The 68,496-nt window shown below is 48.8% G+C and overlaps 7 protein-coding genes across 11 annotated transcripts in view; all 7 read left to right on the top strand.

The window, feature by feature from the left end:
- Positions 1-1,895, top strand: part of LOC102905707 (myeloid cell surface antigen CD33-like) — an 8,763-nt gene extending 6,868 nt beyond the window's left edge. For both annotated transcript variants that reach the window (XM_016004758.3, XM_016004757.3), the window contains exon 5: positions 1-1,895. This exon is cut by the window's left edge and continues 62 nt beyond it. In XM_016004758.3, the coding sequence (XP_015860244.1) occupies positions 1-64 (64 nt within the window). In that variant the 3' untranslated portion in view covers positions 65-1,895.
- An 8,499-nt stretch (positions 1,896-10,394) lies between these two features.
- Positions 10,395-22,388, top strand: Siglec10 (sialic acid binding Ig like lectin 10). The gene is made up of 11 exons (XM_006986151.4): positions 10,395-10,557; positions 10,647-11,024; positions 11,160-11,438; positions 12,265-12,312; positions 12,644-12,901; positions 13,142-13,189; positions 13,286-13,543; positions 13,617-13,901; positions 14,169-14,253; positions 14,350-14,461; positions 21,914-22,388. The coding sequence occupies exons 1-11, from the start codon at positions 10,518-10,520 to the stop codon at positions 22,178-22,180; spliced, it is 2,058 nt and encodes a 685-aa protein (XP_006986213.1). The 5' UTR covers positions 10,395-10,517; the 3' UTR covers positions 22,181-22,388.
- An 8,586-nt stretch (positions 22,389-30,974) lies between these two features.
- C1H19orf84 (chromosome 1 C19orf84 homolog) lies at positions 30,975-32,757 on the top strand. The gene is made up of 2 exons (XM_006986302.4): positions 30,975-31,054; positions 31,468-32,757. Exons 1-2 carry the CDS (start codon positions 31,020-31,022, stop codon positions 31,997-31,999), a joined length of 567 nt encoding a protein of 188 aa, XP_006986364.1. The 5' UTR covers positions 30,975-31,019; the 3' UTR covers positions 32,000-32,757.
- Positions 32,758-33,416: 659 nt separating this feature from the next.
- Lim2 (lens intrinsic membrane protein 2) lies at positions 33,417-39,574 on the top strand. Its single transcript, XM_006986152.4, has 4 exons — positions 33,417-33,591; positions 37,179-37,328; positions 39,172-39,306; positions 39,513-39,574. Exons 1-4 carry the CDS (start codon positions 33,417-33,419, stop codon positions 39,572-39,574), a joined length of 522 nt encoding a protein of 173 aa, XP_006986214.1.
- Positions 39,575-40,951: 1,377 nt separating this feature from the next.
- Nkg7 (natural killer cell granule protein 7) lies at positions 40,952-42,046 on the top strand. The gene is made up of 4 exons (XM_006986153.4): positions 40,952-41,281; positions 41,356-41,502; positions 41,591-41,725; positions 41,834-42,046. The coding sequence occupies exons 1-4, from the start codon at positions 41,125-41,127 to the stop codon at positions 41,890-41,892; spliced, it is 498 nt and encodes a 165-aa protein (XP_006986215.1). The 5' UTR covers positions 40,952-41,124; the 3' UTR covers positions 41,893-42,046.
- A 2,441-nt stretch (positions 42,047-44,487) lies between these two features.
- Cldnd2 (claudin domain containing 2) lies at positions 44,488-47,064 on the top strand. Of its 4 annotated transcripts, none has more exons than XM_006986154.3 (5): positions 44,488-44,588; positions 45,390-45,571; positions 45,872-46,012; positions 46,581-46,700; positions 46,952-47,064. In XM_006986154.3, exons 2-5 carry the CDS (start codon positions 45,403-45,405, stop codon positions 47,023-47,025), a joined length of 504 nt encoding a protein of 167 aa, XP_006986216.1. In that variant the 5' UTR covers positions 44,488-44,588; positions 45,390-45,402; the 3' UTR covers positions 47,026-47,064. The 4 variants fall into 4 exon arrangements, with proteins under 4 accessions (XP_006986216.1, XP_042129608.1, XP_076432910.1 ...); XM_042273674.2 differs by having other exon boundaries at positions 46,566-46,700; XM_076576795.1 differs by having other exon boundaries at positions 46,566-47,064.
- A 625-nt stretch (positions 47,065-47,689) lies between these two features.
- Etfb (electron transfer flavoprotein subunit beta) lies at positions 47,690-63,412 on the top strand. Its single transcript, XM_006986155.4, has 6 exons — positions 47,690-47,849; positions 57,538-57,696; positions 58,360-58,518; positions 60,230-60,292; positions 62,199-62,357; positions 63,199-63,412. Exons 1-6 carry the CDS (start codon positions 47,793-47,795, stop codon positions 63,367-63,369), a joined length of 768 nt encoding a protein of 255 aa, XP_006986217.1. The 5' UTR covers positions 47,690-47,792; the 3' UTR covers positions 63,370-63,412.
- Positions 63,413-68,496: the final 5,084 nt, after the last annotated feature.

The raw sequence follows: 68,496 nt of genomic DNA, 5'->3' as shown, positions 1-68,496 counted from the left end.
AGAAGTACACTATGCGTCCCTCAGCTTTCACAGGTCAGCGCCTCAGAAGGAAACCTCTCCCTAGTATGTAGAGATGTGGACCCATGGAGGAACCATCAGGAACATCACTCTTAGCCGTAATACTGTGTCCTCTGTGGCTGATTTTCAGAGACTTTCCACCATACAATTCTGAGGTTTCGGCTGAAGCAAAATCTCTCTGAATTCCCTTGTGAATATATTTCTCTCAAGACCAGTGAACTGGGCATTGAATACTGCCTCTTACATGCCCAAGTCTATAAAAAATGCTCATATCACTGAGGGAAGTCAGGACAGAAACTCAAGCAATAAGTTGAAGCAGAAACCATGGGAGAGGGGCTGGAAAGGTAGCTCAGAGGTTAAGAACATGCAATTCTCTTGCAGAGGACCTGAGTACAGTTTCCAGCACCCACATCAGGTAGCTCACAAGCACCTGTAACTTTAGCTCTGATCAGAAGCATATACCCACACTGTCCTGACTAGTTTATCGTCAACATGTTATTTGATACTGGAGACTCCACTGAGGAAATGATCCTGTAAGATTTGTCTGTCATCGTCGGCAGTGCATTTTCTTAACTAGGGATGTTGTGCGAGTGCCCAGCCCATTGTGCGTCATGCAACATAAGAGTAAGGGGTGGTTCTGGGTGCAACACCAAAGTGAGCTGATCAAGCCAGTAAGAAGCGCTTCTCCAAATCCTCAGGATCAGTTCCACCTCCAGGTTCTTGCCTTGAGCACCTGCTCTGATTTTCCTGGATGATGGACTGGTGTCTGAAATAGACCCTTTCCTCCTCAAGCTTGGTCATGGTGTTTCATCGCAGCAGTAGGAAACCTAAGACTGAAAATGGTACCAGGAGTAGGGTATTTCTTGACAGACCTGACCATGTTTTGAGGAGGATTGTGAAAGGACTTTGGAACTTTGAGCTAGAAAAGTCATTAAGTGTTCAGAGTTTAATGATCTATTGTAGGAACTTAGACGATAATGCTGGGAGTAGTGCAAACAATGGGGCTTGTCTTCTAAAGTTTCAAAGGAAGCAAAGACTCCATTGGAGATGTGTGATACTTTGAATTAAGAATATGTGGTTCTGGTCAGTTGGGGAATCAGCTGTAATTAACAAGAGACCAGTACCATTCAAGTGAAACCTTTTTCAGTCTCAGCTCTACTGAGACAATTGATGCTGGTCAGCAGAAGCTGAGAAATCATCAGTGGTTAAGAAGAGACCAGCATCATTGAGGTGAAATCTTCTGGGAAGTATTTCTTTAGTGTTGGCACACAGAAACTGTGTTCCAGAGGGGCCATGCTGGTAACTTCTGCTGACAGCCGAACTTGGTCATGTGTAAGAGTCACTGAGGTGGTACTGAAAAGGCATGAAGGGGTCACGGAGAGCAGATGAGGATTGGTACTGTGCAGCAGGACTGGAATCCATGAAGAGAGGCCCAGAGAGGCCACGGGTGAGGTGCAACCTCAGCCGCAGCAGAAGCCCCAGGACTGAAGATGACAGGATCAGAGTCCCTGAAGAGAGACCAGGAGAGGCTGCTGGTGAAGGTGCAGCCCAGTTTCAGTGCAGACCACAGCATTTGGAGATGCCAGCACCATGGGATGACCATTGAGGACAGCAGCAGCCATGTAGTGGAGCTTACCTGCACCTAGGAGACAAGCTGTGTGTGTGTGCTGTATATATAGAGCCAGAGAGGTACCACTGCCAATCCCTTTGGAGGCCAGATCATGGGTCCCAGATGTCTGACACTGAGCTTTATACTGCTAGACCTTAGTTTTGTTTTGATCTGTGACTATACCCTGGTTCTTCCCTCTTGGATAGAAGTATATAACCTATGTTTGATTTTACAGAAGTCCACAGTAAAGAGATTGAACTTTTCAAGAGACCTTGGACAGTTTGAGAAACCTCCCTCCCTCCCTCCTTGTTACCTAACTCTTCTTGTGGGTCTCAGAAATGGCGGTTTTGCTCACACCTAATTTTCATTTTCTTTCCCTTACACCTGCCAGTTGTAAAAAAAAAGAAAAAGTAAAGCTAACACCTGCCTGCCTTTCATCTTCTCCCTCTTCTACTTTACCTTCCAAGCCAGAGACTAATACAGAGGACCACATCTGCATATCTTTGCCCCTTTTAATTCTTCTCTCACAAAGGCAAGTTCCTTCTGGAAAAAAACTCTTAGTCTCACTTGCAGGCCTCCCTGCCCAGGGAAGAGGCCACACAGACACCACGTAGCTGCTTGCTGTTGTACCACACATGTGCTACTTTAAATGATTGCAATTAATTATTCTACAGTCCACCAGCCATTGGTTCCCTTCTGGAATGCTTCGTTATCAGACAGCTCTGTTATATGTCACTCATAAACAGGGGCCCCGCCAGTGCTGCTATGGCAAAGAGGCAGGACATCCCAGATGCAGGGAGAAGGTTGGCATATTATAATTACCCCGCCAGTGCCCGGCCTTCCTACAGATGAGTGTCGGCTGCATTCTTATCGCCCATTGCAGGCGCCATTGAACTGCTCCTCCCCACACCATCTTCAGTTTTGTCAAACCCTGTGTGAACCCCATCTGAATGACTTGTCCTGGGGAGCCATGAACTAACTTCTAGTCACTCCGGCATTGTGTATCAATTTCCTCCGAGAGAAAACCATCCATCTTGGAGGGAAGCTCACAAAAGACACAGGATGTTTTAAAGCAGAGTAAAACATTCTACCCTGCCGAGAAGCCCATCACGCTCAAGATGTAAACCACTCAGAAGCTTCAGAAGTCCCTAAAACTGACCAGATTCACTAGATTCCTCCCTCCCCAGGCACACTTAAACTTGGAATTCTACGAGACCCTCAGACAAACTGAGTGCCTAGCAGAGGTTCAGTCTGGTTGAGCCACCTAGCAGGGTTGGGGGCCAGTGAGCTGCCTGGAGGAGACACTGCAGCCTGCTGAGCTGCCTGCGAGTTGTGCAGTACTGTCACCAGGGCTGGATAGGCTTTGGTGATGAGCTGTCTTTGAGTCATTTCTGCATCTACACGTAACCCCTCTCCTGTATTCTTGTAAGTAACCACAATTAACTCTTTGGTTCATCCAGATGGACTCTGGTGGTGTCCACACTTGAGTCTGCAATCAGTCCCTATCTGGAGTAAGTAGATGTTTGTTCCCATCTCTCCAGGAACAGTGTCACACGACATCCAACATATGACTTGAATGGCAGGCCGTGGAAAGCACCCCTGGCTACTCTAGGTTGGAAAGTGAATGAGTTTCCTGCAGCTGCTCCTGGAGGCATGAGTGCAGGTTTCCTAGAGAAGTGTGAGTGCTTCCGGCACATCACCTAAAGCCCACCCCAGCAAGGGTGACACACACACACACACATAGACACACACACACACATACACATAGACACACACACACACATACACACACACATACACACACATACACACATACACACACATACACACACATACACGCACACACATAGACACACACACACATACACATAGACACACACACATACACACACACATACACACATACACACACACACATACACACACACATACACATACACACACACATACACATACACACATACACACACACATACACACACACATACACACATACACACACACATACACACACATACATACATACACATACACACAAACATACACACACATACACACACACACGTACACACATACACACACATACATACATACACACACATACACACAAACATACACACACACATACACACACACACACACACACACACACACACACACACACACACACAACCCTGTGGCTCCCTGTCCATTTTTCAGGCAACTCCACAAGAGTCTCCTCCCCTCCAGCAATTGTTCACTGCTGTATAACCCTAAGGGGACACTTTGTGAATCTTGTCAGTTTCTTGTGCACTTCTGTAACTCTCTTGGAACTTAGGTGAGCCTCCCTCCTTCCCCACATGGGATATTTCAGTCAGGAAGAAACAGCCAGCCAGTGCCAGCCCACAGGTGGGGAGGGCGGGCCAGTGCTGGAGTGCAGCAACAGCACAGAGAGAGCACTAGCCGCCCATGAGGAGCCTCTGACGCGTCCTCTGGTTGCCCAGCTCCCCTTTCTCCTCCCATCCTCTGTGCAACCACATCTCAGAAGAAAAGAAAAACTGCCACCAGCGCTAGAGAGACGGCCCAGTGTTTAAGAGCACTTGTTTCAGGCAGTGATGGCGCACGCCTTTAATCCCAGCACTCGGGAGGCAGAGGCAGGCGGATCTCTGTGAGTTCGAGGCCAGCCTGGTCTACAGAGCAAGATCCAGGACAGTCACCAAAGCTACACACAGAGAAACCCTGTCTCAAAAACAAACAAACAAACAAAAGAGCACTTGTTTTTCTCCAGCAGAACCTAAGTTTGGTTTCCAATACCCATGTCAGGCAGCTCACATGCATCTATAACTCCAGCTCCAGGGGATCTGACACCTCTTTCTGTCCTCCACAGGTAACTGCACACATGTGCACACACACAGTGACACACATGCATACAAATAAAATAAATCATTTTAAAATACCCACTGCACTGTATGAACTGTGCCCTGTGGCTAAAACAGACATAAAAGTACTTGTCTTACGGGGGACGTGTATCACCTTCAAATGACACCAGGTGTCAGTTTGCTCAGGCCATGGTGACAAAGTACTTCAGATGGAGCAGCTTATTCAACACATTTATTTCCTTACACTCGATGTCTCAATAAATTTTATCAAGGATGAGCAAAACAAGACCCAAGTTATGTTTGTCACTTTGTGGGCACATTAGCCCACAGACTGGGGAAATCATAAAGAGGCTCACAGTTGCAGACCCAAGTGGATGGATGTGTCTAGTGATGGCCTTCTCACTAACAATAGCCACAGACTACATAAGACAAGGAGATCCAAAAGACAAGGCTATATTTTTTTATATTTTATTTTATTTATATTTGTATACTCATAGGCATATTGCTTCCCATGGAGATACCCAGAAAAGGGTGTTGGACTCCCTGGAGCTGGAAGTCACAGGTGGTAATGAACTGCCTTATGTGGATGTTGGGAACCAAACTCTGGTCCTATTCAAGAGTAATATCCTAGTTTGCTTTCTATTGCTGTGATAAAACACTGACAAAAACCAGCTGGTGGAGGAACGGGTTTATTTGGCTTAGAGATTACAGTCCAAATGAAGGGAAGCCTGGACAGGAACCTAGGAAGTAGAAACTGAAGCAGAGACCATGGAGGAATGTGTTTACTAACTTAATTTGCTCTCTTATACAACCTTCCAAGGGGTGGCATGAGCCACAGTGGGCAGGACCTCCCATATCAACCATTAATCAAGAAAACACTCCCATAGACTCACCTACAGGCCAATCTGAAAAGACATCTCAATTGAGGTTTCATCTCCTCAGAAGAATCTAGCTTGTGTTAAGCTGACAAAACCTAATCAGCATAATATATAGCTCCAAGGAAACCACTACAGTGACCTATTTCCTCATCTAGGACTTTTCCACTTTCTACCATGTCCCAATAATGCTATCATATTATGAATCCATGGAGGAAGTCATCCCATCATGATCTGTCTCTGGAAAAATCTTCATAGACATACCTAGAGGGGTCTTCACTAACCTCCTATGCAATAAAGATGACAATCAAGATTAACCATCACCCTAAAGGAAGAATATGAGTGAGCTGGTTGGGGAACAACATGATCAGGAAAATTAGGAGAATACGCAAAAAAAGAACAGACAATGTGATTGTTCTTCTTGGTTGTCCAACTTGACTACACCTGGAATTAACTAAAACCCAAACCCAAGTCGCTGGATACACTTATGAGAAATTTTTTTTGTTTGAATTACTTGAACTTGAAGAATCACATTTAATTTGGACTACAGCCTCTGGTGGCAGCCTATATAAAGGACATAAAAGAAGGAATCTCCTCCCCCCCCCCCTCTCTGCTTGTCCTCACTCTCATCTGGCAAGTCCATTCCTTCACTGGCATTAGAACCTAGTTCAGGATTTCAACATATACTGAAGACCAGCTGAGACATCTAGCCTCAGGGACTGAACAACTACTGGATTCTTGGACTTTCTGGTAGACAGCCATTGTTGGAATAACTGGACAATAGTCTGTAAGCCACTCTAATAAAGCCTCTCCAGCCAGCAGATCACACAGGGAGGAAGGATGTGGGAGGACAAAGATAGTCAGTCACTCAGAACATGAGCCTGCAGGGGACATTTCTCACTCAAACCCTTAATAGCCCTACTCCAATATGACTAGTGTCCTTATAAGCGATCAGGTCACACAGGCACACATATGGAACACCATGTAACATCCCAAGAAGGAGACTGCTACCTACAGGCCAAGAAAAAAGTGCTCTCCAAGGAAACCAACTCTTTTTTTATTATATATATATATATATATATATATATATATATATATATATTATTGATTTACTATTACAACTAATCTTATTTGAGCATCAATGAGACAGCTGTGGTGGAAATGTCTTTCTTGTGCAAGTCTGTAATGTTATGTTGATCACCATATGAAGTTGGACAAAAGTAGACCCCACAAAATAAATCTCAGTGCTATTCCATTATCTGGCATCTCTGGGTAATTCCTTTAGAAGACAATACTTTGGGATGAAGTGCCAAACTTCATGAAATGCATAACAGATTAGGACATGGAGATGCATGGGATAGAAGAAAATGTTTCTTTGGATACATACATGAAGTATTTAATGATTTTTTTTTTTTTTTAGTAAAACCAAAATTTATTATAAGCCACAGTCGTCTTCCATGATATATATATATATATATATATATATATATATATATATATATATATATATATCCTCCATGGTTCTATGGGTTGTGGTCTGATTGTTCTTTATTTTATATCTAGAATCCACTTATGAGCGAGTACATACCATGACTGTCTTTCTGGGTTTGGGTTACCTCACTCAGGATGATTTTTTCTAGTTCCATCCATTTGCCTGCAAATTTCATGCTTTCATTGTTTTTCTCTGCCAAGTAGTACTCCATTGTGTATATGTACCACATTTTTTTCAGGAAACCAACTCTTGCTACCAACTTCCTCAAATGTCCAACTCCCAGGACTATGAGGAAGTAAATGTTTATGGTTTCAGCCACTCAGTCTGTAGTTCACTCGTCCCTCAGTATCCATGGGATAATGGTTCCAGGACCACATAGGAATGCTCAAGTATCATATAAAATGTGTAGTGGGCTAGAGCTGTGGTGTGGCTCAGTCGGTAGAGTGTTTGCCTCGCCTTCACAAAGCCCCAAGTTCTATCTCCACTATGATAAACTGGGGGTAGTAGTGTATGCCTGTCATTCCAGCACTTGGAGGTGGGGGCAGGAGGATAAGAAGTTCATGATCATCCTCAGCTACATTTATACCACCACCACCCCGAATGCTCAAGGAACATTGTGGAAAGAATGTAGGAGCCAGAAGGTAGAGAAAAGAGCTGCAAAATGTTGTCTTCTGAGCATGACTCAGCGTGGCGCTCTCGAACTCACAGCAGCTGGGCTGACTCTGTCAAGAGTCATAAATGGGAAAGAGGCTTGTGGGGACCTGCCCCCCCACCCCGCCCCGTAAAGTGTTGGCTGCTGATAGCTTCTGGGAAGGAGGAAGTTGCTGTCTTCAGCTGTGTGCTTCCTGCTCAGCCCACCAGACTCCAGTGGATGGTTCCAAACTCATGGTCACACAGATGGCCCTGGTTAAAGTAGGTGGGGTCACAAAATAAAACAAAAGGACATAAACGTGAGGAAAGGGGCATTCCGAGAGGAGGGAGGTTGGCCGGGGTGGAACGGAGATAAGAGAGGATGGTGGTGAGAACAGTAAGAATGTACCACACACGTGTATGAAATTATCAAAGAACAAGTTCAGTTAACAAAAATGGATAATACTATGGTTCCTAGTTTGTTCCTGTTGCTGTGATAAAGCACTGACCAAAACAACATGGGGAGGAAAGAGTTTGTTCAGCTTTAAGTCCCAGGTCCCAGTGCATCACTGAAGGAAACCAAGGCAGGAACTCAAAGCAGGGACATGGAGGGAATTGATGCTGAGACTATAGAGGAGTGCTGCTTACTGGCTTGCTCCCTCTGGCTTGTTCAGCCTGCTTTCTTATATTGCCCGAGATCACCTGCTCAGGAATGACACTGTCCGTGGTGAGCTGGGCCCTTTTTACATCAACCAGCACTCAATAAAATGCTCCACAGACATTCCTACAGGCCAAGTCAACAGAAAAAATCCCTCCGTTGAAGTTCTCTCTTCCCAGGTTTATCAAGTGACAGCTGAAGCTAACAATGACACTATGGGTGGTGTGTGCACTCCTGTAATACCAGCATCCCAGAGACCAGTCTGAGCTAAATAGCAAATTCCTGGCTGACTGGGGCTATGTACATAGCAACACCAGAGAGATAGATAGATAGATAGATAGATAGATAGATAGATAGATAGATAGATAGATAGATAGATAGACAGATAGATAAGCAAGCAGACATCATAAAAAATAGATTTAATGCTGGCAAACAACTTCTGTATGTCTTCCTATGAACGTTAAGTCATTTCTGAATTACGTATAATCCCTAACACAGTTTAAGCTCTATGTACACTTTAATATTTGGGGTACATTGGTCAGAAAAAACTGCATATTTTGGATAGATACATTATTTATACTTTTAGTCAATGATTGGTTGTATCTCTGGAGACAAAACCCAGAGACCATACTTGACACAGGCTAATCCAGAGGACATGAGAACCAAACACGTTGCAAAGATTAAGCCCATCAAAATTCCTGCCCAGCAAGGACTGGGGAAGGTCTCAGGGCTCCGTCCCTGGTAGAGGAGCTCTTGGAGGTTGATAGCTCCAAAAGAGAGTCACTATCCTTTGGAATGCAACGACCACCCAGTAAGTTGTCCCTGCTCCAGCACATGACCCCATGTATACATAGGCAGCACTAATTGGACTCAAGGGGTTTTGTTTGTTTGCTCTAATAAGAACATAAAGTTGAGAAATATAGCATGACACTATTTCTAAGGAGTCATGAACTCTCTCCTCATCCCAGATAGGGGGCCAACGACAGACCTGAGTCTGGATACCCAGGAGGAGAAATGACTCAAAGACAGCTCCATCACAAAAGCCCACCTCATGAGTGACAACTCACCAAAGTGAAACCTAGAGGGAACTGCACAACTTTCAGGGAGCTCAGCAGGTTGGAGGGTGTCTGTTCCAAGCAGTTCATCTGGTCTCTGCTTCTTCTAGGTGCCTCAGCTGGTCTGAGCCTCTTCTAGGCTGCTCAGTGTGTCTTAGTGTCTCTTAACAGTCCTCACTGCTTATATATGCTTTGCAGAATCTAATGAATCTGCTCAGTTTTAGAGACTTCCTGAAAGTTGGCCACATCTCAAGGGTGGAAGGGAGTCAGGGCAGAGCTTAAGCCCTTAGAGGTCCACCCCCAGGTGACCCACCTCTGTCAACCTTTGCTCCATGAACTTTCAAAGCAGCATCACCACCTGGGTCAAGCTTCAAACACAGAAGCCTGTGGGAAACACTTCACACTCGAACTATAAAAGTTTATTATATGTGTACACACATGCATGCGCGTGCACACACACATACCACCCTTTAGGTTGCTTGACTCCTAGTACCAGCGGTCAGCCCCATATATGGAAAATCATATCAATTGCAAGTGGCACCTCTGTTCTCTGACTAAAGAGGAAGGGAAAATGGGAAATTGTGTTGAAGCCGGTGGGTACTTCTAGAGTTCAAAGTGTCAGTGGCTCAGCAGAGACGATGAAAGGGGAAAGACTAAGACCAGTCTATATTTGCCTAATTAAGGGAGAGGCAAAGAGTGTGGTGAGGAATATCCAATTACATTTGAACATCAGACAAACCAAAAACTTTTTAGTGTAAGTAGGTCCCATCAGATATTTGAGACATTTTCATACCAAGAAACAGAATGATTATCCTTTAAAAAAAATTGTAAAAAAGTTGTACATCAGTTTAGCCAGGCACTCTGAGTTTTATGTGGTGACACCAGCTCCTTCCAGAAGGTCTCACTCCTCTGCACCCACCAGGACCCCCTTCGAGAGGCACCCAAAAAACTTTTACTTCTGCTTTCTTACTGACCTAGCACCTAAAGGGAAAGTCCCCAACCTAAGCCCTTCCACAGCCAGGTCCCCGGGCTAGACACAGCCCTGTCCTTTCCCTCTCAAGCACCAGGGACAACTGGGAAGGACTGGTTCCAAATGTCCAAGCTCCAAATGCCCCACAAAACACGGAGTGGGTGAGTGGATATGGGGCGAGTGGATGAGAAAGGGAGAGACCAGTGGCCTCAGAACTTGCCATCAGCAGTTCGTCTCGCACCAGTTCCCCGGGCTCAGCTTCCGCCTGCATTTCCCTTCTCTCTTGCCCCAGTCTGTCACAGCTGGGGAAGGAGGCCAACGTGTGCAGGTCTAAGATCCCCCTACGCCCGCGATGTCACTGCTGCTGTTTCTGTTGCCCTTGCTGTTGGGAGGTGAGTGGGCCTGAGGCCAAAGTGACCCAAGTTGGGGCTGGGGTTGGTGCTGGTGCGGGGGCTACAGGCCAAGCCTCTGTCTCCCTCAGGATCTCAAGGTCAAGACAGACGATACAGCCTACAGGTGAACAGATTGGTGAAGGTGCAGGAGGGTCTGTGTGTTGTCGTGCCCTGCTCTTTCTCCTCCCCCGAGAGCCGCTGGGTTGGCCCTAACCCAGCTTACGGCTACTGGTTCAAAGGCATCAGAAAACCAACACTTAAATTTCCAGTGGCCACAAATAACAAAGATAAAGAGATAGAACCAGGAACCCAGGGGCGATTCCAGCTCTTGGGGAATCTCCCAAACAAGAACTGTTCCCTGATGATCAAAGATGTGCAGTGGAGAGACTTGGGAAGCTATTTCTTCCGGGTGGAGAAAGGATCTGAGAAATTCAGTTTTCCCGATGGCTTCTATCTGCAAGTAGAAGGTAAGCGGTGTGGACATAGCAGGGACCCCCTGTCTCTCACTCGGGGAGGGACAGTGGGAGACAAACTGTAACGCAAAGAAGACAACTGCTAGGAAGGGGTAGCTGGAGCCACGGGATTGGCACCCTCTCCCTTAGGCCTGACTCACAAGCCAGATGTCTTCGTTCCTGAGATCCTGGAACCTGGGCAGCCAGTGACAATTGTCTGCTTGTTTCCCTGGACCTTCAAGCAATGCCCAGATCCTTCTTTCTCCTGGATGGGGGCTGCCATCTCCTCCCAAGAAACCGGACCACACACCTCCTATTACTCGGTACTCAGCTTTACCCCAGGACTTGAGCACCATGATACTGAGCTCACATGTCAAGTGGACTTATCTAGAAAGAGCATACAGAGGACTGTCCAACTAAGAATGGCCTGTGAGTGTGATATGGTGCTTTGGGCTATTCAGAGTTCTGGTGGTGGGAGGTAGAGAATCCCCCAACTCCATACTTAGGAAAGTTCATGGAGGTACTGGGGATGTAACTCGGTTGGTAGGATGCTTGCCTAGCATGCACAAGCTTGCCTAGCATGAACAAGTCTCTGTTCCATCCCCAGCACCACATAAATGAGAGGTGGTGGTGCACATCTGTATTCCAGCACTAGAAGATCGGGAGTTCCAGGTCATCACCCTTGGCTGCAAAGCACATGTACATATTAGAATACATGAGACCTTATCTCAAAGGAGAAAGAGGGTTGCTGGTGAGACGGCCCAGCTGATAAAGAGTTTGACACACACGTGTGTGGAATGGATTTTGGACCCTCAGAACACGCACAAAAGCTGGTCAGCTTTGGTGGCCCACTGGTAACCTCATTGCTGTGAGGCAGAGAGAGACAAGGGAGCCTCAAGGCAAGCTGGCTAGCTAGCTTGGCTGCCCAATTGGCAACCTGAGTTCAATGAAAGACATTTCTCAGTAAACAATGTAAACAGTGATGATTCAGAAAGGCACCCTACATCGACACCTAGCTTCCACATACATGTATGTGCACACATGTGTACCTATACACACATGCATATTTACCACATACACACACATTCAAAAAATACACATCCTGGGTGTGCCTATGCCCTCTGAGGCAATGCTTGTTTCATTTCTGGCTGGTCACTTGCCTTCCCTGGGATGGTGGTGCTTTTCCTTCCCTGAGGGACTTCTCATGGGGAAGAAAGCATTCATCCTCTGAAGCTGGCTCACAATCTTCTCCCAGATGCCCCCAGAGATCTTGTTATCAGCATTTTCCGTGACAATGTGTCAGGTATGAGGGTCTACTGGGTGGTGTAAGGCTAGTCCAGTCCCCTTTGAAAAGTCTGGAGAGGAGGTGGGGGAGGGGACAGGCCTGAACCCCTTCTGCTGCCTCCCTCTACCCTCTGTCCTGCTCCCTCATCCTTTCTTTATCTCTATCTCTCTGCTCCTCTTTATCTCTGTCTCTGTATCTATCTCTGTCAATCTCTGTCTTTGTGTCTATATCTCTTCCCATATCTGTATCCATCTCTGTGTCCATGCTTCCTGTCTCTGTATCTCTGCATCTGCCTATTTCTGTCTGTTTCTCTCTTCATCCTCCTCTGTGTGTGTCTCTTTGGTCTCAGAATTGCATGGGAACACCCCACATCTGGAAGTCCAGCAAGGCCAGTCTCTGCGCCTCCTCTGTGCTGCTGACAGCCAGCCCCCTGCCACACTGAGCTGGGGCCTGGAGAACCAAGTCCTCTCTTGGTCCAGCCCTGTGAGCTCCAGAACCCTGGCACTGGAGCTACTCCAGGTGAAAGCTGGGGACTCAGGACACTACACCTGCCAAGCAGAGAACAGGCTGGGTTCCCAGCAACACACCCTGGACCTCTCTGTGCTGTGTGAGTGTGATCCACCAAAGGTTCTGAGGAAGGGAAGGAAGTGACAAGGTATGGGGGGGTTGGGGGGTGGGGGATGTGTGTGTAGGGGCACCTTTCTTACAACAGTCAGACCATCAGGCAGCTTGTGTTGGGGACCCAGTGAGTGACTCACCCACCCACAGCTTCCATCTCTGGGAGGGAGGCTCTGCCCAGGGAGAAGGTCGTGGCCCGCCTGGAGCCAGTTCCCTGTCTCCATTGCAGATCCCCCAGAGGACCTGAGAGTGACTGTTTCCCAGGCAAACAGGACAGGTAGAAAGGATGGACAGAGGAAGCTGGACGCCTCAGGGGTGGGGGTGGATGGGAGTCATCGCAGTTGATGATGACTCTGCCTCCTGTCCTCCCCAGTGTTGGAAATCCGCAGGAATGGCACCTCCCTTCCAGTCCTGGAGGGGCAAAGCCTGTGTCTAGTCTGTGTCACTCACAGCAACCCCCCAGCCAATCTGAGCTGGACTGGAGTGGCACAGACTCTGATCCCAACCCAGTCTTCAAAGCCGGGGGTGCTGGAGCTGCCTCTGGTCAGGAGGGAACATGAAGGAGAATTCATCTGTGCTGCGCAGAACCCACTGGGCACCCAGTACATCTCTCTGAGCCTCTCTGTGCACTGTGAGTGGGGAAAGGGACACCTGGGACCTGGGACGAGGGCCCACCTGCTGACCCGTCATCTCTTTCCCCACAGACCCCCCACAGATGCTCAGATCCTCCTGCTCCTGGGAAGCTGAGGGGCTGCACTGCAGCTGCTCCTCCAGAGCCTGGCCCACCCCGTCCCTGCACTGGCGGCTGGGGGAGGGGCTGCTGGAGGGGAACAGCAGCAATGTCTCCTTCACGGTCACCTCCAGCTCACTTGGACCCTGGGTCAACAGTTCTCTGAACTTCCATGGGGAGCTCAGGCCCAGCCTCCGGCTCAGCTGTGAGGTCTGGAACACCCATGGGGCCCAGAGTGCCTCTGTCCTGCTACTGCCTGGTAAGGGCCCTTTGGGACTAAGCTTTTCTATGGAGGAGCTGAATGGGATAGGCTCTGTGGTTGGAGCAAAATCTGGGAGGATATAGACCTATGACCTAGGTCTGTGTGTAGAGAAATAGAAGGGAAGGCATGACACCCAGCCCAGGATGCAGTCATGTTTTCCAGAAGGAAATAGGGAAGAAGCTTGGCCACAGTGTGCAGCAGGAACTGGAGTCCAGGATGCTGTGTGTAAGACTGCAAACAGGGGATGCACTCCTTTTCTTGCAGATAAGAACAGTTCCACAGCATTCTCCAAGGGAGTAGTTTTGGGCTTTGGGATTGCAGCCTTCCTTGCCCTCTGCCTCATGATCATGTGAGTTGGAAGGAGCTATTGGGGGGCCTGGGATCTAGGCTTCCTCAGAGAGGGCAGATGGAACAGTATACAACAACATAGAGGCCATTTCCTCAGCATGAAGACCCTCCAGAAGAAAGGAACCCAAGAGGAAACCTCAAGACCCAAGATCTCTCGGGGCAGCACAATCCTGGATTACATCAATGTGGTCCCCAAGACTAGGTCCCTGGTGAGTTGCCAGCTGTGCTTTCTGAGTCAGCATCCCCTGCTACTTCTGCACACATCCCTTCCATAACCCTCCTATTCCTTTGCCTTAGAGGCATGAAGCATCCAAGATTAGATGCAAACCCTGGCTCCCTCTGAGCCTTCACGTCTTCGTCTGTTTCCAAGTCTGAGGAACAGAACATGGACTCCCTCCATAGGTGGCTTACATTTCTTCCATTATTGTCACCACCAAGGGATAACTAACTTTGTGTGACCACTTACTTTATAGTTGCTGTGCTGGGGATAGAACCCAGAGACATGTGCCTGCCTGGCACACCCACCCCTCACTGGGGGATTCCTAGGCCACACTTCCAGCACCTCTTTGGTGGATGCTAGACAAATGATGTATCACTGAACTACATCCTCAGCCCTACCTAATAATTATTAATGTCCTTGTGGTATGGTACATCCTACTGACTAAATACAGGACTTGAAGTAGGCTGACTGAGCTCCTGTGCCCTGCCTCCTCTTTTTTTTTTTTTTTTTTTTTTTTTTTCAAATCATCATCTTGAGCAGTTACTGAATTCTTCTGTGCCCCAACTATAATATTGGGATAATAGGATAATAGTGGTGCCTACCTCCTATATATTTAAGTATATATTCAGTAAAATATTCAGAGGAGTCTGTGGCCCCTATTGAGTTCTCAGTAAACATTGGGTACAACTGTGAGGTCACATCTACCTGGTGATGACTCAAACAAACACCCATGTCTCTCGGTGTCTTCCCTGCACTCACTCATCCAGCCCTGCAGGCAGCATCTGCACTCAGACATAACGGGCATTTCTTACCTGAGCCTGTACAAAGTCACCTTCTGACCAGCCTTGCCCTTTCTTCTCCGCTTTCACTTGTCTCTCTCTCTCTCAGCAAATATTAACAGCTTTCCCCGAGTAATCTAAAGCCTCTGCATGATCTTTTGCTCCTGATCCTCTTCAAAATACACCCCAACCACCTCACCATAACCTTCCCTCAACTCCACAGTCCATGTGTCATTCCTCATCTGGACACCATTGCTACTTTCTTCATGACCTCCTCTGATTCTGTTCTTGTCCTTTACACTCTATTTCTCTGCATGTGACATCCTGTAGAAACCACACAGGCACACCTTTCCTCTGAATGCTACTCAGCCAGAAAAAGGAGCAAATTCATGATGCATAAGACAAATTACACGAACGGAAAGTCTCTGAATGGTACATACTACATGATTCCACTTACATCTCACTGACAAAGTAACGAAATTACAGGGACCAAAGACTGAATGTGTGGCTCAGTTGGTAGAGTGCTTTCCTAGCAGGCACGAGTCCCAGGCCAGCATGAAGGTGAGCATAGTGGTGCATGACAAGCACTCAGGAAGTGGAGGTAAGAGGATGAGAAGTGCAAGGTCATCTTTGGCTATGTATAAAATTCAGAGCCAACCTGGGCTGCGTGGGACAGATGAGTAATGATAATTGAGTAAATGCTTGTGACTAAGGAAAGGGGAGTGATGAGTGAGACTCTGAACGACACAAGGGGCTTGCTCACGATGATCCAGGGTCCTGAATCTTGACTGTAGTGGTCACGTGTGTTTACCTGCACTAGTATGATAAAAACAGTAACAAAGGGCCACAGTCTGGGCCTGCACTTATTCACGTAGGGAGCAACCTTGAGGCCAGGCAGATTTTTCCCACATGCCCACCTCAGGAGTACACCCAAGCACACTCAGTTAAGGAACACACTCCAGTGCATGAATGCCCATCTCAGAAGCACAACCCTGAGCATGCCTAGCCAACTAAGGCAACACTCCCGAGCATGTCTAGTTAAGGAACACACCGGTGCTCAGGTTAAGGTCATAGTTCAAGAAGGAAACACAGCAGAAATGCCTCTGGGCACGCTCAGACTGGCATATAAAAATGGATAGGAATACTTGGAAGGTGAGTTAATATAGGAGTCTCCCCTAGAAGGCAGGTAACAAAGTATGTTATATGGATATCAGCATCCTTCTGTGAATATTGTATCACAGTTAAGGTGTGACCACTGGAAAGCTGGAGAAAGGGTGCAGGGACCTCTCTGTACTACTTCTGTGACTTTTTATTTTTTAGAAAGGCTCTCATGTACCCAGGCTGGCCTCAAATTCCCTTCATAGCCAAGGATTTCCCTGAATAGCTAAGGACAACCCTAAACTTCTGATCCTCCTACCTCCACTCTCAGAGTGCCGACATGTGCCACCATGCTTGATTTACGTGGTGCTAGGGATGGAGTCCAGGGCTTTGTGCATACTAGGCAAACACTCTACCCTGAGCTACAGCATTGGTCTTACTTTTGACACTTTCGTAACTCTATGATCATTCCATAATGTAAAGTTGAAGAAAATCAAAAATCAAAACACCTCAATTTCCTATTAAATCCTCCATCAATCACTTCTTCTGATTTCCAAAACCATCTCCAGGGACTTTGTAGCAGACACCTTCCATTTGTTTTACAAGACTGACTGTGTAGTCACATAAACCATCTTGTTCTTTTAATTTTTCAAATTTTAAATTTTATTTAGTATTATTTATCAGTATTATTACTGGGGAGTGTGTGCATGCATAGTATAGTGCACATGTGGAGGCCGGAGGCTAACTTTCAGGAGTCAGTTCTGCAGGTGTCACAGCTCTGGAGAGAAAGGGATCCTGACTTTTCAGGAAGCCAGGCTATACCTAGGGCCACAATAGGACAGCTCTGGAGGGTAGAGCCACAATAAGACAGCTCAGCCTGGAAGGAAAGGTATCCATCCTGACTTGTCCAGAAGTCAGACAATGCCTGAAGCTGGGATGTGGTGGGGGATGGTCTCCCGCAGGATATAGCAAGCCTGCTCCTCTCCTAGAGAAAGCCACTGTTCCTGAGCTTTGCTCCACCCCACCCCCAACCCCCCCTTAAGGGGGCTTCCCAGCAAAGTTCCGCTTCTCTCTGGCCAAAAAATGTTGCTTTTTCTGCTCTACTCTGCTAAAAGGGAAACCCCAGCAGAAATGTAGCAATCTCTTCCCGCTCCAGCTAAAAGTTGTTACTTTTTTCTGCTCTGCCTTGCTCTGCCCTCTTAAGAGACCGTCTCAGCAAGGTTTTTTCTGCTCAGTCCCCTAAGGGATGTCTCAGCAAGGTTCTTCTATTCTGCACTGGTGAATGAAGATCTTCACCCAAGACTTCCGAGAATGAGATTTATTTGGGAAGGAGAAGTCCAGGAGAGTAGCTTACTCTGCCAGGGTGGGAAACTGCAGTCCACACACAACTCAACAGGCAGAGAGGTTTATATAGGGCTTCTTAGGGGTGGAGTTTCTCCAGAGAGAAGATTTTCTGCTCAGGGATTGGTTAGTTTTTCTTCTCAGGGATTGGTTAGTTTCATTGGTCAGGGGCAGAGATGGCTCTGATTTCAGGGCCAAATTGGGTTTCTTTCACTGGTCCTTTTTAGCCTTTTGGTTCTAATTTGAGGGCCAGGGCATATTTTTTTCTTCACTGGTTCTGATTCTGGGGACAAAGTGTGTTTCTTTAGTACTGGTTTCAGGATCAGGGCATGTTTATTAAGTTCTGAGTTCGAGGCTAAAGTGTTTCTTTCACTGGCTCTGGTTTCAGGGAAACCAGAAGTTTTCTCTGGTCCTGGCCAGCTCCACAGACCCCGCAGCCACTCATAAAATAATCACTCAGGGGTTTATATTAATTAAAATTGTTCAACCATTAGCTCAGGCTTGTTATTGACTAGCTCTTACAGGGATTTGATGTAGTTGAAGACTAGAGAGTTATAATTATGGTTTTCCTTGGTTTTGATAGGAGATAAGGTAGATATGGAACCTTGGACTCACAAATATAGGATAGATAGGATATCTTCTTTGATTTTTACCAAATACAAATAGACTAAATATTATAACTATAATTCTTGCTTGGTAACTGTTTTGTTATATACAATTTTGCTATGTTAAAGTTAAAACTTTCCTTTTAAATAGAAAGAAAAGGGGAAATGATGGGTGATGGTGCTCTGCATGCTGTGAATGTGTTGTTCCCATTGGTTGATAAATAAAATGCTGACTGGCCAGTAACCAGGAAGGAAGTATAGGTGAGATAAACAGACAAGGAGAATTCTGAGAAGAGGAAGGCTAAGTCAGGAGTCACCAGCCAAACATATAGGAAGCAAGATGTGAAGGCAGAACTGAGAAAAGATACCAAGCCACATGGCTAAACATAGATAAGAATTATGGGTTAATTTAAGTGTAAGAGTTAGTCAATAGTTAATCTGAGCTAATGGCCAAGCAGTTTAATTAATATAAGCCTCTGTGTGTTAACTTGGGCAGGACCAGAAAAACTTCAGCTACAGGTGAGTTTCTTTCACTGGCTCTGGTTTCAGGGCCCAGGTGGGTTTCTTTCACTAGCTCTGGTGGGTTTCTTTAGCTGGCTCCCTTTCCCTACATTCCCCCCTTTTTGTTTATTAGTAAACAACAGGGGTTAGAAAGGGGGCAAAGTTGGCATCAAGGTTCTTGGGACAATCTTGATCTTCATCCTCAGGATGTAACCATGTGCTGCAGGTCTCTGGCTCCATAGCTAGGGGCTGGTAATCCTGTAATAGTAACTAGTTAAAAGTCTGGTTAGGAATCCTTTGGATCTGTTGTTGAAGGAATCTAGACAAGAGGTGTATGAGGCAGGGTGCAACTAGTAGGGTTAGGAAGAAGAAAAGAAGAGGGGTGAAGAAGAGTCGCATCCAGTTCCCTATCTGACTATCAGGGATCCACTGGCTAGAATTATCAAGCTGTTTCTGTTCTTGAAGATCCATTTGGAGTTGTTGGAGGTTAGCTTTCACTACACCTGATTAGTTGACATGGACACAACATTCTTCCCCAAGAAAGAGACAAAGACCACTCTCTGCTGTTAGTAAATGTAACCCTCTCCGATTTTATAGTATTATGGTGGCTAGCGAGTCTATTTGTCCCTGAAGGGTAAGGACAATCTGAGATACCCATTGGAAATTCTGGATGAATTACAAGGAAAGCCAATGGTAAATAGCTAGGGAAGTAGTCAGTCCTGCTGTTCCAGTGGTTACACCTGCCGCTATGCCCAGGGCTGATAGAAAAGGTATTACTTGGGTTGCTCATTTGTCATGCCTTGCTGCTTTGAACTTGGCGATGAGAATTGGCAAGAGTTCTTCACCAGTTGCCACCTCTAATTTAGGGAACAGAAATACCAGGGCACAAGTCCCAGACCACCTAGAGGTAAGCAGTGATAAACTTGAGTACCACAGAGAATAGAGGCATTGTGAATGTTTGGACATAGGGGCTAGGTGATAGTACCAAGTGTAATGGTATTATTGCAGTCTGCAGAATCCAGGGCACCCACAAAGTGTGTCCCTGAGGAGTTAAGGCAGTCTGTGATACCAAAGAGAGGAATGTGGGTGACATAAGGGGTGGTAGTGACCTTTGGCTTGGAGCAATTAACAAATGGTATGGTGAGAGAATCTAATAGGACAGTGGGTGAGGCTACAAATGGTGGATGAGAGTTTGACCCTGGAGGGACACACAACCAGCATTCTCCAAAGAGTATTACTCAATAGCTGATATGCAGTAGTTAGGGTCTGAAACAAGAGATGGTGTGACAGGAAGGTGGGGTCAATATCATTTTTAAAAAGGTGATATTAAGGATGTAAGAACCTATGAGGAGCTTTGAACCACTTCTTTTACTGTGTCTATACCTAGGGGTCAAGAGAGTGGGATGTGTACCCTCTGTATTTTGAGTGTGTCTGGTGGATGGCTGTGATAAACGCTATAGTAAAGCTTCCCATCTGAGGTGCCATGGGTTCTTAATTAGGATGTAAAAGATTCCCCATTCTTCATAAAAGGCAGAGTGTCTTCCTGAATATGCATTATGTCTCCAGCAGTCTCCAGATGCCACCACATGAGTGTTCTGGTTGAACTGCTAGGCCTATGTCTCCTGGACCTCAAATCTCCATACATGGAGTTGGCCAGCAACAGGGGTGAGTGTGAAGATGGTCTGAGGGCCAGGTGTGCTTCTTTCACTGGCCCTGGGTTCAGGGCCAGGATGGGCTTCTTTTACTAGCTCTGGTGGGTTTCTTTAGGTGGCGCCTTTTCCCCATGAGTTCTGTCTTTCAATTTTAGGTCCCAGGAATGGAACTCAAGTCTCCAAGCTTGCATTACAAGCACCTTTACCCACCCAGCCATCCTTTTGGCCTCCATCTTGTTCTTTCTTAAGCACACCCCCAAACTCTGTTAGAGTGCTTGAATCTGTTGTTTCCTTCCTTCAGAGAATTTTGCAGAAACTGCATGGTTCCTGGCTTCATTTAATACTCTTTTCTTGATAATCACCCCATCAAAGATGCTCAGAATGACCTGTTCACTTATTATTTGGCATTTATATATAATAATTGTGTCTGTTTATACATACCATGTGCCACTCACTATACTCACACAGTACAGTGATGAAATTGGGATAATTAACAAATGCCTTCTACCTCAGAATTATTTCTTTGTGGTGAGACTATTTTATCTGTAGCTATGACTCTTCTTTTAATTTTGTTTAAGGTTTTTTTTTTTCTCTTGGAAACAGGCTTTCACTATGTAGTTCTGGCTGTCCTGGAACTCACCCTGTAGACTAGGCTGGCCTCAAACTCATAGAATAGAGCTCCACCTGCTTCTGAGTGCTGGGATTAAAGACATGTGCTACCATACTCAGCTTATGCTTTATCTTTACTCCTAATTGTGTGGTTTAGTGTGTGTGGGGGGGGGTATGTGGGTGTGTGTGTCTGTGTGTGGGTGTCTGTGGGGGGGGTGTCTGTGTGTGTGTGGTGTGTGTGTCTGTGTGTGTGTGTGTGTGCGGGGGGTGTCTGTGTGTGGGGGGGTGTCTGTGTGTGTGGTGTGTGTGTGGGTGTGTGTGTCTGTGGGGGGGGAGTGTCTGTGGGGGGGGTCTGTGTGTATGTGGTGTGTGTGTGTGCGGGGGGGGGGGGGGGTGTCTGTGTGTGTGGTGTGTGTGTGGGTGTGTGTGTCTGTGGGTGTGTGTCTGTGTGTGTGTGTGGGTGTGTGTCTGTGTGTGTGTGTGTGTCTGTGTGTGTGTGTGTGTGTGTGTGTGTGTGTGTGCATAGTTCTTGCAGGAGCCAGAAGAGGACTGAGATTGCCTGAAGTTACAGGTGGTTAGGATCTGCCAGGAGATGGTGCTGATAAGTGAACCCGGGTCCTCCAGAAGTGCAGCATGCACTCGTGACTGCTGAGCCATCTTTCCAGCCCCGGCCCCTGCTTTTCCTTCTTCATGGCACTCGCCACTTGCCATTATTATACTTTCGCTTATGTGCTGGCTGTTATTGCCCCGTATTACTCCAAAGCTAGAGCCCCGGTTCTAAGCCAGTGCCTGGCGCACGCTAGCTGCACAGCTGCTTGCTGAGTGAATGAGCGAAGGATGTTTGCTATCCCCTCAGGTTCGGAATCGGAAGGCCAAACCAGACACCCCTTCCAGGATCCCATCCCCAGACATTCACTCCCCTGAATCAAAGAAGAAACAGAAGGAGCAACATTTCACTTCTCCTGGTTGCCCAGACCCCAGATCATCCTCTCAGGCCCCTGTCTCTGAGAATAACCCAGAAGAACTCCATTATGCTGCTCTCAACTTCTCCCGCCCAAGACTATGGGAGACCCAGAATCCTCAAGACACTTACACTGATTATGCTGAAGTCAGGTTCCACTGAGGGTGTCCTTGGTTTTAGGACTGAGCCCCACCCCCCCTGAAATAATGAAAATTCTCTTCTTAAAATAATTCTCAGGGGGTAAATGTGCTTGCCACCAAGCCTGGATCCACATGGTGGAAGGAACCTCCCACAAGCTGGCCTTCAACCCCCACATGCCTCCCAGGTGTGCATTGTGGCTCACACCTGTGCATGCACACACATGTAAGTTAAATAAATAAATACATAGAACAATTTCTTTTAGAGATGAATGCTCCTGTTTGGGTATGCTCTGAGTGTGTCTCTCAAAGGCTTATGTGCTAGAAGTGTAGCCCACTTTGTGAAGGTGGTAAGATGATGTGATCTTTCAGGAGAGGACATGGTGGAAGGTGGTAAGAGGATGTGATCTTTCAGGAGAGGACATGGTGGAAGGTGGTAAGATGATGTGATCTTTCAGGAGGGGACATGGTGGAAGGTGGTAGATCATGAGGCACTGAACAGCCCTTGGAAGGTGTCTGCTGCTATCACAGAGTGGACCAGTTCTCAAGAGAGGGGGTTACAAGTTTGGCTGCCTCGGCTCTCTCAATTCCTATCTCAATGGCTTATCCATGTCTCATGCACTCCCACCAAGATGCCATCTGTCTTATTGTGGTGGAGGCACAAGACCTTCCTCAAAGCCTGGTGGAGGATTTGAAAGTTCCCCTTGATAGCTGCTTAGGTGAGAAAAAGTCCACTCAATACGTCTTGCTAAGGAAGAAGAAGCAGGAAGTTGGCCATCTTGAAATGTTGAAGCATAAAGTACACTGACCTACTTAGATCCTTTTCCCTTATCTTAGTATCTTAGTTAGGGTTTCTATTGCTGCAACGAAACACCAGGACCAAAAAGAAAGTTGGGGAGGAAAGGGTGTATTTGACTTACACTTCCACATCACTGTTCATCATTGAAGGAAGTCAGGACAGGAATTCAAACAGGGCATGTGTAGTCAGACTTTCCTTTGGGCCCCCAGCTTACAAATAATGACATGGAGACTTACTATTAATTATGAAAGCTTGGCCTTAGCTTAGGCTTTTTCCCAACTAGCTGTACAACTTAAATTAATCTGTTTTTATTAGTCTATGTTCTATTACATGGCTCCGTTACCTCTGCTCTGTACTGCATGTCCGACTTCTTTGATATTTGGCTGCTGTCTCTTGAGTGCCTAGATTCATCTTGAGTTCCTCTCTCTGCCCTGAAGTCCTGCCTATTCTCTCCTGCCTAGTTCAGCTCTTTATTACACCAATCACAGTGACCATCTGCACAGAGTGTAAACAAATATTCTGCAAAAGGCAGGAACCTGGAGGCAGGAGTCAAGACAAAGGCCATGGAGGTGCTGCCTACTAACTGGAATAGCATGGCTTTTGAAACCTTAAGCTCACCTCCAGTGATATACTTCCTCCAACAAGGCCATATTCTAGCCTCAGTGAGCTCTGGGCTTGATTGGGAGACCCTATTCCTTAGTTACTCTTCTATTGCTGTGAAGCATGAGGCAGAGAGCTAAACCAGAATGGCGTGGACTTTTGAGACTTCAAAGCCTGCCTCCAGTGACGGACATCCTCCTATAATGCCACAGGTCCTGCAACAAGACCACACTGCCTAATGCTTCCCAAATAGTTTCACCAACTTGGAACCAAGTATTCAAACATACGAGTCAGTGGGAAACATTCTCATTCAAACCACTATACTCTGACTCATTGAATAAGGTAGAAGAGTGACATCACATTCCATATGAACACACACATATATGCACATGCATTCACAGATGTGCACCCATACACATGCAAACATACACATAAAAATGGGGGAGGAGATTCAGATAGACCCTGGAGTGGGTAAGCTTGACAAGGTGTTGGGTAGACACTGGAGAGCCGGCCAGAGAAAGCAAGGTGGGTGTCCACAAATAACATAAAGGATGGGAGATCCTATTATAGTCTGCTTCAACTCTGAAGCTACCCTTGAATGTCTCTTTGGCCTTGGAGTTGTTCAGAAGCCTGTGTTGCCAAAGCAACAGAGTTGGGCAGAGGTCAGTTATTTCAAAATGCATGTGTTAAGGTTGTGACTTCTGCAATAACGGCTTAAGACTTTCGGGAGAGGAGTTGTTACCCAGAGCTCTCGGGGACCAGTGGTGTTGTGTTAGTGGGTGCAGGCGGGGAAGAACACCAGGATGGAAGTCAGAAGAGCCAGCTTGAACTTGAGGGACATCCAGGATCCCTCTTCAACCAGGCTATTAGAGACCATTACCTTCAAGATATGTAAGCACAAGAAAGCTTCATTTTGCTAATGGCTAATCTAGGCCTGTTCTGTCAAAACTCTTTTCTGGGCCAGTTAGATAGCTTAGCAGGTTAGGATACTTGCCACCAGGCTCAGAGGCCTGGGTTCAATCCTCAGGATCCACCCGGTGGAAGGACAGAGCTGACTCCCCCAAGCTGTCCTCTGACCTTCAGACACACGATGCAATTTTTAAAAAGACTTTTTCTCACCTTTTATCAGGTGTTTTACTCACCAATGACTTGTTTTGAGTTTCTTTTTGTTTGCTTGTTTGCTTTTTTAGATAGGGCCTCCTTCTCTATGTAGCCTTATCTGGCCTGCAACTCACTAGGTAGACCAGGCTGGCCTTGACCTATGGAGGTCTTCCTGCTTCTGCCTCCCCAATGCTAGAATTAATAGCTTGTGCTACCATGCCTGGCTGGTTTTTTTTTTTTTTCTTTTCTTTTATATACTGTCTGGCTTAAAACTGCATATGTAGCACAGGATAACCTAGAACCTCTGACCCTCCTGTTCCCAGCTCCCAAATGCTGGGTCACAGGCATGTGCCACGCCACCACGTCTGGTTTATGAAGTGCTGGAAAAGGAACCCGGGGCCTTGTGCATAGTAAACAAGCGGCTGAGCCACATCCAAAGTCCAGTCAGTCAGTTCTGATTTTTTAAGACTCAGCTGGGGGCCGATGAGGGTTTAACAGTTAAAGGAACGTGCTACCAAGCTGATGAGCTGTGTTCTATACCTGGGAGCCAATGATGGAAAGAGAGAATTAACTGAGAAGCAGTGAACAACCGCAAAAGAATGGAACTCCACAATTTCTCCAGTCCTACAACTGTATGATAACACTAGATAGCTTCTTGATGTGTGTGGGGGGGGAGTCCGAGCTTAGGTGAGTGCTTGCCTAGTGTGCAGGACGCGCTTGTTCTAATCACTAGCATCACACAAACTGCCATGACGGTGTGCTCTGGTAAGGAGGATCGGGAGTTTAAGGCCATCCATCCTCTGTCACATATAAGTGTGAGGCCAGCCTGAGCTACACGGGACTCTGTTACACGTAGCATAGGGCATGGTGGCACATGCCTTTAATCCAAGCACATGGGGGCATATCTCTGTGAGATGGAGCCCAGGATGTTTTACATGGCAAGTTCCAGGCCCATCCTGGTTACCATAGTGAGAACCCATCTCAAAACAAAACAAAAATTTTCAATCCACAAAGTAAATGACTGAATAAACACATCCCAGCCTAGTCTTACCTCTTGACTTCAAATTCAGTCCAAACCCATCACCTTCCCTCCTCACCCAACACAGGCTCATCCCGGTACCTTGCCAGGTGTTGAACCTTCCAGCACTTTGCAGAACAGTTAGAAATAACTTCTTATCATTTATAAGTTACACAGTTTGTGACACTCTCTTATGGCTGTGAAAACAGCTTCTGAATCAGGAGAAGGTGATGGTGGTCCCATTCCTGCCCCACTCTGAAGAGAACTGAAGAGAAAAATGAGGTCTTGGGGAACGGGTGAAACGGCCCCAGTAAAAGCTCCCACAGCTGCACCGATGGCCTCCGCCTCTAGAGGGCAGCACAGCATAGGTAGCTGTGCCTCAACATACCAGTGCGCAACATCCTCCCACACTCTCTCCTAAGGGCAGCCCTCCAGAAGATACTTCCTCCTGCCATCACTCAATGGACCCTAGCTTACCATCCCACCACCTCCCCCAGATGCCCTGACACAAAATCTCAGTGGCAGCTTTGACTTTTCCTCTATTAAGCAGTCCTGAACATTCTTCATCCTGAATGTCAGAGGATTTGAGCAGCTGCTTCCTTTACCATCCCAGCTGCTGCTGACCTGACATTCTGTCATCTGAGCTGCTCTCGTGTGTGTGTGTGTGTGTGTGTGTGTGTGTGTGTGTGTGTGTGTGTGTGTGTGTGTGTGTGTGTGTGTGTGTGTGAATGTATGCTTCAAAACACACAATACCACTCTGGGGAGACAGCTCTGTTGGTATCCTGAGTTTTATCCCCAGAACTCATGTTAAGAGACAAATAAAACGCCTTTATTTTACTATAAGATGGTTAGTGGGTAAAAGCACATCCTGCCAAGCTACCTGAGTTCGATCCCCAGGACCCACCTGGTGGACGGTGAAGAGCCAACTCCCACAAGTTGCCCTCCGACATTCACTCTCCATTATAAATGCACAAGCATATAAACATATAAAAATGCTTTCACACACACAAACACACACGCATGCATGCACTCACACATATCTGGATAAATAAATAAACAAATAAAATTATAAAAGAATTCAAAAGTCAGGCATTGTGCAATCACTTGGAATCACAGTGCCAGGGAGATTGAGACAGGTGGATTCCTAAGGGAGATGGCAAAATGCCCACCTGACCAGTGAAAAACCTGTCTCAGAAAATGTATGGTGCTGGAAGGATGGCACCCAAGGCTGCCCTTCCCCTCCATACATATGTGTAGAACATACATGCACAAAGATAAAAAATATAGACACCCATATCCAGAAAAAGCAGCAAGCAGCGTACTGAGTCCTCTCTACACCGCTGCTTCCTAACAAGGTAAGAATTTTAAAGCTGGAAGAGATTAACTTGGCTGAGGGGCCACAACTCTGCAGAGCAGCGAGAGGCGAGACTTCACTTCAGCATGCTGGCTGGAGGTCACACCCATGACCCACAAGTCCCCAGGGCTTCCTTCTCTGCTGATTTCTAAACCGCTGTGACCCTCACAATGACTTTGAGATGGATTTTCTAAACCAGTCTCCTAAGCAATTGCATTGCCTCTTCTTGCAGGGACAGAACAAAAAGTCCCTGGAGTTTGCAGCAAACCCCAGAACTTACCTAATGGCTTACTTACCCAGATTAGGAACTGCTGCAACACACTTCCTAGGTACAAGGAGGTACCACCTACCCAGGGCCAGAGCCAGAGCCAAGGGAAGGAAGCTGCTCTTAAAAGGCCAGGTATATAGGCAGCCAAGATGGAGAGTTTCCCCTGTTCCCAGTGGAGCTAAACCTGGAAAGTAGTAATAAAAGAATAGGCTAGGAGAAATCCCATCACTCTGGAAATGGGCACGCACAAGGACTCTGAAAGCCCATGTAGCTTGCTCAAGGTCACACACTAGTTAAGGAGCAGAGCAAGAAGCAAAAGAGGGGCTGGGTTCAGTCGCTGGTAGGGTGCCTGTCTAACTTGTACCAGGTCCTGTATTCAGCCTCTAACACTGGGAAGACAAACAAACAAACAAAAACCCTGTGTCACCTTTGATTTGGGAGGACCCACTCCAGCAGTCCAATAGGTTGTCCTGTTTCTCAAACACTTCTCAACTTAGTCTTCAGCTTCCAGGTTCACTACACATCAAAACCCACTCTCCAGCCACAGGCAAGGTCTCGTCTCAAAGCATAAGTCAAATTATGTCACACATGAGCTTCAAATCGCACAAAGTGTTTATTATTAGGATAGGGTCCACCTCTGTAGCCCATGGAGACCTGGAACTTGTCTGGGTTGATCCCAACCCTACTGTATCTGCCTGTCTCCCCAAGGCTAGGGTTACAGGGGTATATGAGCAGCCCAAGCACTCCCATTCTCTTACAATGGAATAGGGCTCAGGGATACAGCTCAGCAGTAGAGGGCTTACCTGGCATGCCAGAAGCCCTGGATTCCATACAAACAGTGCTTTTAAAAAGAGGGAAGGGAGGGAGGGAGGGAAGGAGGAAAGGAGGGAGAGAGAAAGGAGAGAGGGAGGGAGGGGGAGGGAAGGAGGGAGGGAGAGAGGAAGGGAAGAAGAAAGGGAGGGAGGAAGGAAGAGAAGGAGGGAGGAAGGGAAGGAGGGAGAGAGAGGAGAGAGGGAGGGAGAGAAGGAGGGAGGGAGAGAAGGAGGGAGGGAAGGAGGGAGAGAGGAAGGGAAGAAGAAAGGGAGGGAGGAAGGAAGAGAAGGAGGGAGGAAGGGAAGGAGGGAGAGAGAGGAGGGAGGCAGGGAGAGAGGCAGGGAGGGAGGGAGGGAGGGAGGGAAGGAGGAAGGGAGGAAGGGAGAGAGGGAGGATAACTATTTATTTATTTTTTTGTTTTTTGTTTTTCGAGACAGGGAATTATTTATTTAATGCCAGTACTGAGAAGCAAGAGACAGAAGGATCAGGAGTTCAAGGTCTTCATCAGCTACATAACAAATTTGAGGACAGCCTAAGCTAATGAGACTCCGGAAAGAGAGAGGAGAAGGGAGGAGAGAGGAATGGGGAAAAGAAGGGGAGGAGTTAGGAGTGTGCCTAGTGGAAGACTGGAAGGGCACTTGCTGCGCATGTGAGCTTTGGAACTAGAGAAATGGCTTAGCAATTCAGAACACTTGCTGTTTTTGCAGAGGACCAGGGTTCAATTCCTAATGCCCACATGGTGTCCAGGGGGATCTGTTGCCATCTTCTGACTTTCTCAGGCACTGCATGCATGTGGTGCAGACATATATGCAGGCAAAACACCCATTCTCATAAAATAATAATAATAAAAAAGACACCTTAGGTTTTGTTTCCAGCACTACAAAAACAAATTTGAAAAAAAAAAAATCAAAGGTTCAAAATCTTAGGCTGGGGATGTAGGTAGTCAGCAGACTGCTGGCTTTGAGTGCACAGTGCTCTGGGTTCAACCCAGCAGCACATAAAACATATGCGGTGACACAAGTCTGTAATTCCAACACTTGGGAGGTGGAAGGAGGAGCAGAAATTCAAAGTCATCTTCAGCTACGTGGTCAGCATGAGGCCACCCTTAGCTACATGAAGACTAGCAATAAATAAATAAATAAATAAATAAATAAATAAATAAATAAATAATTTAATTAAATTGAAAAAAGAGACAATCCAGACTTTTCCTTCCTCATTCCTGTGCTTGCTGTGACCAGAGTCCTACTCTGCTTTGTCTACTAGACCAGTCAACCTCCAGGTCTTCTGGAACCTTCCTATGATATCATACCCTAAGCACCTATTCCAAAGGCCCTCTTTGCCCTGATTTAATATCTTCAGAGACTCTGGTTGAGTTTTGTTTTGTTTTTGAAACAGCGTCTTATGTAGTGCAAGCTGTCCTGGAATTCCCTGTGTAGGTGAGGATGACCTTGAACTCCTGATGATCCGCCTCCACCAACACCGCCAGCCAACTTTCAATAAATATGCCTTAAATAAATAGACAGAAGGGCAATGGCTTCTTAACAAACTGCTGGGACAGTCAGCAGATCTCAATGTCTCCAGCTAAGGGGCTAGAGAGATGACTTGATATTGGTTAAGAATGCTTGTTGCTTTACAGAGGATCTGTGTTCAGTTTTCCCAGCTTAACAACTACCAGTAACTCCAGCTCCAGGAAATCCGACACGACTCCTCTTTTCTGGCCTCAGCATGTACTGTGCTCACACACACACACACACACACACACACACACACACACTCACACTCTCACACACACACACACATAATTAAAAATAAGGATAAATATCTAATGGCAGTGGGCTGGCTATTGTTATGTTGATGGCTAAAAGTTTAAAAATAATTGTGCTTATGAGAACTGTAAAGCACAATTGGACCTCCAAATATTAAGGGTTAAGAGCTGTTTTAAAATTGCCTGGTCTTGTACAATTTTAACAAAACGGTTGTTTATGCATGAAACTAGGTCATAAGGTTGACTGCTGCTTTTGTTTCTGTAAACAAAAGCTTGTTTTGCTTCCGACAACCTTGAGCCTGCCTGTAATCAGAATGTAACTTTATGTTCCTTGACGTTGTAAACCCCTGACTCATGTGGCGGGCTGTGTTTGGGAATCCCGAGTCCTGGGTGTAGACCTGGCACTAGTATCTGAATAAAAAAAGCCTCTAGCCTCTTTTTTGTTGAAAATTTATTAATGGCCAGACTGGTGAATCTCTGAATGACCTTAGACCCATAATAGCACCTAAGACAGTGTTTACAGCTTTGCACACATACTGTCAAGAGATATCACAGAAGTCTCACCCGAACCAATAACATTAGCCCCATTCTAAAACGTGGAAACCGAAATAAAGAAGCTAGGCAAACTTCAGTCACATGTAACAGAATCTACCCCCAGGATGCCTAAGTTTACCATGACCTGGGGTCCTCAGTCTAAAAATCACAGCAATTCTTAATAACAGCCTGAAGGCAACTGTATAAATGCAGAGGGAGGCATGTGGGTCTAGGCCTGGATCCCTTGGGTCTGTGGGAGGAGGCCGAGTCTGAACTCGTGGATCTAAGCGAGGAGGGTGAGGAGCTGAGGGAAGAGGGCTGGAGCCTGGACCCCTGAGTCTGAGGGAGGAGGCCTGTTGTCTAGACCCATAGGTTCAAGCAAGAGCTGGGGATTGGGGAGCTGGGTCCTGGCCTGGTCCCCTGATCTAAATGAGTGACAGTTCTATCTAGGTGGGAGGATATTCGAGGCTGCCCAATGGCAGCTGCTTGCATCCCGCTAGCCCCGCCCCAGAGCTGCATGCTTCTATGGGCCTTGCCATTTCTTCTTTTGCCCCTCCCCTTCCTGTTAAAGCCCCAGAAGGATCTAGAAAAGATTTCAGCCGCGTTGAGAAGATGGAAGAGCGAAAAGATAAGGCTTCGTGCAATAGGTGAGTGAGATAAAAAACCTTCCAGGAAAGAGCCTCGTGAAGAAGAGGGGACAGAGAATATTAGAGCCAGGAGTGTCTTGAACTGAAAGTATCATTTAAAAACCAAATAGACAGACCCAGGTATTATGACCTAGGAACTCTCTGGTGGACTTTGGTGGCGAACTGTTGAGCAAGATACTTCCAGATATGGAAGCAAAAGGAACAGAAGTTCAAGGCCATTCTCGGCTGCAGAGCAGAGTATGAGACGAGCCTGGCTACATGAGACCTTGTCTCAAAATAAATAAGTAAAATAATTAATTACAAAGTTAAGCCTTAGACACTTAGAGCTGGGAATTGGAACTGCGGTGTTGGATGCTGGGACGGTGCAAAGGTACAGGTAGTTGATGCACTGACCGGCCTTATTCTCTTCCTAGGGACAACCTTTCCCCGCCGTTAGCCGGGACTGAGGCATGGCCTGATCCAGCCACCCCAGCCCTGCCACCCTCACTTCTGAGCACCCTAGACCCAGCCCACCTGGGGCTCCCTGAGCAACTGGCTTCTGTCACTGTCCCCATCCGCCTGGACACTCTGTCCTACCTCCTACATAGTGCCCTCCTGGGAACCTACAACTTCCAGCAGTCCTTACCCCCTTGCTCCTGCTCTGCCCAGCCATGCCACATGGCACCAGACACAGTCAGGAGGCCTCCCAGGAGATGGGACCAGGCCCGTGGGGGCTGTGAGATTGAGCGCAGGCCTTCCCGGGGCAGGGGTAGGGGCCGGGGCCAGTCACGATGGAGCCCCGGGAGAGCCAAAGAGCAGGAGAGGAGCATGGCAAGAGGCCCTGGGGCTGGCCCCAAGGCCCAACCAGCGACACCACCATCGCAGGAGGAACAGAAGGAAGCTGGAGGGCTGGAGCCACCCCTGCCTCCAGCACCTTTGTCTGAAGACTGGGAGACAGACTACTAGGACCCCGAAGAGCACCCAGTACTTGGCCGCCCAGGCCTTCCCAGAGCTTACAGTGTTCTTAATCCTTCAGAGGTACCCTCAAGAAATATCATCTCTACAACCTCCCCGGTCTCCAAACCACAGCCTCTGAAGGCCTCCTGCAGATCACCTTGTAAAGCCTAAACTTGACTTAGCAACCCAACCCCAGCTACTACCCCAGCTTATTCTCAATGGCCCAGGCTGCCCCAACCCCATTTCCAGACCAAATCATCACCGCAAAGCCCTTCCTCTCCCCATTCCACAGTCAACCCATTTCCCCATCCTTCCCCACACCCCTCTTGACCTTCAGTTCTGACCCATGTTCATTCCTAGTTTGTTCATTTGCTGTTTTTTTCAGTACTAGTCTCCCGAATGGCAGTCAAACACTGAACTAAACTGCAATCCTCTTTTATTTTTATCTTGAGAAAGGGTCTCACCAAGTGTCCAAGCTGGCCTTGAACTTGTGATCCTCCTGTCTCAGCCTTCCCAGTCCCCTCTTCCTGGTCCTCATTTCGTATTCTCCTCATCTCATACCACCTTCATATTCACCTTCATGTTACACCATCCTCAACCCCAGCCACAGCCGCAGCCGCGTCCCAGCCCAACTCTGACAAGCCCTCCATCCTACCCCACAAGGAACCCTTTGACATGTCCAGACACCTGTATCCACCACCACCATTGCTGTCCCCTGTCCCTCGGGCTGGGAAGCCCAAGTTGAACAATAAAAGGTCTCTGCTCTATCTCTTTTGTGTGGGCCATGCTTCCCGCGAGGCTCAGGCTCCCCAGAGTGGGGACTGGAAGTAAAGCCTGCGAGATGGGGAGGGCCACAGACAAAGGCTGGTGGGGCCCCCTTGTCCCCTGTTTCAGCAAATTCCATTGAGGCCTCTGCTGCCGCTGTGTTTCTGCCTGCTGGAAGCTGCTGGGCCATGCAGCCATTGTGTGGGGAGGCTTAAGGGATTTGGGGGAACCACGAGGCAGAGATGCCAGCAACCTGGCTCGGCGGCTCAGTCTCCACAGAGGGGCTACGGCAGAAGGAGGGCTCAGAACAGACTCCGCCACTCAGGTAGGTATGAGCATGAGACCTGCAGCCCCTTACCTGAGAAGTCCAGGCTCCCAGGCCCTTCTCTCCTGGGGACTTAAATCCCTGCTCTAGTCCTTCCTCTCCAAGAGCCAAGAACTGAGGCTCATGAACATCTTCCTATCGGGAATGAAGAACCCAGATTCCCAGCCTTCTTCCCTCAGACCTGAGTCCAGTCTCCACCCCTCTTCCCCTTCCTTAGGCCCATAGGTCCATTCCCCAGCCTCCCTCTCAAACCCAGGGGTCCAGACCCTCCCTTCTCCTCTCTCAGGCCCAGGATACCCACTCATAACCTCAGCTCTCCCCTCTCCACAGATCACCATGTACAGCTTCATGGGTGGCGGCCTCTTCTGTGCCTGGGTGGGGACCATCCTGTTGGTGGTAGCCACAGCAACGGACCACTGGATGCAGTACCGGCTGTCGGGGTCTTTCGCACACCAGGGCCTGTGGCGTTATTGCCTGGGCAGCAAGTGCTTCCTGCAGACGGAGAGCATTGGTGAGCCTTGAGGCCAGGGTTTGAGTGGTGCTGAGGTCTGGCCTTCCCCCAGAGCACAGCTTCACAGCCATCTTTCCGGACATTCTAAGAGAAAGGATGGTGGCTCCGAGAGGCAGATGCACTGGCACTAGGGTATTCAACAGGAGGTGGAACGGACTTGGGATCTGTGGTTGTTTTCTAGTTGCAGGGACAGGGTGTAAGGTTTAGTGGTTAGGTTAATGGGGCGGCATTTTCCCACATAAAATTGTGTCAGATCAGCAATGAAACTGGGGTTGTCAGAACAGTATCTTACAAATATCTGCTATGACTGGGTATGGTGGCATATGCATATAATCTTAGCATTTGGGATGTGGTGACAGGAGGATTTTGAGTTTTAGGCTACATAGTTTGACCCTGTTTCAAAAAACAACAAACAAACAAATGCTATGAGCCAATAAACAGTGTTAGGAACAGGGACCACAAGAGGCTGTTGATGACCTCATGCCAGATGAAAGACTTTTTGCTATCTACTGTGTACCAGGCCATGTACCTGTAGATGGATGGATACATGGATGGATGAATAGGTGATTGGTTGACTGACTGATGATTGATTAATTGACTGATATATATAGGATATAGAGATGATGGGTAGATAAGCATAGATGATAGATAGATAGATAGATAGATAGATAGATAGATAGATAGATAGATAGATAGGGAGGAAAGATGATAGAGTGGATGGATGGATGGATGGATGGATGGATGGATGGATGGATGGATGGATGGATGGATGGACGGACGGACGGACGCATGGATGGGATAGAAATATGATGGATAAAGTTCATGAGTTCCTTTGAGCTTGGTTACCCATCATGATCTTGACCCTCCCTTGCTCATGTAACCCCTCTTCTCTCTCTTCAACTGGACTCTCAGAGCTCGGCCAGGTGTATGGTTGTGGGTCTCTGCATCTGCTTCCATGAGTTACTGGCTGAAGGCTCTATGGTGACAGAGTGTTCACCAACATTACCAGGGTAGGCCATTTTAGGCATCTTCCCCATTGTTGCTAATAATCTAATCTGGGGTCATCTTTGTGGATTCCTGGGGATTTCCCTACCACCAGGTTTCCCCCTTACCCCATAATGTCTCCTATCAAGATATCTTTTTCATTGCTCTCCCACTCCACTGTGGAACCTACATGGGACTGGACTAGACCCTCTGCATATGAGAGACAGTTGTGTAGCTGGGACTGTTTGAGGAGACCCTGGCAGTGTGATCAGGATCTATCCCTGGTGCATGAGCCAGCTTTCTGGATCCCATTACCTATGGTAGGACACCTTGCTCACCCCTGATAAATCGAGGAGGGGCTTGGTCCTGCCTCAACTGGATGTACCAGGCTTAGCTGTCCCCCCATGGGAGGTAACAGTTGTTATCCTGTTGGAGGAGGGGATGAGGGATGGGAAGGAATGGGGGGGGGGGCAGGAGGAGGGATGAGAGGGGAAATATGTGGTTGATATGTAAAACAAATTTAAAAAAGAAAAAAAAGGTAAACAAAAAAGAAATATGATGATAGAATGGATGGATAGACAGGATAGGCTGATGGTGGGAAGGGTGGATAAACGTATAAATAATGTAGAAAATGATGGATAGAATAGATAGATGGATAGATAGGAAGGATAGGACAAGCTAGATGATAGTTAGGATAGGGTGAGTGGATGGATAGATAAGTAGGAAGTATCTTAGTTACTCTTCTATTGCCATGACAAAACACCATGACCAAGGAAACTTATAGAAGAAAGAGTTGATTGGGGCTTACAGTTTCAATGTGTTAGAGTCCATGAGCATCATGATGGGGAGCATGGCAGCAGCCAGGCAGGCATGGTGCTGCAGTAGTAGCTGAGAGATGACCTCTTAATCCACAAGCAGGAGGGAGGGAGGGAAAGAAAGTGGGGGAGGGAGAGAGAGACTAGGCCTGGCATGGACTTTAGAAACCTCAGAGTACACTCCTAGTGACACACCTCCTCCCAACAAGGCCACACCTCCTAATCCTTCCCAAACAGTTCCACCAACTGGAGACCAAACATTCAAATATATGAGCCTATGGGGTTTATTCTCATTCAAATCACCAGACGTAGGTAGACAGACAGGCCAACAGACAGACAAGCAGATTGGCTGGCCGGCTGGCCAAGCATGGTAGCTTACACCTATAATTCCAGAATCAGGAGGCTGAGACAAGATGATTGCCCATCATCCAAACAAACAAAGGGTACATGAATTCTAACCCTGAAGCAACAGAGAGAGATGTAGATCCCCGAGGCTCACTGACCAGCTAACTCAGCCTACTTGGTGAACTCCAAGCCAGGGAGCAACCTCATTTCAAAAACTAAGGTGGACAACCCCTGAGGAACAACACCCAAAGTCAACCTTGGATCTCAATACACACATGCACCCACACAAACAGGCACAGACACAAGCATGTATACACACACACACACACACACACACACACACACACACACACACACTAGATGAAAGAAATGTAACATGGAGAAGTATATTACATAGTATACATAAGGTATGCATATATAATAATAATGAATTATATGCTCTAGTCTACATAATATATTCTCTATAGCATGGGAAATTAGTAATATTTAATGTTTTGTTTCACATATCCTACAGTACAGAACATAAGCTGATATATCATAATACATCATGTTACACTGCACAAGATTTTATACAGTATATTAATAATTACTGAGTTTTATTCCTGAAAACAAAAATAAGCTAAACCTACTAAGTGCTTACCTAGCCCAAGCACTTTTCATAGGTCAGCCTCCTTCCATATCCCAGGAGTGCCAGCAGGCAGTTGAGTTGTCTGTAAGGATTGGACAGAGGCAGATATGGTGGTATACACCTACAATTCAAGAACTCAGGAGACCCGGGAGGACCCACACTTCCAGGACAGCCTGGACTATGTAGCAAGAGCCTGTCTCAAAAACAGAGCAAAATGTGGTATCTCAAGCCTATAATTCTAGCACTTGGAAGGCAGAGACAGGAGAGGCAGGAATTTAAGGTCAACCTTAGCTACATCATGACTTCAAGAACAAGAAGAGTGGGTTATAAGAGACTGGGTCTCAAAACTTGTTACTAAACACCTATCATGTGCCAGATAGGTGTCAGGGGCCAGGGATGCAACAGAGAGTAAAGTAGGCAGCCGAGGTCTTTTCAGATACCACAAATATAGTTAAAGAAAAGAACAGGACTTTTTGGATGCAGGAAAGTATAATGGATGAAATGGAAAGGATCAGAAGATAGAGATTATGGTCAAGAGCATATGGGGAAACATTCACTCAATAAACATTTCACAGCAAGAACCAAGCCAGTCCCTTCCTGGAGGAGAAGTCAAGCTGGAGACAGTTAGAACCCAGAGCAGAGTGTGAGGAGAGTGCCCAGGATCAGAACAACACTCTCCAGAAGAGGTTGTGAGAGCTGGGCCTTTGGAGGATGAGCATGCTGTGTCCAAAGAAGAGCTGAGTCAGATACATGGAGAAAGACAAGGCACAGTGATCCCAGAGTGGCCCAGGAGTGACTGTGATGTGTCCCCACAGCATATTGGAATGCCACCCGGGCTTTCATGATCCTGTCTGCCCTGTGTGCCACCTCGGGCATCATCATGGGTGTCCTAGCCTTTGCACAGCAGTCCACCTTCACCCGCCTCTCCAGGCCCTTCTCTGCCGGCATCATGTTTTTTGCCTCCAGTGAGTGAGTCCACCCTTCCTTCCCCACCCCAATTTTCCAGCTCCTCAGCCCCAGTCCAACACCCACTTCCTGTCACTCCCCACTCTGCTTCCTCGCTCACCCCTAGACCCAGCTCCACTGACTTTTCTTTCTCCTTTGCTTTTAACTCTGCTTTTTAATTAGAGGCAATCACTTCCTCTCTCCCTTCTTTCCTTTCTCTCTCTTGTCCTGGTGATGAGAATAAAATCTCAGGAACTTACACACACTAGAAAGACATTCTGCTACTCTTAGCTTCTTACTGGAGGATTCTAGGCAGAGACTCTACCACTGAGTACCACTCCAGCCCCTCACTAGGGCATGATAGGCAGGGGCTCTACCACCGAATCACACTCTTAGCCCCTCACTAGGGGATTCTAGGCAGGGATTCTAATACTAACTAACACCCCATAGAACTTAAAATATATTTACACTTAAGTGTCAGTCTTTATAGATATTCAGCACAGGACCAACTAAGAAGACACATAGGGTGGATCCTGTTCGATTTCATTCCACAGGAGATGAATAGAGTGCATTAGTGGCATTTCTCATTGCTATGACCAAATACTTAACAAGAAACAACTTAATGAAGGTAGGAAGGTATGTTTGGCTCTCAGTTTGAGGGCACAGCCCATCGTGGCAAAGAAATCACGATGGCAGAAACATGAGGCAGCTGGTCATATTGCATCCACAGTTAGGAAACAGAGATGAAGCTGGTACTCAGCTCACTTTCTTATTCTTCACTCTGTCCAGGACCCCAGCTCGTGAGATACTGCTGTCCACATTCCGGGTGTATATTCCACCTTAACGAAAATGCTCTGGAGGGGCTGGCAAACTGAGTCTGTGTCCCCATAAACTCAGAGAAAGAGAGAACAGACTCATATAGATTGTCCTCTGACCTCCTTACAAGTGCTGTGGCACACACACATAAATGAAATAATAACTTATCTGGAAACACACATATGCACAGTGTGTGTATGTGTGTCCTAGGTGATTCTAAATCCAATAGAGCAGGCACTGAAGACCAACCATCACAGATGGACTCACTGACCATGACTCTGTCTAACCTCCAGCTTCCCAGGTCCCAGAGGCAGCGCTCTCAGCTGGGGTCTTAATAACCTTCTACCTTCGTCATTGCTGTGAAGAGACACCATGACCACAGCAACTGTTATAAAGGAAAACATTTCATTGGGGCTGGCTTACAGTTTCAGAGATTTAGTTCATTATCTTCATGGTAGGGAGAATGTTGGCATTCACTGTGCTGGAGAAGTATCTGAGAGCTACATACCGATCCACTGGCCAAGAGGGAAACAGTCTGGGCTTGGAATGGGCTTTTGAAACCTCAAAGCCCACCCCCAGTGACACATTTCCTCCAATAAGACCACACCTCCCAATCCTAATCCTTTCAAATAGTGCCACTCTCTGATGACTAAGCACTAAAAAATACGAGCCTATGGGAGCCCTTCTTATTCAAACCACCACAGCCTCCAGTCCCCTGGTGACGTTTCTGATGGGCACCCTAAGCCACCCGTGCATTCATACAAACTCTGGTGTGATCCAAGGAGCTCTTTAGAGTAATTGAGACACTCTCTAACTCAGAACGCTGCAAGGATTTAGTTCCCCTTCCAGAATCCAGAGAAAAGGAACTGTCAAATGCTTTACTGTGCTTCCCAGCCTTATCCTCACCCAATCCCATCCCCCACTGAACCCCCGCTGGACCCCATATCCCCTTCACTGTCACTACTGTCCCCACCCCCATCCACCTCCCCTCTTCCTGATCTCCAGGTCTCTTATCCCACTAAATCTCAGCCCATGCTCTCTCCCCAGCTCTTTTTGTCCTGTTGGCCTTGGCCATCTACACTGGAGTCACCGTCAGTTTCCTTGGCCGCCGCTTTGGGGACTGGCGCTTTTCATGGTCTTACATCCTGGGCTGGGTGGCCCTGCTCATGACCTTCTTTGCAGGTACTGAGGCAGAGGGGTGGGGAGGTTGAAATCTGGGGCGAGGCGAGCAACCTCAGAGGGTGAGTTGACAAGGTATCCTACACAGATCCAAGGATCTAAGTGGTCTGGGGACTGGTGACCCTAAGGGAGGGAGAAAATGAGAAGTCTCTTGGGATGGAAAGGTAGGCCCAAAGAGTTTTGGGTATCAACGGATTCTGCCCACACAGGAATTTTCTACATGTGTGCCTACCGGATGCATGAGTGCCGGCGCCTATCCACACCACGCTGAGCCTTGCAGAAAACCTTGCAGCTGAAAGTTACAATGAGGGCACTGAAGAAGAAGGGGAGGACCCAGGGGCTGGAAATCCTGGCTCCTGAGGGAATGAGGGGGCTCAGTCCTGGATTCTAGACAGGGGAGCCCCTGATCCCTCTGTCCTCTGTGGGTCAGGTGGGAGGGAGTTGAGATGTGAACCCCCACCTGCCCCGAGGGGTGGTAGAAAAATGGAAACTCTTTTAGAGAGACATTTTGGGATTTAATAAAACTGATGTGAAACTACCAAAGTGTGAGTCCTCACAGGGCTGGTTTGGAGAGAATCGGGCTGTGTGGTGGTCGGGGAGCAGGTGTGTTCTGATATGGTGGCCTCTCTACTTCAGTTCTCCAGGGATGGGAACAAGATAAATGGGTCCCTACCTCAGAAATAGCCATGGTTTAATGTCTGGAGATGGATATGTGGGATAACCGAACAAACAAATTGATCTATAAAAACCTAGCGTCCCTGATCCCACTCACTTAAGCTCCAGGCAATTCCTCATCTCCCCTTCCCTCCGTGAATGGGTCCTTCACCAGGGACAGCACAACTCTGTCCCCCTCTCTATTTTATTTTACGCTTTTGGAAGGACAGGGTCTCGTGTAGCCTAGGCTGGCCTTAAACTCACGATCCTCCTGCCTCAGATCTCTTGAGTGCTGGGAAGACAGGCGGCCTATGTCACCACCATATTAAGGGATGACATACACATTTGTGCTTCGCTGTAGAGAGGGTGTTGACCACTACCGGAGGACAGAGGCAGAAGACCCTGAATTGCCACTTTGTTTCCATTGCCCAGACACCCTCACCTCGGGGATCAGACACCCATGCTGGAGGGCCCACGCAGGTGGGGTGACTTCTCACTGTATGTGTGAGATGAGGATGTTGGAAGGGCTTCCCCTCCTTCAGCTTTTTGGACTCCTCTCTGTCCTGGACAGAAGCCTGACTAGGAACATGGACTCTCTCCCCACGAAGTCCTTCCTCCCGTGGAACTGGTATTTTGAGCCCCCCACCCCTTTACTGTTGGTAACTCTAGTGCTAGAGTCGGAGCGAAGCGCAAAAACCACAGGAAAGTGTGACATAACTGCCCCTCCGCCACATCTCCCCTTTGAGTTAATTCACACCCTAGGATGACTAGTCCATCTCCCACCTCTGGGCCCCCCAAACCCCTCCCTAAGGTCTTCCAGGAAACCCTCCCCTGTTGTCTCCAACTCTAGAGGTGCAGAACCTGTGACAACAGTCTAAACCACTACCTAGACCACGGGAGGTGGACACCCCCAGAGCAGCCAGCCAGTAAAGTCATCAGCAGGGCCCTCCCCCACCACGCAGGAAGAGAGGAGCCAATCCAAGAGGGGAGGGGAAGTCACGCAGGAAGGGAGGGTGTGAGAAGAGTCAGATGCCAGGCCTGAAGCTACAGAGGACTCCCAGCCAAAGTGACTGCTTGCTGGCTGCTTCTCTAGTTCAGAGGACCCGAGAGTCTGGGTGCACATCCTTTTTCTGTCTCTAAGACCAATAGTCTAGGTTATCTGTGTCCATGGAGCCCTGCCGGTCCCTGGCTCTGCTTGCTGGCTCCCTGGGCCTGGTTTCTACTCTGATTGCTCTGAGCACTGACTTCTGGATAGTGGCCACAGGCCCCAACTACTCTTCCCACTCGGGCCTCTGGCCAGCGACACACGGGATCCAAGCAGCAGGTAAAGTACAGTGGGTTCTGGGTGGTGGGAATGGCCAGAGGGGACAGACACCCACAAGTCTCATCTTGCATCAGGTTATATCCATGTGACACAGAGCTTCTGTATCCTGGCCACCCTGTGGAGCCTGGTGTCTGTGGGCTTCCTGATTCTGTCTTACCATCCGGCCCTGTCCGCCCCAGGCCGTGGCCCTCTGGTCTCAACTGTCATGGCTTTTGCTGCAGGTATGAATGGGAACTGGGCTGCACTAGCACACAAGAGCTGGTGAGTCCTGCAGTGGCCAAGCCAGCTCTCTCTTGTTCTTGTCCTCAGCGCTCTCCATAATAGTGGCCATGGCAGTGTACACCAGTCATAGATGGAGCCAGACTCCATCTCCCCAGGTCCAGACATTCTTCTCCTGGTCCTTTTACCTGGGCTGGGTCTCCTCTGTCCTCTTCCTCTGTGCAGGTGACTATTCAGCCCGCCTCCCCGGGGAGGACCCTGCTGGGGTGTGGGGCAGGGCAGTGAAGGCCACTCAAGTACTTCATCCCCCTCCCACCTCTGTCTCCACACCAGGCTGCCTGAGCCTGGGTGCTCACTGTAGAACCCACCGGGCTGGGTACGAAACTCTGTGAGCAGAAGGCAAGCGAGTGGGGTCAGCGGGATGTTTGGAACCTTGTCCTCTCAGGAGCCACAGAAGAAATGCAGGAGTCTGTCTCTGCCCCTCCCGCCTTGCCTTACCTTTCATTGGTTTCTCCACACATTCAATAAAAACCTTCTGCGATCTAATTGCTCCAAGATCAATTCAGTCTCGACATAAACCAAGCCTATCATCCCAGCTACTCAGGAGGCCGGAGCAAGGAGTATCACAACTTCAAAGCCTGCCTGGGATACACAGTAAGTTCAAGGCTCACCTTAGTGAGACCCTGCCTCAAGACAAAAAATGAAACGAGGGCAGGTATTGTGGCTCAGTCGTAGAGACTTGCTGAGCATGAATGAGGTCCAAGTTCCATCCTTAGCGCCTAAGTCAACCATATATGAGCCTTATGGTGAGTAACAGAGAAGCCCTCAGGGAGGGGGAGAGCCATGCAGACCCGCCCACCTGAAGTGTGTTCCGGCCTGAGTGGACACGGGTTCCCTGTGTCTCTCCTCTCTTTGAATGCTTTTCTTTCTCTCAGTCTCTATCTTTCTCTTTTCTTCCCCCAATGGACCCCGTTTGACTAGATATTTCCTTTTCTCTCTGTGAGCCCACTCTGAGGCCACTGACACATATCACAAACAAGCCCTAACCACTAGCATTTGACACCAGCCAGATGACAGCCACAGCCTGAGGATGTGGGGGAAGACTAAACCCAGGCTTTTTTTTTTTTTTTTAAACCAGAGATGACATTTAGTAACTATTCTTTTGGTTTAGCACAGAAAATGGAATACAGGACCTCCTTCAAATAAGGCAAACCCTTAACCACCATGCTCCATTCCCAACTCTCTTATACCTTTTGAGATGAGGCAGTCCTTGAATTCACAGCAATCCTCCTGCTTTACCCTCTGAAATATTAGGATTACATATATTCATTAGTACAGGAATATGCAATCCAGGCAGAGGTGCCCAAAGATGGAGACATGGAAAGGGTATGGAAGGTGATTTGTGTCTAGAATGTCGAATGTGGTGGTGGTGGTAAATGATGACAGAGAAGCAGATGGGAGCCAGGGCCTCTATTGCCACAGCTAGCTTTATCCCGAGAATGGTGGCACATTGGGCAATAACTGAAAGGGGAAAAGCTGGGCCAAATGTGTGTGTGAGAGAGATAGGTCTCCCTCAAGTGACCTGGGGTGAGACTGGAAGGTTGGAAAGCAGGTAGGAAGGACAGACCTTGGGTCAAAGGCACAAGGGAAGCAAGGAATGCACCTGAGGCTCTGGTCTGACAAAGTGAGACCAGCAGAGCGGCAACAAGTTTGATTCCACGACGTGATCTCGGTGGCAATGTGGCTGAGTGGCCATAGAGGAGAGCCAGGAGCAGGGGAGGCTATCTGGCAATCAGAGGAGGAACCGGGGCTACAGGTGGCATTTTGGTTGCTCTCTCAGATCGTCAGGGTCGCTATCCTTGGGGAGAGGAAGGCTCTCCTGGAGAGAGGCTTATGGTGGCACCCGGAGGAGATCAGCATTTACCAGGGGAGTGGAGAAGGGGGCAAGCCCTGCCTGCACAGAGAACTGGGGACCAGGAGAGCTTATGAGGGTACCATGACTGTTAAAGGAAGAGAGCTTTTAGAACAACTTGATCAGCCATGCAACAGCTGCAGCTTTGAAGCTGTTCCTACTCTCTTCCCTTCCTTTCCTCCTCTCTCTCCCCCTTTCTTCCTTCCTGCATCATCTGTCCTTCCTCCATCCCTGCTCCTTTTCTTTTTGAGACAGAGCTTAGCTGGCCTGAAACTCACATATAGCTCAAGCTCACCTCGAAACTGAAGGTAATCCTCCTGCTTCATCTTCCTAAGTGCTAGGATTGCAGACAGAAGCAACCGAGCCCAGCTTCCAGCTTCCTCTTTTTCTAAAAAAAAAAAAAAAATTTAATTTTTATAAGTAAATTGTTATTTTTAATTATGTGTACACATGTGTCTGTGTGTGGGTTATGTGCATGTGAGTGCAGGTGCCCAGTGGAGGCCAGAGGCATCGGATCCCTTGGAACTGAAGTCCCTTTGGATATGAGCCACCCTGGGACCTGAACTCAACTTCCGAGCCTCACTCCAGAGGCTCTCTTAACAGAATGACAGCTCAGAAAGCCCTCCCTGAACTCGGGAGCCCGAGGCTGGAGGACTGCTCCTTGTTTGAGACTGGCCTGGCCTACATGGTGAGTTGTATAACAGCTAAGGACAACCTAGTGAGACTCTGCCTCAGAACAGAACAAAAGCTAGGAAAGGCAGTTCCAGCCTATAATCCCACCACCGGGAGGTAGAGGCAGAAGAATCAGAAGTTCAAGGTCAGACCTGGCTGCTCATATGGTCTGAAAACAACAACCCTGCTGGATATGGTGGCACCTGCCTTTGATCCCCGCACTTGGGAGGCAGAGGCAGGCAGATTTCTGTGAGTTTGAGGTCAGAATGATCTACACAGTGAGTTTCAGGACAGCCAGAGCTACATGGTGAGACCCTGTCTCAGAAACAAACAAGCAAAACCAAAACATTCCAGAAGAACAGTGACAGAAAATGAATATGCTTCTGGGGGAGGGTATCCCTTTAAATGGCTACTAGGAGAGAGTTCTGGAATCTCTGCTGCCTCACAGAGAGCCACCCTCCCTCCCCGCCATCCTGTGGGCTGTCTGTCCCAGGGGACCAGGCTGTGAGTCATTTTCTGGGGCGTATATGTGTAGGGGTAGGGGTGGGGAAGGCACTGGGCCAACAGGGGCCGGTATGGGGTGTTCAACTGAGGTGGGCAGTCCCTGGAGGACAGTCACTGAGCTGTGAGGCCCGAAGCAAAGATGAGGGCATGGGGGTGTGGAGGGTGTGGGGGTGTGGCTTCCGGGGAGGATGTCTTAAAGGCCACTAGGACTTAGAGGAAGTCATAAGTTCTTAGGGAAGGAGGCTGAGGAAGGGGCCAGGAACATGGGATGATGGGAGATTATGGAATCCTTTTTGTTTGTTTGTTTTGTTTTGTTTAAGATAAGAGTCTCACGTAGCCCAGGCTGGCTTTACATTCATTATGTTCTGGAAAATGACCTTGTACCTCTGATCCCCCATCACTGTCCCCCAAGCGCTGGGAAGACAGGTGTCCCTCACTATGCTTAGTTTGTAGCGTACTAGGGAACGGGACCTAGGTCAGGCTTCGTGTATGCCAGGCAAGCACTCTCCCACTGAGCTGCATTTCTAGCTCCCGTTTCTGTTTGCTTGTTTGTTTGTTTAACTTCACACTGTAGTCCACCTGGCCCAGAACTCATTGTGTGGTCCAGGACTGCCTTGGACTTTCAGTCTCTTGCCTCAGCCTCCTTGGTGCTAGGATTGCAGGTTTGAGCCACCATGTGACTAGTGTTGGGGATCTCGAGGTCACCAGGCAGGAGTGCTTGGGGAGGGAGGCCTTCTGAAGTGGAGGAGCCTCCCCCACAGGCAAGGGTATGAGCTGGCCCCACCTTGATGTCCTTGGCAGCTGCTTCCTTGGCATGGGGGTGAAGAGGAGCCTTCAGACTGGAGGCAATTTGCTTAATCTCTTGACCAGCATCCTCACAATACTGTCCACTGCTACCAACTACTGGATCCGACAACAGGGAGGCCACAGTGGCCTGTGGCAGGAGTGTAGCCATGGCATCTGCTCCAACATTCCCTGCCAGAGTGAGACCCTCACCTGCCCCTATATCAGACCACACTCCAGAGTCCTCCCCTACCCCCAGCTCCAGCTGTGCCCTTCCACCCCAGGCTCAGATCCAGCTGTCCTCCACCACCAAGGCTCTTCCTCCCCAGACCTGTCTCTCTGCCTTCTTCCTATGTGTCCTCATCGGTCCCCATATAGACACCCCAAAACAGCTGAGCTCTAGATGCACAGTGTGTGGCCGGATGAGGGTGGCCAGAAGAGCTCAAGGTTGCTCTTTCATCGTGGCAGGGTGCCCAATTGATGCTACTCTGTCTCTACAGACACCCTGGCAGTGACCGCAGCATGCATGGTGTTGGCAGCAACCTTCAGTATCATATCTTTGGGGCTGGGGATGAGGATTCGGTGCCAAGAGGGCGAGTCACTGCGTAGCCAGAATGCCATTGTCTTACTTTTTCTCAGCGGTGAGAAGGCAGCCACCCCCATGTCGGAGAGTGGGTGGTGGTGATGGCAGTCCTGAAGGAGTGGGCCAAGAGAGGTTGACTGATGTGGTTAGAAATGGAAGGACATGGCTGGAGGATGAAGTGGAGGAGTCCAGTACAGGAATGATAGACTCCTAACAGTGGGAGAAGTGGGTGTATCTCTAACTCTTTTACCTGCTCTTGGGACTCTTTTCTTCCCATTGGGTTGCCTTGCCCTGGCTGTGGTCTCCTGAAGGCCTGCTCTTTTCTCAAGAGGAAACAGAGGGAAGTGGATCTGGGGGTGGGGGAAGATTTGGAGAAGCTAGGGGGAGTGTAGGGAGAGAAAACTGGTCAGGATGTATTGTATAAGGGAAGAATCTATTTTTAATAAAAAGCAAGAAAAGAAAACAGGAGGGCAGGGGGAGAAGTCCACAAAGGTGGAGCCAAAGGGTAGCTGGGCTACTTTTCAACCAGCCAGAGGCCGTCCTGAAGGGCGTGGCCTAGGCAGTAGGGGCGGGCTTGGGAGCAGCCCCGCCTGGTCCCGCTCACCTGACAGGTGGGCGTGGCCCAGGGCTGTTGCTGCTGATTGCATTGGCTGGATACACTGCAAAGAATGCCTGGAAGCCGGAAGTCTTCTTCTCCTGGTCCTACTTTTTCGGATGGCTGGCTTTACCCTTCTCGTTTCTTGCGGGTAACCAGCCCAAGGGGAGGAGGGTGGAGACTACCCCTCTAGATGACTCCCCACCCCAGAAGCTTCCCAGTCACCTGTTCTCCCAGGAAAGCCCACAATGACTTCCAGGGACTCCCCAACACCTGCACTCCAGATTCCAGCACACCCGGTGGAGACGCCCTTGGAGTCCCCATCCCTAGTCCCCAGGCAGGCCAGGTCATCCGCCCTAGGGCCCACCTTCCTCCCCCGGCTCTGCACTCCCCTCCTGCCAGGCTTCTGCTTTCTGCTGGCGGACATGATCATGCAGAGCACCGAAGCTATCAGCGGGTTCCCAGTGTGCCTGTGAATGCGGCCTGACTGGGGCAGAATAAAGGAATTGCTTTTAGTTCCGATCCTGCGTGCTTTTCTGCTGAACGTAGACAGGCTTGAAGACAACGGGGACACGGATGTGGGGACCTGTAGAGTAAAAGAGGTCCGGAGGAATGTGGGTCGGTGGGAGCGAAGACACGGATACTGGAACATGGAATGGACCCGGGGTGGGGGTCACGGGAGACGTGGGCGAAGGGAGAGAGTATGAGGATTAGCCGACACGGGGAGTCGTAGGGGACATGGGGGCAGGGGACGAGCGGACCTGGCGGAGTCACAGGGGAGCAAAGTGTAGAAGCATAGATGTGGAGGGAATCTGCAGAAAGAACGCGGAGACAAACAAGCGAGGGGGCCGCGGGCGTGGGAAAAAAGACACAGGGTGCGCGTGGGAACACAGACGCGGCGACTTGGAATGATGGGGAGAGGAGGAATCTGGATGTGAACTACAGAGCTGGGGACAACAGACGTGCGGGGAAGGGGGGAAGGGCTAGGACGAACAAGCTCCCAGCAAATTTCTCTTACTGAAATGCCCTTTCCCCTACTTCCGCGCCACGCCCCCTCCACCCATTGCCCGCCCTGGATCCCGCCTCTCTCCCTGAGTCCCTCTTCCCATTGGTTTCCTCTGGGCTGTGCGGCGGTCGATTGGTTGGAGGTGCGGCGCGCAGGCGTAGAGACAGATACGGGCGTGGAGTGACCTGAGGTCCGGTTTAGCTGCAACTCGACCCGGCCAGTGATTGCTGCAGGAACATGGCGGAGCTGCGCGCGCTTGTGGCTGTCAAGAGGGTCATCGACTTCGCTGTCAAGGTGACTTTCCCCACCCCGATTCTGTCCCAGCACCTTGAGACCGCAGCTATGAGCTTCCAGGATCAGGAGCGTATCCCGCATGGGCGATCCTTCTCAGTTTCTGTTGCCCTTTGACCCTGGAGCAAAGATCAAGGGCTGTGAGTTTCTGACAATCAGATCCCTCTTGGGTCGCGACCCTGCTTCCCTCCTCCTCGGTCCTTTGGTAACTGTGGGCTGGAGGAATCATAATCCCTATTTAACACATGGGGAAACTGAGGCATAAAGTCACTTAGCAAGGGAGAAGCAGAATAGAGACTTATATGTGCGACCTGCGATTCAGTCACTTACCACTTTCTAGGCTGCATTACCTGCTCTGCAAGTACCCCACATGGGGAGCCATCTGGTTCCATGGAACTCAGAAACTGCCTCACCCACATAACCACGGGATGCTTGAGGAAATTCTTTAGCTAGAACGGGAAGGAGACTCGTGTTTGCTTGAAAAGCAAGTTCAAAGGCGCCAGCTACCAGTTTGACTTTGAGACAATCTGATGTTTCATTGTCCATGAGAGGTTTTAGGGCTGGATCCCTGAGGTCCTGGTCTCCTCTCAGAAAGAAGCTGGTATAGGCAGCATTGAATCAGACTGGTTCCCAGGCCAGTCTCTCTCAATGCTTGGCCCAACCTGAAATGAAAAAGATGGTGGCAGTTCATGTCTGTCTGTCTCTATCATACTGGGAGTCCCCCTCTGAGTCCTTCAAATTTCCTAGCATTCCAGGCACAGGGGCTGTGCACCCAAGAGACCTCTGAGATAGGTGAAAACTGGCTACAACATTGACGTTAATACCGCCAACCCCACACCCCCACTGAGGATTAATAATAAGGGAGAATACAGGAGGCAGACTCAGACATGAAATGGACGTGACCCTAACAGCAGACTCAAGTAGGTACAAAGCACCAGCAGACACAAGTCCTGTGCAGAGATTAATCCATTTACATCTTCTGTACTCTTAATCCCATAAGGTAGAGACAGAAACTGAGGCCTTGCTACTAGCCAGATCCCCCAGCCAAGTAAGCAGCAAGAGTCAGAAGTGCAAACAAGTCTGGCTCTCTGCCTGTTTGCCAGAGAGAAAACAGGTTGGCTTGGGGATGCTTCTAGCAGCCCGTGACAGAGATGATACTTCCAGACTTACTTATTGAGACACATACAGGTTCCTGGGACTCAACTCAATCACCATTTATTTATTTTGTGTGTGTGTGTGTTTGTCTGTCTATCTGTCTGTGGTGTGTGTGTGTGTGTATTGACGGGGACTCAAACCCAGGACCTTTCAGATGCTATGGCAGGCAAGTGCTGTACCCTTGAGCTATAGTTCCAGTCCTTTTTCTGTTTTATTTTTAAAATTATTATTATTATTATTAGTTAGAGACAGGGTCTTTTTCTTTAACATTTTAAATGATTTATTTATTTTTATTTTATGTGCATTGTTGTTTTGCCTGCATGCATGCATGGGTGAGGGTGTTGAATACCTTGGAGCTGGAATTTAGAGACAGTTATGAGCTACCATGTGGGTAGCCTAGCTCCTCTGGAAGAGCAGTCAGTGCTCTTAACCACTGAGCCATCTCTCCAGGCCCTAATTTTATTTTTTAATTATGTCTATGTGTGTGGATATGTGCACATAAGTATAGGTGCCTTTGAAAGCCAGAATAGGGCATCAGAGCCCCTGAAGTTGGAGTTACAGGTGATTGTGAGCTGCCTGATGGGGTGCTGGGAACTGAACCTGGGTCCTTTAGAAGAGCACCAAGTGTTCTTAACTGATGAGATATCTAGCCCTAGAGACAGTCTTATTTAGTCCAGGTTGGCCTGGGCTTCACTATAATGTCGAGGATAACCTTGAACTCCTGATCCTCCTGCCTCCACATCCTGAGTGCTGGGATTACAAGTGTGTACTACCATGCATGGGTCTCTCTGTTTTATTCTGAGATGTTTCGTCGCCCAGGCTGGCCTCAGACTCTCCGTCCTCTCACTGGCTCTGATGCATGGCCTGCAGCACCACACCCAGCATCCTGACCACTTTGAATCAGCTCTAACCACAGCACCTCCTGGTGCAGAGCATGGCCCATGTCCTTTATGATATATCCAGTGGGAACTGAGAGCTGAAAGGTGAACACGGCATGGTACCTGCCACTCTGCTGTCCTCAGGGTCAGTGGCTCTTCCCTCCCACACTGTGCAGGGCTTCGAACTTCATGTCGAGCGTCTGCTGGTACTCCCTTAAAGCAAGTCAGTGAGTCGGACCTTGCTAGCTAGCTGATCACTTGGGCCAGACTTAGGCGCCATAACACCCAGGCTCCCGTGAACTGTCAGTTCTCAGCCCCAGCCCTAATACACTATTGTTTCCTTTCCAGCCCCAGGCTCCCGTGGACTGCCAGTTCTCAGCCCCAGCCCTAATACACTATTGTTTCCTTTCCAGCCCCAGGCTCCAGGCCCTAGCACGTTAGCTCCTGTTTCACCTGAACCCTAGCTCCAGCCTGCCCCCTGGATCTTGGGCTCTCCCCTCCAGCCCTTTCTCAGCCTTGGGGATTTCCTACATGCAGGACTGACCCTGTCTTGCCCTTCTCAGTGTTCTGTGGCTCCCCAGCACTTTCAGTACAAAGTCCCACTTTCTTGGACTGGTTTTGGGGACCCTTGGCTATTTGGTGCAGTCATCTATGTCCCTCCCGGGGCCCTCCCTTGCCATTTCTGGTCTTGTTCTATAATCCCTTTCCATAGTATATTGTGGTCCTCTGTTTATCCCAGTGTGCCACCTGCACCTCCATTTTCAGATGGGCAACTCCTTGCCAGCTGGACCAGGCCTGCCTCACCTCTGTTCCCAGCATCACCCCATCTCTCATAATGTTTGCTCAGAGATCACCTTCTCGGAGGCCTTCTGTGATCCCTTGCTGAAAATCACAGTTTTCAGAGGCCCTACCCCCTCCGTACTCCTACTGTGTAACACGTGTCCTTTTCTTATTGCCATTCTGGAATTTGAAATCTGCTGGGGGAAAGAGTGTCTGATGTGTTCACAGTGGGAGCAGCCTCGGGCTGCAGGCATGCCATCAGGATGGTTCATCTCACTGATAAAATGTCCCTTAAAAATTATTTTTGTTTTATGGATAAGAATGTTTGCCTGTAAATATGCTATGTGCAGTATTTAGATGCACTGCTCTTGGAGGCCAGGAAAGGGCATCTGATCCCCTAGAACTGAAATTACAGATCATTGTGAGCCACCATGTGACTGCTGGGAACCGATCCCCAGTCCTCTGCAAGAACAGCTGTTGTTCTTAACCACTGAGCCCTCTCTCCAGTTCCAGGGAGAATGGTTCTTGCCTGGACTCCAAGACCAGCTGTCTGGGCCCACTCTTGGCTCTGTGACTTTGAGGAAGTTAATTAGCCACTCTGAGCCTTTTTCTCCTCCTCTTGACAATGGTACTTATGGTAGTGCCTACTTTACGGGGGGAGGGTTAGTTAATTTTTATTGCATTTATTTAGTGGGGGGGGGGGGTCATGCACATGCCACAGCACTACTGTGGAGACCAGAAGCCAGCTTTTCCTCCTCGACTGTGTGGGTCTCAGAGATCAAATTCAGGCTGTCAGCAAGCACCCTTATCTACTGAACCCTCGCAGTGGCTTACATGCGCCTTTCAGCATATCCGACTGGCAAGGGCCAGCCCTGTGACTGTTGGAGGTAGGTTAAAGAGTCCTTGGAACAGTGCCTAGTATGCGGTGAGTGCTGTTAACTGTTTGACCTGTGAGTGATGGAAGTCTCTTTAGCAACTTCCTTAAAATATAGCCAGTGCTTGCAGAAACAGGGAGAAAGAGGGTATTAATAGGTATTTGGCAACTCCATGATGTTTCGTTATGGCCAGGGACACATTTTCCATGAAGGTTAACCCTCCGAGTTATCCAGGAGAGGCTGGGTAATTTGAGGCCCAGAATAGAACCTTGTGGCCCGGAAGCATGAGTCCACCTGCAGAGTGGCCGCCCCACCCCTTTAGTGCTGGAGGAAACACTGGCTCTGCACCTTCCCTTCACCGCCACTGTCACCTCGCAGCCTCAGGCCCTGGCGTCGCCCCCAAGAGACCTCTCGGTTTGCTGCCACTGAGCTCCCTTGTGGGAAGGTTCCGTGCTCTGTCCCCACAGTAGCCAGTCTGTCTGTCAGTGATCTCCCACCCTTTCCCATCAGGCTCCATTAAGAAAAGTATGGCACGGACCCAAAGGGAAGTCTGTGCACTGTGTCAAGGGTCCAGGAAAGGCTGCCAGAAGCTGCATTTTAAAACCCTCTCTTTAGGGCTGGCTCAGCAGTTAAGAGCATGGTCTGTTCTTCCAGAGGTCCTGAGTTCAATTCCCAGCAACCACATGGTGGCTCCCAACCATCTGTAATGAGATCTGGCGCCCTCTTCTGACCTGCAGTCACAAAATGCTGTACACATAATAAATAAATTAAAAAAAAAAAAAAGCCCTCTCTTTAAAAATAAGTGTGTGTGTATACACATGCACAAGCAAGCATACATGTATGCGCCCATGGGCCTTGTCGGAGGACAAGCGGATGGGTCACTTCTCTCCTTTCACCACGTAGAGATCAAAGTCAGCTTGCCAGCATGCACCTTCCCCGGACTGAGCCCTCTCAGTGTACCTCTTATTTCCTTTATGTTTATCTTTATTGAACTCCTGATTCTCCTGCCTCTACCTCACAAATACTGGGATTATAGGTGTGTACCCCTACACTTGGCTCATAGAAACTCCCTTGCCCTGTAATCCCATCTGCCCTGGAAGCCTCCTCGTGAACACTGAAAGTTCAAGGCCAGCCCGGGCTACAGTGAACCCAAGGCATTCTGAGCAATGTAGTAAAACCCAGTCTCAGAATCAAAAATATGGGGAGCGTATTGCTGGTGATATAGTTCAATGGTCCAGTGTTTACCTAGAACACAGCAAGCTCTGGTTGTGTCTCTTAAAGGGAATAAGATAGTTTATTCTAGAGCCATTTTGAGTGACCATGGCCCAGAAACACAGATTAAGGTTACCCCAATTACATCTTCCAGTGTGGAGGCAGTTTCATGAAGTTTTCATAGTTTTTCAGAACAAAGTCATAGATCAAGGCAAGTTTAAAGTACACTGCTGGCCACACCAGAGACGTATAGCTCATTGAGATGGAGGAAGCTCTCCTATAAGCCTAAAATGCTACATGATGGCATACTTAGCCTTTGGATTGGCGGAAGCTAGTGGTCTGCTAAGTTAATAGATTCCAAAGGTTTTTATCTATTAGTCCCAAGATGTTAGTTCCGACAAAGGAAGGCAAGACCAGCTAGAAGTAGCTCAAGATCAGGTAATTAGCCTCTGGACCTGCAACATCCCAATCTCTCCATAGTCCTGATATTCTAATCAGTCAGAATCTGCAGACAGCTTATTTTCAGTTTTCTTCAAAAAACAAAACCCTCTCTTGGATGTAGTAGCAATAGACACAGTTGCTGACTCCATAGAGCCTCCTGCTGCCAAGGCAGTCTTGAGTTAGATGCCCTCCCTCCCACCCCTGTTCCCACTTCCTCCCTGGGTGATCTCGGGTCAGCACTGGGTTTCTCCTGCCTCAGTTGCTCCAACGTGACAATGACAGTGACCAAGTTCCCTGGCTGTTAGGACAGACTACAAGAATCCAGGCTGCTATAGTAAATTAGAGCTCCAGGGCAGGGCTGCCTGCATTGGGCAAAGCTTAGAATGCTAAATATTTGGGGAACCAGCCTCAATATTATGCATCCCAGGGGCTCAGGAGAGAGAACTACTAACGGCGTGGACTATTTTCAGGAAATAGAATCTCAGCACACCGAGCTCTATCATTCACTTGCTTTAATTCCTCTGGCATAACATCCTTTATACACAGCTTCAGTTCTGTTCTCATGTCTAGCTTCTTTCTTGCCTGATATCTCTATATCTATCTACTGTCCCCTCTAGGTTCTATCTTAATTCCTTCATCTAGTTCTGTCCCTTCTAGGTTCTCATCTGTCTAGTTCTTTCCCCTATCAGCTCCTCTCCCGTCTCCTTCTCTCTCATCTGGTTCTTCCTCATCTTGTTCTTCCCCATCTGGCTCTTCCTCACCTTCCATCTCGTTCCTCTAGTCCTCTCTTCTGGCCCTTCAATCTAGTTCTTCCCCATCTCAGTTTGTTCCTCTCAAGTTCTTACCCATCTAGTTCTTCCATTCTCTTTTCTCTTCTCTGTCCTGTGCCCTGGAAGTCCTGGTATATAAAAGGGAGGGTCCAAGCTAAATTGTGTAAAGCTATTACTTAATGTCCACCTCTCCTAGGCGGTGTCTCCTTGTGGAATTTACCGTAAGTCAGGAGTATTGGGGAAAATTATAAAGGCCACTCCACGTAGTTAAAAGGAAGATTTATTTAGTGGATGACTTACAAATGAAGGAATAGATAGGTTGCGGGGGGGGTCTGGGGAAGGTGTATCGCAATCCAGCGGTGTTCTCTGGAGCTCTGCTCAGTCAACCTCCACCGTCCAGGGTCCAGGAACAGAGAGAGCGCTTGCCCATCCAGGCCTCTGGTCTCCAGACGCCTCCCTTGGCCCCGCCTCATAGGTATGACAGTTGCCAGAGTCTCAATGGGGGTTGCAACTTCCAGAACCAAGCTGGGATAGCTACCCACTACAAGGAGATTCGCATGTGGGCTGTTATCACTGTTATCCTCGGAAGTTGGGTGCCCACCTGGGTGGTGTTTCCTGTAGTCCTTGAAAGTGGCTAAGAGAGATAATCTGATTCCAGAGAAAGCCTTTCCTGAGGCTGTTCTCCAAATACCTGGAATGTGTATGTCTAGAGAGTGATCAGTCTACACTGTTAGCCCTTCTTAGGGAAAAGTCAATTGGGAAAACTATGAAGGCACACATGATTTTCATAACAGAATACAGCTGATATATAACAAGCCAAGTAACACCAAAAACTCCTTGGGATTTGGCTTCCTCTGGAGGAATTCCCTGATCCCTCCAGGTAGTGACTTTGCCATAACCAGCTGAGTTCTTATGATATTCCTGCGGCCCGCAGCAGAACCCGTATCTAAAATATAAGCAAGAGAGGGTTGGAGATGCCACTCAGTAGTGGGGTGCTTACTGTCATGCTGGGCTGAACCCTCGGTTCTGCCAAAGAAAGGAAAAATAAACACTGCTGTAGATGTGTCAGGACAATCATTGGTTTCCGGCTTAGTCCTTCCAACCAGCTAGAAACATGGCGGGCATCTGCAAAGGTGTCCACTGAGCAGGTGAGCTGGCAGCTGGCAGGTTTCCTTGGCCCCTTTGTCCTAGGGTGGCCACAGGGAGGTCAGCCCTGGGCCTTCCCTGACTTAACCAGCACAGACTTTCCTAGGGAGGGCATTTCCTCCCTGTCTTTAAAGAGGAAACTCATATATTACTTCTTTTTAAAAGATAGGATCTCATGTAGCCCAAGTTGGTCTCAAACTTTATGCAGCCAAAGCTGACCTTGCACTTCAGATTCTTCTGTTTCCTACCTCCTAAATTCTGAGATTACAGGCCCATGTCACCATGCTTGATTGACCTGGTGCTGAGGGTGGAGCCCGGGGCTTCTTGCATGCCAAGCAAGCACTCTGCAAACTAGACTATATCCCCAGGCCTATCTTGAATTTTGTTTTTTTGTTTGTTTCTTTGTTTTTTTTTTTTTTGTTGTTGTTGTTGTTGTTTGAGACAGGGTTTCTCTGTGTAGCTTTGTAACTTTCCTAGAACTCACTCTGCTGCCCAGGCTGGCCTCGAATTTACAGAGATCAGCCTGCCTCTGCCTCCCAAGTGCTGGGATTAAGGGTGTGTGCCACCACCACCCGGCGTGAATTTGATTTTTTAAGACAAAGGTTTTTGTTTTTATTTTCCTTGCTGGTGTGTCGAAGTGCATGGGGAGGTTCTAGAGCCTTAGCTGTGACCTCCTAAGGCAGTTCTCAGTGGTTTGTTGACCAGTGTTTGCTTCACAGATAGTGATATATAGGATAATTCAAAGCCAGGGCCATTAACCCAGCATTTATGAGGATCATAACTCTAGGGTTAGCCTGGGCCACAGAGCAAGTTCAAGACCAGTATGGGCAAATTTTTAAGACTCTATCTGGACATAAAAAGAGATACTGCAATGTAGCTAACTGGTAGAATGCCTGTCTAAAATCTACCAATGAGGAGCTGGGGTTGTGCCTCAGAGGCAGAACTTCTGCTAGAACCCCCAGTGAGGATCTGGGGGTGTGGCCCAGTGGTGGCACCTCTGCCTAAAATCCTCCAGTGAGAAGCTGGGCGCATGCCTCAGTGGTAGAATCCCCACTAAAATCCCCCAGTCAGCGTTTGGGGGCGTGGCTCAGTGAGAGAATCCCACCTAGAATCCCTCCAGTGACAGTCTGAGGGTGTGGCTCAGAGATGGAGCCCCTGCCTTGCATGCCTTTGGAAGGCCATTGGTGCCTGTCACAAAAGTCAGTACTGCTGGCCTCTCTACCATGAAGCCACCCTGCGCTACACTGGCCACGCTGGCTTCTTTTGACTCTACCTACTCTCCCAGCTCCTTTCTACATCAGGGTCTTAATACCTGCTGTGAACTTCCCTGGAGTACTGTTCCTCACACTTCACCTGGTCAGCCTCAGTCCTCTTTCAGATCTTAGTCTAAGGGCCACTGTCCCATTAAGCTCTTCCTTAACAGCTCTTGCAGGCCCCGGTTCCCTTCCCTCAACAGCTTCAGAAACTCCTGGACATCATCAGGTGGTGCCTCAGGGGCTGCCAGACTGTGACCCCTTCAACCAGGCATTGCAGCTCAAAGCCTGCTGCCTCCTGTGTGGATGGGGGTGATGAGAGCTGGTCTCTGAGGCTAGATTATTGCATGAGACTAGGTACAGTGGCTCAGAGCAGGTGGCTTCATTTGGGGTGGGTGGCAGCATCGGGTGCAGCCAATGACACACACCTGTAATCCTGGCACTAGAGGTGAAGGAAGTGAAGTTGTCCTTCGATCTCTGTGTGCTTCCCATGACACACATGAAGGCACATACAAACACACAGCAACATTAGGATTTTTATTTTTAATTATATGTATATGTGTGTTTATATGTGCACATGTGAGTACAGCCAGAAGGGGGCGTCAGATCCCCTAGAGTTGGAGTTACAGGCAGTTGTGGTGCCCCAGTGCTCTGGAAGAGCAGCAGGTGTTTAAAAACACACAAATTTAATAAACCAGCTCCTCTGGGCCTCTAAAGGGAGCACTCTCCCCAGGTCTGGATTTAGGTCTGTGAAACTGAATTTGGCTGCTTGTTTTGAGCTGACCTCACTTCACAGCCCGACCTCGAGCTCCTGAACCTCTTACCTCAGCCACTCTAGTGTTGGGATTTTCTGGGACTGAAGCATACACACTTTCTCCCATAAATATACACATCTGTACACACACACACACACACACACACATGCCAAGAGTAGAGACAGAGTCCACACAACCATGTGAAATGGCCCTGCTGCTTAGTAAAATCTGAATGAGAGATGAGAGGGTGGCCTGGCATCATCTGTGAGTTCTAAATGGCTATGGGTTAGAACCCATGGCCCTAGCGAGACAAGAAGGTCTTGGCCCTTTGTGGACCTCTGCTGTCCCGTCTAGCTGTGCCAGGTCAGCACTAGGCCCCGGCCTTGAACCCCTCCATGATGCTTGTCTTCCCTGTCTGCCACACAGATCCGGGTAAAGCCTGACAAGTCTGGAGTGGTCACCGATGGCGTGAAGCACTCCATGAACCCTTTCTGTGAGATTGCGGTGGAGGAGGCTGTGCGGCTGAAAGAGAAGAAGCTGGTGAAGGAGGTCATCGCTGTCAGCTGTGGCCCCTCACAGTGCCAGGTGCCTGGGGACCCTGAGTGTGAGCAAGGAGGCTGGGACCTCAACTCCTAGGTCTAAGGGGAGAGGATTGAAGTCTGACGCCTCAGTCTGAGGGAGAAAGCTATCTGAAGCCCTGGGTCTGAGGGAGGAGAGCTAGGGCCTGGACCCTGGGTCTGAGGGAGGAGAGCTAGGGCCTGGACCCTGGGTCTGAGGGAGGAGAGCTAGGGCCTGGACCCTGGGTCTGAGGGAGGAGAGCTAGGGCCTGGACCCTGGGTCTGAGGGAGTAGAGCTAGGGCCTGGACCCTGGGTCTGAGGGAGGAGAGCTGGGGCCTGGACCCTGGGTCTGAGGGAGGAGGGCTGGGGCCTGGACCCTGGGTCTGAGGGAGGAGGCTGGGCCTGGACCCTGGGTCTGAGGGAGGAGGCTGGGCCTGGACCCCTGGGTCTGAGGGAGAAGGGCTGGACCTGGACCCTGGGTCTGAGGGAGGAGGCTGGGGCCTGGACCCTGGGTCTGAGGGAGGAGGCTGGGCCTGGACCCTGGGTCTGAGGGAGGAGGCTGGGGCCTGGACCCTGGGTCTGAGGGAGGAGGCTGGGCCTGGACCCTGGGTCTGAGGGAGGAGGCTGGGCCTGGGGTATTTGGTCACGACGTGATGAAGGATGTCTGGTTAACTGCTCTGCCTTCCTCAGGAGACCATCCGTACTGCTCTAGCCATGGGTGCAGACAGAGGCATCCACGTGGAGGTGCCGGCGGCACAGGCAGAAAGCTTAGGCCCCTTGCAGGTGGCCCGGGTCCTCGCCAAGCTGGCCGAGAAGGAGAAGGTGGACCTTTTGTTCCTGGGCAAGCAGGTTGGTGTGCCAGTCCTTCCCTTGCCCACTCCTCACCCTTCTTAGGGTGGGTGTAAGACCACAGGGCAGTAGGCTCAGGCCTGGCAGTTGACACAACCCCAGTCAAGCAGCAGGACCCTGCCATCTCCACTGACAGAGCCTGAGCTGCAACACAGACTACTGTGAGTGACAGAAGACGCTTCTGGCCAAGTGTGGAGTTCAGCAAGCTTTGGTTTGATGGGTGAGACAGAGACCTGGCCCAAGCCAGGGGCAGTAACAGGTTAAGAATGTGCTGAGTCCGGCTTGATAACTGTGTCTGTGTTATCACAGGAGTGCAGATAACCAAAGAACATGCTGAGGGAAGAGTCAGACACTTGGTGTATGAAGGGCTGAGACATCGGGGAGATGTGGGTAGGAATTCAGGAGACTGGCCTGGCCTTGAAACAGACTTGAGTGTTTGTTGTAGGGCACTAGGGAGCCACAGCTGATCTGTGAGTAGGAGAGGGACAGGATCTCCTCTGGGGCCAGGATGAGTGGTCTGGAGTTTGGAGAAGGTGGGCCAAGGTGATGACTGGGCTGTACTGGGGCTCACTGAGGTAGTCTCGCCACTGTTTGACCAGTCTGCTCTGGAGACCCAGGGACACTGCCCTTCCTGTGGTAGCTGCCTTTTTCACAAAGGCTCGAGAGATGGCTCAGCAGTTACGAGCAATGGCTGCTCATCCGGAGGTCCTGAGTTCAATTCCCGACAACCATGTGATGGCTCACAGCTGTCTACAGTGGGATCTTATGCCCTCTTCTGGTATAAAGTCATACATGCAGATAAACACTCATGTACATAAAATAAATAAATCATTTAAAAAATAATACTCTTCATGGTGTCGCAGGAGGAGGGCAGAAGAGGTGTATGGGAAGAGCCGCAGGCAGAGGGGAGGAGAAAGATAAAGGGATTATGGATGGGTCAATGAGGCATAGAAGCAGAGGATACAGGAAGCCAGGGAGACAGCTGGGGTCCTAGGGATGGGGGAAGGAGCTCCAGGAAACCAGGACAGCCTGGGGAGAGAGTATGGGTGCTGGTTATGTGGGTCCTGCCAGCACTGTGAAAATCAGATAATAGAAGACATTACCAAAGCCCAGGAGTCACAGCAGAATTCCGTAAACTGAGGCCAAGTGCTGAATCGGAGAACAAACCAAAGAGACAGGGCCTCATGGGGTTGGGGTCCAGGTATCATTGGTACCAGGTGTTGGCAGCCTGGCATTTAGCAGCTGCAGGAACACCAAGACTTCATGTGCCCACCCCTGAACCAATCAGTGGAGTAAGGAGGGGAGAGTGGGTGAAATACTTTTACTGACTTTGCTCTTGTTCCTTCCGGTTTCTGCTGTGGCTGCCACAGACCCTGGCTGCCTTGTAAATTAGGTGAATGGACAGCTACACAGGGGTCTCCACATCCCTGCATAAGTGACTGCTTATTCCCTTGGTCCTAGGGAGGAAATCATTCTAGACCAGCAATCAGCAATCTGTGGCTCCAGGCAACATCTGTTTTGCCCATAAAGTTTTATTGGTTCACCCACACATGTTCACATGCGTATCTCCTGTAGCTAGAGTGCTACGTGACCTGCTAGAACAGCTTGTAAAGCTTAAGTATCCTGTCTTGCACTGTTATTGATAAGAAGTCTAAGAGGCTAGCACCAGCCCAGCCATTATCACAAAGTCCTCCCTCTCTCTCCCTCCTAGGCCATCGATGATGACTGTAACCAGACAGGTCAGATGACAGCTGGGCTTCTGGACTGGCCGCAGGTGAGGCTGGGGTAAGGAGCACCTGACCTCTTCCTTCTAGCTCAGCTCCTCCCTGGGACCTTTGCACCTGCTGTTTTCCCATTTGCTCCTGGCTCCCCCAGTGCTCTGCTTCAGGACTCTGCTCAAAGGGACCTTTCCTACCTACACTGAATGAATCACTGTTGTGAAGAGACACGCTTACTGGTTACTCGACTGTCGTGGTTTTTAGAACAGCCTTACTGAGAAACCAGGGACCCACAGTAAGCTGTGCACACTTAAAGTGTATGATTGTGATATTGCGAAGGAAAGAAGGAAGGAAGGAAGGAAGGAAGGAAGGAAGGAAGGAAGGAAGGAAGGAAGGAAGGAAGGAAGGTAGGTCTTTGCCACCAAGCCTGCTGGCGTGTGGGAGAAAACCGGCTCCCCCAAGTTGTACACACACACACACACACACACACACACACACACACACACACACACTAAATAAACACAAATAAATAACTGTAAAATTTAAGAATAATAAGATGAAGCATGACTGAGGAAGACACCAACTGTTGTCCTCTGGACTCCACATGCACCTGTACACCCACACATGTGCAAAAACGCACAAAGTTCACTCAGCCTGACACATTTTGACACAGGGACTACCTGTTGCCAAAGTCATGAGAGTGCACCTCAGATTTCAAGTTTTCAGTTTAAACTAAGTAGGACATGGTGAGACAGCTCAGCAGATAAAGGCTCTTGCTAGCAAGTCTGACTGCCTGAGTTCGAGCCCACTGTGAGACCCTCGTTCTCCCTCCACCTCTTGAGTGCTGTGATGACAGGCGTGCACCAACAGCCCTAGTGTATGCAGTGCTGGGGATGGAACACAAGGCTTTGTGCACACTAGACAAGCACTGTGCCAGCTGAGCTACGTCCCAGCCTCCAAGTTCCTGCTTCTACAGCAGAATGGAGAGCCTGGTTCAGGTTCTTTAACTGGTATTGAGGGCTGGAGAGATGGCTCATCACTTAAAAGCATGTTTCTCAGTATCCATGTCAGGCAGCTCACTGCCTGTGACTCCAGTTCCAGGAGCTCCAACACTCTTCTAGCCACTGTGGGGACACGCACGTGCGCGCGCGCGCACACACATACACACACAAATGATATAATAAAAATGATAAATGTAGCTAGTGTTAAGATAGCAGGGTGACCAAAGCTGAGACACTGTAGAACAGAACAGACTCAGGGAAGTGACATGTCTAGTGTGTCCACCCTCCATCTCTTAAAGACTTATTTTTTTATTTACATATATGTGTGTTTGTGTGAGTGTATGGGGGGCCCCTCAGAGGCCAGAAGATGGCTTTGGACCCCCTACAGCTGGAGTTACAGCCAAGTATGAGCCACTATGTCAGTGCTGGAATTGAACTCAGGTCCTCTGGAAAAGTACTAAATGCTCATAACAACTTACCCGTCTCTCTAGTGCCTAGATTTATTTTAGTGTGTGTGTGTGTGTGTGTGTGTGTGTGTGTGTGTGTGTGTGTGTGTGTGTGAGTGTGAGTGATGGTGGGTAAGGGCAGTGTGCACGTGTGTGCAGGTGTCTGGAGAGGCCAGAGGAGGGCATCAGAACACTGGAGTTACAGTTACAGGCAGTGTAAGTCATCCGACATGCATGCTGGGAAGCAAGCCCAGGCCTTCTGCAGGAGCAGCAGGCGCTCTTAACCACGGAGCCGCCTCTCCAGCCCATCGCCACATTTGAATGAAGAAGTGAAGATGAGCCCCCACCAGAGTTTGCTCACTGTGGGTCACCCCTGGTTTTACATATCACAGGGACTCTTGCCTTCTGCTCTCATCCACTCATTTCACTTCTCTGTGCATGTGCTCAGCAGCGGAGCCCAAGGCCTGCTCAGTGCCTGTTTTGAATTGACTTTTCTCTGATGCCGTCTCCTCCAGGGCACATTCGCCTCTCAGGTGACACTGGAGGGAGACAAGATCAAAGTGGAACGGGAAATCGATGGGGGTCTGGAGACCCTACGCCTGAAGCTGCCATCTGTGGTGACTGCTGACCTGAGGCTCAATGAGCCTCGCTATGCCACACTACCCAACATCATGGTGAGTAGTTGGTGGCAAGCCACTGGGCCCTCCTGTGGGAAGGACTGGTGCATCCTCAGTGATTGGATGGCACAAGGGATATACCATCCCAAGGAGAGGGTCACCTGGCCATCCTGGATAGCGGTTCCCAGGCTCATCTGCCAGTGGTAAAGTTAATGGGCTAGTGTAGTAAGTAACAGGAGAACCTGTCAGGGTCACAGCTGGTAGAAAGTCTCTGCAGACCCCAGAGGGGTTTCTTCCTGTCATCCTAGCCGGTGCAAGTTCACTAGACAATCCTGGACAAATTACAAGGCTTCATCCAGTCACCTTGGCTCATGAAGGAAGGCTCATGGTCAGCTTTGCCAGTTGGAAGTCATTGTATAGGTCATCTGGTGGGAGCCAAGGTCTCTTGGTCAAATCTGCACAGCAAGCAGGATAAGTATTTTCAGTCAGCTTGACCAAAATGGTATGTTGAGTGAGTCACTTTGGCCAATATGGAAGGTTGAGTGTGTCACCTTGGCCAGTAGGAGGGTTCAGTGGTCAAGTTAGCCAGTGTGAGGCTTCAGTAGGTCAGCTCAGCAGCAGTCTATGTACCACAGCCAAAAGGACATCTGTTCTCCCTGTGCTCTGTGAGAAGCTTAGGGTGGATCACTAAGGGAGATCTGCTGCTGTAATTGAGCATCCCAGCCTGTAGGGATAGACTACATCCGCTGTAGCTGTGAGAAATCCCAGCCCCGGCCAGCAGCGAGGTCCTGAGGGATTCTGGCAACACATATGGCTCTGTGCATGTACCACTCACCAGCAGGAGGTAGGGTCAGGACAAGGCTTGGTAGCCCCATGGGCCACTGATTCCTGTGTGCAGAAAGCCAAGAAGAAGAAGATTGAAGTGATCAAGCCTGGAGACCTGGGTGTGGACCTGACCTCCAAGGTCTCTGTGATCAGTGTGGAGGAGCCCCCTCAACGCTTAGCAGGAGTCAAGGTGGAGACCACAGAGGACCTGGTGGCTAAGCTGAAGGAGGTGGGGCGGATCTGAGACCCTCCCTGATACTCTGCAATAAAACTGTGCCTTTCCAAGACACTGCCTCTGTTTCCTCATTCTGTGGATGTCCATTGTTTGATTCACTCACCAAACATCTGCCTAAATCTTCCATGTGACAGGCCCTGTGCAGGGTGAGGCTGAGGAGTGAGCCTCTGAGTCACATCCCCACCATTGACTTCACTGTAAAGGAAGCTGGTGGAAGCGACTGCAGTACAGGTTGATGAAGGCTGGGTGGGGAGGCACTCTGGCCTTGGGGTCTCATGTGAGATTTCTAGCCTGGCTGATGGGGTCAGAGAACCGTCCCAAAGATGGAGTCCACATGAGTGCTGGAAGAATATCAGGGAGACAAGGGCTCCTAGCTCCAGCGGATTTGGGCAGTCTGCTGTCTAGGCAGACAGATCCCTACCGAGACTTGGCACCCAAAAAGGAATGAGGCTAGAGTCTTGTCTGCTGAGGGACGCATAGGCCAAGAAGACTTGTGGGCTGGGCATGTCGTTCAGTGGCAGAGCACTTGCCTAGCATGCAAGAGACCAGCAATGGAAGAATCAAACCAAGTCAAACATAGTGGCTATTGGCCAGAATCCCAGCACCCGGGAGGCCGAGGCAGGAGGAATGCCATGAGTTTGAGGCCAATATGGGCCTCATAGTGCAAAAACAAAACAACAAACCAAATTCTTAGGTGAGATGAAGAGGTCAGGGCCCCACAGTCAGATACAGAGACTCTGTCCTCACACTCATCCTTACCAAGCTGTCCCTGGCAGACCAGAGCACATGGGGACAGCACGGTGTCATAGTTAAGAGGATGGGTTCTGTGTCTCTAGGCCTAGAGTTCAGACCCCACCTCTGGCTGCTTTCTAGCTCCAGGGTCCTGACGCAGATGTCCTTTGAGTCAAAGCTCATCAGGTGGGATTAGAATAACAACAATAGCTGTGAATACAGGTTGCTTTTTATGGCATGACCAGTCAGTCACTCCAATGTTCCATGGCTTAACCAGCATTAACCTTAGTTTGCTCATAAATCTGTAGTTTGACTGTGTGTGGCAGCTCTCTCTCTCTCTGCGCTGTAATCACCAAGCTGCCGGAACCCTTTATTTATGTGTATATATGTGTGTGTATGGCACGAGGGTGTGTGTATGTGATTAAATGTGCCTCTGGAAGCCAGAGACAAAGGATCCACTGGAGTTAGAGTTACAGGTGGCTATGAACCCCTGGCAGGTGCTGGCAAGAGAACTTAGGTCCTCAGCGAGAGCAGAAGTAACCACTCAGCCTCTGCCGTCTCTCCAAACCTAGAATATCTTTGATTTATTTTTTGAACATTCCATAGATGTATACGATCTATCTTGCCAGGCATGGTGGTACAGGCATTAAATCCTAACCCTGGGGAGGCAGAGGTGGAGACAGACAGATCTCTGTGAGTTCAAGGCCAGCCTAGTCTATATCCCAAGTTCCAGAACAGCCAGAGCTACATAGTGAGACCCCGTCTCCTCAAGTATGTCCCCGCCTATCTTCGCATCCTCTTATTTTTTAATTATTTTTGTAGCCCACTCATTATAATCAGTCCTGTCTGCTGTAATGTGTGGACTGATCTTGTTGGCTAATTCTTGTGCAGATAACCATAGCTACTAATTTCACAGCACTTGCTCCCTCCTCCAGCTGTTAGATTCTTTCTAACAGGCAGGGCTTATGGGAAGATACTTTTAAAAATTGGAAGGGAAGATGGAGGAGCAGAGCTGTGCATGCGGTGGAGAATGGCAAAACTAGAGACATGGCCGTGAAGGGTATGGGAGCATGGCTGCAGCAGACAAGAACATGTTATTACTGAATACCACTGTCTTGGGCCAGCAGGCTGACCTGCGGCATGGAGCCACTGTGTGTAGCAGCCTAGAGCTGATACAAAAGCATGTCGTTACCGAATATGGCCAGTTCTAGGCCCATGGGCTGGCCCACAGCATGAAGCCAATGCTGCTGCAATCCATGCTGCTCACCCTGCTGGGTAGAGGAGATGGCAAGCTGCAGCACCAACCATGGGTTGCAAGCACAAAGGTTGTACCCGATGAGCCACAGGGCAGCTGGCACCAAGGACAGGAAGGTGTACAGTGGCCTGGAACTCTTAAGAATCCTATCCCCAGATGCCCTGTGAAGCCTCAAGGTCACCCTGACTCTGGGCAGCAACAGGATATCTGAGACAATTCTCAATGATAAGCCAGTGTTTATAGTTCTTTAGAAACTAGAAACCTTGAACCAGACCATGACTCATTGCAGTAAGTATTTGCATGTAAAGCCGTTTGGGAGGAAAAAATATATATATGTAGTTTGCAATGCCACTTCAGTAAACAAATGTGTGATGGAGAGGTGGGAAAGATGGCTGAATGGATAGGCTTGTGTGCAGCAAGAGGTAGAACTAGAGACGAGACAGGTGGGAGAGTGTAGTTGCTGATCAGGGGAGCATGTCGTTGCCAAGTAGGGCCCGGGGTGGTGTGCAGCAGGCTCTGGCCCCGAATGTGCTGCCCAGCCATATGATCATCCTGGCTAGAGCAAGGACAGGATGTTGGAGATGGAGAACAGTTCATTTTCTGGATTAGACCTTCTTGGAAAACCTCCATGGTCCATGTGCTGCTGGAGGCCATGTTGGGGTCTGTGGTCTGTGTTGCTACCATGGGCCATGTTGATGGTCATGGCTCATGTTACCACTGAATGCCATGTTGATGGGCATGGTTCATGTTACCACTGAAGGCCATGTTGATGGTCATGGCCTGTGCTGCTGCCTGAGACCATGTTGATGTCTGTGACCCATGCTGCTGCCAAGGGCTATGTTGTCCGTGGTCCATGCTTCAGCCCGGTGGCTGTATTGAAGTCTGTGGTCAGTGCTACCACTAGGGACCATGTTGAGGTCTGTGTTCCCTGTTGCTGCTGGAGGCCCTGTGGATGTCTATGATCTGTGTTACCACTGAAGGCCATGTGTATGAGGCCTGAGCACCATACTTTCTTTTGAGCCACCAACCAGCTCCCAAATCATGACTTGGAGATTTATTAGTTATGAATGCTTGACCTTAGCTTATGCTCGTTTCTGGCTAGCTGTATTATTATTATTTTTAACTTAACCTGTTTCTCTTCATCTACATTTTGCATTGCGGCTTTTTACCTTCTTTCTTTCTGTATATCTTACTTTGCTGCTACCTCTATGTCTGTCTGTCTGGCAGCTGCCTGGATTCTGGCCCTGGGTGTGTCCCACTTTCTCCTCTTCTTTCTTCTCTCTTGAGCTAGATTTCTCCTCCTACTTACTCTCTCTGCCTGCCAGCCCTGCTTATTCCTCTCCTGCCTAGCTATTGGTTGTTCATCTTTTTATTAGACCAATCATGTACCTTAGGCAAGGTAAAACAGCAACATGTCTTTTCATAATTAAACAAATGTAGCATAAACAAATGTTTGCCCAGTTAAAATAATATTCCACAACAGGCCTGTGCTGCTGCCAAGGGCCATGTTGATGTCTGTGGTCTATGCTGTTGCCAGAAACCATGTGGAAGTCCATGATCCGTGCTACTGCTGACTGTAAAGGGCAAAAGCTTCTGTTGCAGTGGTATTAATGACTGCAGCCTCAGAGTTGAGAATGAGAGACATTGAAGGCCTCTGTGACAACCCCCTTCCCTTCAAAAAGAAGCAGTCTAGACAGGAAGCCATTGGAGAGAGCCCTTAAACTTGTGATAGGGACGCTGGAGTGTAGCTCTTCACAGTTGATGGCTGGTGGGGTGGGGAAGGACTCATTTTCACTAAGGGGCTGGCAACGCGGAGTCTGACCACGCTTCAATGAGCATAGGGCAACACAAATTGGGCTTGGTGTATTTTTTTTCTTTTTTCTTCTTTCTTTCTCTTCTTTTTTGGGGGGAGGCCACAAGTTGAGGGTGGACCTGGGAAGACTGGGAAGTGAGTGTGGTCAGGATACATTGTGTAAAATTCCCAAATAATCAACAAAAATATTATGTTGGAAAAAAACTCACTTCATCTCAGCACTGTGACCAGTTATGAGTCTCTGCATTAACTGCTGTTCATTGCAGAAAGGCTTCTCTGGCCAAGTGAAAGCAACACTAACCTATGCCAAATCCTCTTTTTAAAATAGATTTATTACTGGGTGTAGTGGTGCACTCCTTTAATCCCAGCACTCAGGAGACAGAGTGGATCTCTGTGATTTTGAGGCCAGCCTGGTCTACATGTTGAGTTCCAGTATAGTCAGGGTTACAGAGACCCTATCTCAAAAAGACGTTTGATTACTTTGTTAGGATTCCAACCACTCCTCCAGCTATATGACCACACATGCACAGTTCAGTAACTAGGGTCTTACATCCTACACACAATGGACGCAACTCAGTCACGCAATTTGCGCATGTGTGGTGTAGCTCCATCAGCCCACATGCACATGTGCAAGGCGAGGAATCCTTAAAAAGCCAGTCACAGACTCCTCCTCTTTCTTCTGCTCTCTCCTCGTACCCCCTCGCTCACTTCTTACATGTCTTTCCAACAGGCCTGGCCATGCTCTCCTCTGCCCCCCCCCCCAAAGCTCTGATACTAGGTTTTGTCGTGCCTCTTGACCTTTCTTGCATGGTAACAGCGCCACTTATTTAAAAGCAACATACTTATTTTTAAATTTGATGTGTCTGTGTGTCTGTGTGCCACATACATGCATGCAGTTACCACAGGCTAGAAGAGAACACTGTATTCCCTGGAACTGGAGTTACAGATGGTTGTGAGCTACCATGTGGGTACTGGGAATTGAACCCAGGTCCTCTGAAAAAGCAGCAAGTGCTCTTAACCTCTGATCCATCTCTCCATTCCCACCTAACCCCCTTTGTGGAGTCAGGGTCTTCCTATATAAGCCAGGCAGGCTTCAGACTCAAGTTCCTCCAACCTCAGTCTCTTCCAATGCTGAGGTTATAGGCATGCAGTGAAATAAATGCTTGGCAAGCTGGAGCTCTTGACCCAAGCTAACAGTTGCCTAGGGCCTCAGCCAAGGCTGTGGGCCAACAGCCATGACTCCTCCCCAAGGGGCTGCTCCACAGCAAAAGCAGCTGTGTTGCAAGGGTTGTTTTACCACACAGCAAAGTGCACTGCAACAATTCTGAAAGTGGTC

The sequence above is a fragment of the Peromyscus maniculatus genome, chromosome 1 (assembly GCF_049852395.1).
Source record: "Peromyscus maniculatus bairdii isolate BWxNUB_F1_BW_parent chromosome 1, HU_Pman_BW_mat_3.1, whole genome shotgun sequence".
In the NCBI taxonomy this organism is placed as follows: domain Eukaryota; kingdom Metazoa; phylum Chordata; class Mammalia; order Rodentia; family Cricetidae; genus Peromyscus; species Peromyscus maniculatus.
The sequence above is the reverse complement of the archived record's forward strand: the minus strand, read 5'-3'. Positions and strand labels throughout refer to the sequence as shown.

Bases quoted from the DNA above. Each gene is read 5' to 3' on its own strand.
- Siglec10 (XM_006986151.4), top strand. From the start codon at position 10,518: ATGTCACTGCTGCTGTTTCTGTTGCCCTTGCTGTTGGGAG. The intron at 14,254-14,349 runs GTGAGTTGGAAG...CCATTTCCTCAG, and splicing joins GCCCTCTGCCTCATGATCAT to CATGAAGACCCTCCAGAAGA. The intron at 14,462-21,913 runs GTGAGTTGCCAG...CTATCCCCTCAG, and splicing joins TCCCCAAGACTAGGTCCCTG to GTTCGGAATCGGAAGGCCAA.
- C1H19orf84 (XM_006986302.4), top strand. From the start codon at position 31,020: ATGGAAGAGCGAAAAGATAAGGCTTCGTGCAATAG. The intron at 31,055-31,467 runs GTGAGTGAGATA...TTCTCTTCCTAG, and splicing joins GATAAGGCTTCGTGCAATAG to GGACAACCTTTCCCCGCCGT.
- Nkg7 (XM_006986153.4), top strand. From the start codon at position 41,125: ATGGAGCCCTGCCGGTCCCTGGCTCTGCTTGCTGGCTCCCTGGGCCTG. The intron at 41,282-41,355 runs GTAAAGTACAGT...ATCTTGCATCAG, and splicing joins ACACGGGATCCAAGCAGCAG to GTTATATCCATGTGACACAG. The intron at 41,726-41,833 runs GTGACTATTCAG...TCTCCACACCAG, and splicing joins TGTCCTCTTCCTCTGTGCAG to GCTGCCTGAGCCTGGGTGCT.
- Lim2 (XM_006986152.4), top strand. From the start codon at position 33,417: ATGTACAGCTTCATGGGTGGCGGCCTCTTCTGTGCCTGGGTGGGGACC. The intron at 33,592-37,178 runs GTGAGCCTTGAG...GTGTCCCCACAG, and splicing joins CCTGCAGACGGAGAGCATTG to CATATTGGAATGCCACCCGG. The intron at 37,329-39,171 runs GTGAGTGAGTCC...CTCTCTCCCCAG, and splicing joins CATCATGTTTTTTGCCTCCA to CTCTTTTTGTCCTGTTGGCC.
- Etfb (XM_006986155.4), top strand. From the start codon at position 47,793: ATGGCGGAGCTGCGCGCGCTTGTGGCTGTCAAGAGGGTCATCGACTTC. The intron at 47,850-57,537 runs GTGACTTTCCCC...TCTGCCACACAG, and splicing joins TCATCGACTTCGCTGTCAAG to ATCCGGGTAAAGCCTGACAA. The intron at 62,358-63,198 runs GTGAGTAGTTGG...TCCTGTGTGCAG, and splicing joins CCACACTACCCAACATCATG to AAAGCCAAGAAGAAGAAGAT.
- Cldnd2 (XM_076576795.1), top strand. From the start codon at position 45,403: ATGGGGGTGAAGAGGAGCCTTCAGACTGGAGGCAATTTGCTTAATCTC. The intron at 45,572-45,871 runs GTGAGACCCTCA...CTGTCTCTACAG, and splicing joins CTCCAACATTCCCTGCCAGA to ACACCCTGGCAGTGACCGCA. The intron at 46,013-46,565 runs GTGAGAAGGCAG...CTCACCTGACAG, and splicing joins TGTCTTACTTTTTCTCAGCG to GTGGGCGTGGCCCAGGGCTG.